At 33.7% G+C, this 72,089-nt stretch overlaps 2 protein-coding genes and 1 pseudogene across 6 annotated transcripts; all 3 read right to left on the bottom strand.

The window, feature by feature from the left end:
- Positions 1 to 5,909: 5,909 nt before the first annotated feature.
- On the bottom strand, positions 5,910 to 11,144 carry LOC149569639 (protein CTR9 homolog pseudogene; annotated as a pseudogene).
- Positions 11,145 to 23,592: 12,448 nt separating this feature from the next.
- Positions 23,593 to 25,123, bottom strand: LOC149569638 (putative LL-diaminopimelate aminotransferase, chloroplastic). Its single transcript, XM_089816960.1, has 3 exons — positions 25,085 to 25,123; positions 24,284 to 24,490; positions 23,593 to 23,814 (listed from the first exon to the last, which is right to left on the bottom strand). Exons 1-3 carry the CDS (start codon positions 25,121 to 25,123, stop codon positions 23,698 to 23,700), a joined length of 363 nt encoding a protein of 120 aa, XP_089673086.1. The 3' UTR covers positions 23,593 to 23,697.
- Positions 25,124 to 40,576: 15,453 nt separating this feature from the next.
- Positions 40,577 to 52,235, bottom strand: LOC149569637 (protein LNK1-like). Of its 5 annotated transcripts, none has more exons than XM_089822350.1 (9): positions 51,888 to 52,235; positions 51,649 to 51,784; positions 47,096 to 47,697; positions 46,443 to 46,815; positions 46,096 to 46,191; positions 45,332 to 45,406; positions 44,712 to 45,203; positions 44,444 to 44,604; positions 40,577 to 41,831 (listed from the first exon to the last, which is right to left on the bottom strand). In XM_089822350.1, exons 3-9 carry the CDS (start codon positions 47,686 to 47,688, stop codon positions 41,051 to 41,053), a joined length of 2,571 nt encoding a protein of 856 aa, XP_089678476.1. In that variant the 5' UTR covers positions 47,689 to 47,697; positions 51,649 to 51,784; positions 51,888 to 52,235; the 3' UTR covers positions 40,577 to 41,050. The 5 variants fall into 5 exon arrangements, with proteins under 5 accessions (XP_089678476.1, XP_089678475.1, XP_089678477.1 ...); XM_089822349.1 differs by having other exon boundaries at positions 51,649 to 51,759; XM_089822351.1 differs by having other exon boundaries at positions 51,649 to 51,759; positions 51,905 to 52,235.
- Between the last annotated feature and the right edge of the window lie 19,854 nt (positions 52,236 to 72,089).

The raw sequence follows: 72,089 nt of genomic DNA, 5'->3' as shown, positions 1-72,089 counted from the left end.
CCTTGGTATCTTTAAGGGGAAACCATCAAATGATGCAAGACACAAATAAGAAAATGATGAGAATTGAATAAAGTAACATCCAAACTGACTAATGATGGCCATAGGTTTGAGATTGAATATTCTCTTTGAGCATCCTTGTAGTTTCCTGCAAATACTCATGGTAAACCCATCATTCACCTTAACATAATTTGCATAACTATTCTACAATTGGAGACATGGGTAAAACTCATAAGACTTAGCATCATCAAGGAAACCTTCTAATCTTGGAAGGCCTAGCCATAATTTCAATGAATCCAACATGTAAATCAAGAAGGAAGACATGTAGAATCTCTTGTAAAACTTGGCCGCCTGGAGAGCATTGGACAGAATCTCACTTACCTCTTGCACCTAATCAATGTACTAGGTGTCTGAGCATATAGCTTGAACTAGAAGGAAGTATTGCTCAATGAAATTTAATGCTTCTACTTCACCTCTTGGCCTATGTAGAAGGACCAAATGGTCAATTATTTGTGGATTAAGATTGGTTTTGAACAAAGTTTTAGGAGCTTTTCTCTTATCGCTATGTGGCTTCTGGAACCAAGTTCTCATGATCTCCTTCCTCCAAATCATCTTCTTTGCTGATAATTTTGAGGCGGCCCCACCAACAGTCAAGTTAGAGAACTCCTCTTGCTCTAACACACGAAGACAATTTACCACTATCTACTTATCAATTGAAATTAACACTGTGTGATCAGGCAAATGATTTTCCTGGTTTATGGATTGTAGTAATGAATGCATTTGTAAATAAGCATTGGGGCTTGGATTGCAACTGGAAAACTAGTGGCTTTGACCAAACCACACCATCAAAGCTTCTCTGTGATAGGTGAATCCATTCAAATTTGACCCTCCTTTGGAAATTTTCCATGTCATAGAAGCGGAGGGATGTGTTTGTGAAATTCTATAGTTGGGACTTGATCCCAGTCAAACCATCAAAACCTGCTAACTTGGTAACCATAAGCTTATGAATAAGATTTTGAATCAAAAAAGGTGAATAAAACTACAAATGCAATAGTCATAGACTTTCAAAAAGCTATGTGTATTGATAGAATGAGGAATCAAAGAGATAAGGTAACTCTTTCATCTGCTTGTGTGCTTTTATATGAGAGTCTCAATTCATCTATTATTCTTCAAAATTCATGCCACACAGATGAAATTTAAGGAAATATTCATTGGATAGTAAATGCAAAAGCTCAATAGACATTTAGGGGTCTTTTCAATGTTCTGTTGAGTGCAATGGTAACCTTCTATAAGCCCATTACTCACTTTACTATTTTCCTCAAAGTTTCAGAAAGTTGCCATTAAGGCCATTGATGAAAATCTACTGCATGAGATTCTGACTAAATCCTCTTTCTATAATGGTTTGATTAATTCTAATATCATTCTAACATACTACAAATCTAGTGTGGGGAAAAAATTCACTTGTTAGCTCGATCTTTCTTGTATAAGTGGAAAATCGCTTACATGGGTTAGGAACGTGTCGAGGAGAAGGCAATTTTCATTTTTTTCGTTAACACTTTCTTATAAGTTTAATTTTCAAAAACTAGATTCCTAGCTATTAAGGATACTTAATTAATGTGTACGGATCTATTTGTGTAGCATTTAACATCTTGTTTCTCGCCATTAGCTGCTTTGCAAAAATCCATCTTCATGGGTTGAAAACCCATCGTAGAGAAGACATTTTTAGGTTTTCTGCCAAGGCATAATTTTTGAGTGATGATGAATCCAAATCATGTTTAAGAGATTTTTCTTGGATTCAAACAACAATTTTCTATAGAATTCCATGCCTTTCACATGCTTTAAAGCTATATATGTCTCCAAGTGATCTTTTGTGGGGAATTTCCCTCATGGGTTGGAAACCCACTGAGAAAAGGGCAATTTCCAAATTTCCACTAACACTTGTTTATCAAGAGATGATATATCGCGAGAAAATAGAGAATGTGTTCAATCTGCGATGAATAAATTTGATCTCTATTAGATTAGGTACTAACTTACCTAACCAATCACAAGGTAAAACAAACACCCACCTAGCTTAAAAAAGAGAGAAGTCAAAATGGGAAAATTTGATAGAGATCACCTAGCGTTCAGGGATCTAGACCTAGACTCAAAAATTTTTGGGAAAAGACTGATCTCATCTAAAAAATAGAACTCACTTTTTCCAATTGACTATAAAACAAGAGTGGGGCAACAGTTGGCTCTGTTTGGGGACTTGGACAATCTATGTTCAAGCAAGGAATCCAAGATCTCTAGTTTCACAAAAATGAAAAGTGGCTACACACAAAGCTAAAGCTGGGAAAATGAGGAAAACTAAACTAAGGAAAAACAAAAATGGAAACTAAACATAACTATGATACAATACAAGGATTACCTATTTTCAATTTGAAATTTGATATAGCTTCAAGTCCTGACCAATGTAGGTTAGAGGAAATACTTCACCGTCTGGATATGCCAATTTGAATGAATTATTTTTTAAGGCTTAATGAACGGTGAATGGTTGCTTCCATAGTTTGTCAAGTTTCCTATGCATGTCTTTTGGTGCCCTTATTTGATCCCACAATAGTACCATATATCCCACCATAAAGTTTTGTGGTCTAGTCTTCTTTTCAAACAAGTTCTTCACTTGCATTTGATGTTGTGTGATATGATCCACAATTTCTTCTCTTTCTTCATCGAACTTTCTTAGATATAGGATCCTTTTCTCCAATTCATCTTTATAGATGTCATCTTCAATCATTGTCCTCAATCTGCTAGTGGCCAATTCCAAGGATAAGGGAAGATTAGCTTCTACTCCATAAACTAGTTCAAAAGGGGAAATCTCAATCGCTCTGTGGGGTTACTCTGTCTACCCAAAGTACTTTGTGAATCTTTTTGTGCCATGTCTTATGATTATTTGATACTAGTTTCTTCACGATGTTCACCAAATTCTTATTATTGGACTCAGCTTGACCATTCCCTTGTAGAAAATAATCAGATGAGTGATTGATTGTTATGCCATATTCAGAACAAAACTTAGTAATTTCAACTAAAGAAAAGTATGTTGCATTATCCATTACTAGTTTAATAGGCACTCCAAACCTAACTAGTGTGTTCTCTCTTAGGAATTCACAAACTACTTTGGAGGTGGTTTTCTTGGTCACCTTTGCCTCTACCCACTTCATAAAATAATATGTCATAGTGATGATATATATGTGACTAGTGCTAGATGTAGGTCTAATAGGACCAATAAAATTGAGGCCCCACCATTGGAATGGACCCTCGATTACCATAGACCTGAGAGGTAACGCAACTAACTGGGGTCTTCATGCGAACATCTTTCATTTTTTGCATTTTGATACCCATTGATAAGTGTCTCTAAACATTTTGGGCCAATAGTAGCATTACTACAATATCTTAAAAGTAGTGATTGAGGATGAGAAATGTCCACCGCATGCTTCATCATGAAACGTTTTCAATAATATCTCTTGTTGTTTTTTAGCTACACATATGAGGAAAGTTCTATCTATGGATATTTTGAAAAGGTTATCATCCCAAATAGCATACTTAGCAGCTTTTAATTTGAGATCTCTTCTTTGCTTTGTTGTCAATGCTTCAGGACATTCACCATATGTTAAGATGTATGTAATATTTTTGAACCAAGGATCTTGTAGACTCACCACCAAAACTAGTTTTTCATCCAATTCTTTAGTGTTTCTATTTTTTACTATAGCTTTACATAAGACATTACCTCTTACTAGCTTTGTAGGCTTAATTTCAATTTCATACTCTTGTGTTTTAGCTACTCGTGTTCCTTTGGTATTGCACCCTACATCTTGTTGAGTCAAGATGGTCTTCACTACTATGTTAGGTACATGAACCACAGAATGAGAGTGTAGAATATAGAATCTGAAATTTTTCAAAGCTTTAACCACAATGAAGGCATGTTTTTCAATTTGAGAGAATTTAACTCATGACTCTTCAGAGGTATACTCATGAAGGCAATCAAGACTTGTACTCCTTAATTATCTTGCATGAGGATAGCTGACAAGGTGTGCTTGGAAGCATAACAATAGATCATGAAATCTAGTTTATAATCAGGATGACATAGGACTAGGGCATTAGCAATGGCAGTCTTTATATTCTAGAAGGCTTTTTTTTCATCAACATTCCATTTAAAACTTGAATTCCCTTTCATCATTTCTATAATATATTTAGTGGTTTTGGTGAAATTAGGCATGAACCTTCTAAGGAAATTCACTTGTCCAAAAAAGGACTTAACTCACATCTTGCTTACAAGTAGACTTAGTCTTTGGATGGCCTCAATTTGTTCAGGATCAACTTTGATGCCCTATTGTGATACTATATGGCCGAGTAACTTTCCTTTTGTCATGTAGACAACATATTTCTTAGGATTTAGAGAGAATTTGTGCTCCCGACATCTTTGCAACACTTTCCTCAAATCTTCTATGTGATTTTTTCTCTTCTTTGAGAATATAGTAAGGTCATCCAGGTATATGACAATGATTCTATCTTTCAATTCAGTAAAATATTTATTCATACACGTTTGAAAAGTGGCACAGATGTTGATAAGGCCAAATGGCATCCTAGCTATGGTATGCGAGCATACCCCAAGGAGTGGTAAAAGTCATCTTGTGCTACTCTTTCTCTTTCACTTCTATCTAGTTGTATCCTAAGAAGCCATCAAGCATGGACATCATTTCAGCTCTAGCTTCCATTTTTAGTAGATGCTCCATATTCATGAGAGCATAATTATCCTTCAAAGATGCCTAGTTTATATTTCTAAAATCTACGCAGATCTTTATCTCTTTGGTCTTCTTTCTAACTGGTACTATGTTTGTTATCTAGGTAGAGTGATGAATAGGGTAAAATATCTTTGCCTTCAGCATCTTGTCAACCTCTCAAAATATGACGTCTGCTACCTTTAGATTATAGTTTCTCTTCTTCTGTCAGAAAGGAGCTGCATCAAGTTTCAAGGGAATCTGATGTTTCAATTTCTTGCCTCTATAGCTTTTCAAATCCTCATAACTCCATGTGAATACATCTTGATATTCTACAAAAATTTGCTTGCTAGCTTCCTTTTCCTCAGATGTGCAACATTTTTCGATATTGATCATTTTGGGACTTTGCATGTGTCCAATGTTTACCCCTCATATTCACCAGTAGTAGGTCCTTTTTCTATTATCCTTTTCTATATGTAAGTATCGTGTCTATTAAACAACTTTTCCAATGATACAAAGTATGGGGGAATAATATTACCTTTAACTGGATTGCATTAGCTCCATCCTCTTTTTGCTTCTTGTGACGATCTTCTTGAACAATTTCATTAGAATGATCTTCACGAATAGTTCTGGCATTTCTAAAAATAGTTGCAGATTCCATCTTCAAATACTTTCCATGCTTCTATATTGTCAGGCATTGAAGGTTTGTATACAATTTCTACCTGCTACTATTTGTTTTTGAATTCTAGACGAGGAAGCAGTAAGGAGGCAGAAATGTCCAACGAATCTACCTTAGAGTTCATCTCCCTCGGCACTATTTTAATTGAGAATGTGTCTAATCCTTTGATTTCATCCCAAACCCTATTTTTGTAATTTTTCAATTTGTGATTCTTTATAGAGTACTGCCCTCTGATTTGTCGCACAACAAGATCCACATCGCCTTGAGCTTTCACACTAGTGCATTTCACCCTAAATCGCGACCAAAAATTGTGACCAAGTTTTTTAAATGGGTTGGTTGGTCGCATTATAAAGCAATTTTTTGTTTTTTTTAATAACATGCCCGTGTTGGTCGCAATTGCGACAAATTAATTTTGTCAGAATTGTGACACACATGGTAGCATAAAATTAAAAAAAAAGGGCAAAAATGTAATTCACATTTCATTTGGCGAAGCTGTGAGTCTGGTCTCCATCAACATTGGTACGAGGGAAGCTGTGAGTCCTGTCTCCATCAACATTGGCATGAGGGAAGCAAAAAAGCCCAGTCTCCATTGAAAAGGGCACAAGGGCACGTTTGCTACAGATCATTGACGGGTGCGTTTGATTCTAGAACATTGTAATAAAACTTTGTTGTGACTTATTGCTATGATTGTAGACTTCCATTTGTGCTTTCTTAAATGTCATCACCCTTTTGTTTTAGCTCTTGTTCTTGCCACCTCCTTCATGCTCCGATCACATGGTATTTTAAAGTTTTTTTTGGGGTTTTTTTTTCCACTTTTTATGATATGCAGTATATCATCTCATTAGATTCTTCACTCATACTATGCGACTTTCCACGAACTGCCTATTTGGATTATGTTCATGATCTCAACTATTAGGGGAAACTTTGCAAACTCTATCTTCTCTCGACTGTGTAGGGTTCTAGAATTTTGAACGCTTTTGATCTCCTTAGGGCTTGAAGAGCCTTATCTTTATTAGGTCTTCTTCCTTTGAAATGGATGTCGTTTGAATTGACACTGAGTTTCTTATCAAACGCAATTGGCTACTTTGCATAATTCACACTATTAGAAACAGCAACACCAACTACTTGTTACTCTACAAGGAAAAAGTGAGCATCTTCTGCACCCCTTTCACAACTTTCATGCAATCTTTTGTGTCTGTTACAAAGTGCACTCCACATTTAATGATTTGTCTTGATAGAAGTCCTTTCCTTGGAAAATAAAAAGCTTTTTCATTCTTGAATAGGGCTTGACTACTATTCTATTTATCCCAGGAATGCCATGTAAAACTCTCTGCCATATACTGACATATTCAGGCTGTATTGTGTTTTTTAATGGACACTTTTAATGGATTTCTTTCAAGCCACTACTTTAAGAATATGCTCTCTTTTGTCAAGATTACTGTCTAGGACAGTTACTAAACTTTTTATGTCAATACTTCAGTTAGAAATATGCTTTCTTGTTCAGCAACACAAAATCTGCCTTGTCTTCATAATTTTGTAAAGTTCTATGATGCTCATCTTGCAAAATCAACCTTGACATTTTAAAAAATTCATTGAAACATAGTGCATATTCCTTGTTTCTTGTATGATATTTCATTGTTCCACAAAGTTTTTATCATGATCAAATCATACAATTACATAGCCTGACAGTTCCTTAAATCAAATTAGCATACATATAGAAAAAATGCACGGAGATGGCAGGTTGTGAAAGCAATCATATAGGACTGCAACGTGGGTGGTCTGTATTAATCCTTGAAACCTGCCATGTGTATGAGGGCTTGGCACTATTGACAGTTGGAGCGCATTCTTTAATTCAAACACTACTTGACGAACCTCATCAGCAGTACATTTTTTCTTTTGAAGTGTTGAAGTTGAAAACTTTTGCATGGCAACACCAACATCAAAGCATAACATGTAATTTGAGGGTGCCAAATGTACTACTCTTAATAATGTTCTTTTACAATCTTGCCACTGTTCTGCTTCATAATGTGATCGAGCTAAATATAATAAAATTTGGGTGTTAGTGCCAAAATAGAATTTTCTCAAACAATTTTGATACATTTTCACTGCAAGCCCAAACTGTCCTTGTGTAAAGTAAACATGTGCTAGATTTACCCACACATCAGGCATCTAAAAAAAGATGTTTCCTGCTGCAGCTTCTTGAACCTGTGTGAAAATTTCCTTTGCAATATCAAAATGACCCCTTTCGACTAGCACAATGCCTACCCCATTTGCAGCATAGACATTTCCAGGTCTTTGAGCCAACACTTTACAATACAGTTCCCTAGCCTTATCAAGATGTATTCCCTCCACATCTGGATCCTTCTTCTCATTGCGTGAAGCTGCAAAATAATTCCAGTTTCCAAGAGAAATGTCAGCATAAGCATCCTTACCATCTGATACATTTTGTGCAGTTTTAATTGTTTCTTTTGCTTTAAGCCAGTCATCTGTTTTTAGTTCTAGGTTGCCAAGCATGGTAATCACATTTACTGAGGTTTTATCCACCTTAAGTGCCTCCCCAATCAATTCTAGGCTTAGTTGGATCTCATTTTGAGCTCGGGCCATGGCTGCAAGTTGTAGATATGCATCCACATAATCAGGAAACTTGAACAATATTAGCATGTACAAAAGATTTTCTTTTTCAGTGTCATGTAGCTGTTCAAATAGCCTGGCAAGATTAAATAGTATGGTATATGAAATATTTTACATATTCAACAATGGATGATCTATATTCCAAGAGATCTTTTGTAGTCAAAATAGAAGTTTGAAAATTGTTGAAAATCTAGTATAAGTTTATGTTGAAAATGGTTCTAATCTTTTAAATTGAATTCACCAAATAAAGTTATTTGAGAAGATGTTTTGTAGTCAATATAGAAGTTTGAAACATAGAAAATGTTATTTGTTTTTTATTTGTTTCACAAAAAGATTTTGAAGTCAACAAAAGGAAAATCAAGTGATGAAATTTTGTTCCTCTTATGTTCAATGAAATAGTTCTATTATCTTTTATTTTTTTATTTTTTTATTGAATATATATCTTAAAATTATTTTAAATAAATCTTAGGTTCAAATTTATTCAATATTTGATTTATTTTTCAAAAATAAGAAATTGTAACCCACTTGAAGATTTTTGTGACATATGACTTCTAAATGATCCATGAGAATTTAACTTATATCTTGAAAATATTTCAGATTGATTTGATTTACATTATTACATATATACATATATGTTTCTAGGGATATTTAGTTTATTTAAATATGTTGTTGCTTCTGATCTATCTACTGTATAGGTAAAATACTAAAGGTTCACCACACAAAGAGTCTTTTTGATGAAATGATGTATTCACCAAATAAGAAGTATTACCAATGTAGGATGGAATGAATTATTTATTATATCATCCCCAAAATACCTCAATAGGAGACAAGAGGTAGTTGAATCATGAGCTTTCCATTGAGTTCGAAGATATTTTTAGAAAAAAAATATGTATTTTTGGAGAATGGTTAACACTATAAAAGACAAGTTATCTAAATAGATTATTGAATTTTTTGTTAGAAAATATCAACTAGGATAAGATTATAAATCAAGGATAACAACATGATTTGGTATCCTATTTCTAAGATAAAATAGGCTACAAAGAAAGAAAAGTGGTTCACTCATAATATTCTAAAATGCTAATTTGGGTATAAATTGTGTCTTGTTGTCTTTATGGGCTTCATTTGGCTGGTCATTAGCTGAAAAACTAGGAATATATAAAGATCAATTAAATAGGGATAATCATTTATAGTTTTTGTATGAACACATTTAGACTATTTTAAATTAAATATATTGATTTTCCTTTGCATTGAGTTGCTATAATAATTTTGTTTGCTTCAAATCCATATATTAGATTAAATAAAATGTCTCATTATTTCTATATTCACCACTACTTATAGGTCAAAAAAGAACATTCAAGCATTCAAGGACTATTGTGATATTTTTTATGCAAGCTCACAATGTCCAATAGACTTTCAAACAACCAAAATGCTTCATCCCATGTATGAAAGTTTTCATTTATAAAATAGTTATTCTATGGTATATGAAATATTGTATATATTCAACAATGAACGATCTATCGTTCTCTTGTAACATTTAGCAAATAGTTTGAATACTTGACTTTCTATAATATTTTGTTACTTGTATGCACATTTCTGGGGAGCCAAATGACAAAGATGAGCTTGAAATATTTGAATACATTCCTTTTCATATGAGTGATATGAACATAGGTCAAGATAAATTGAAATATGCATATATATTTTTATCGCACACTTATGTAGTGCACAAATTTAGATATGTGTAATTACTTTTAAACATGTTAATCTAGTGTAACTTATAAAATGTCTAATATAAGTCTAGGTTGAAAAAGGTTATAATTTTTTAATGGAATTTGTCAAATAAAGTTATTTCAGCAGATGTTTTTTAGTCAACATAGAAGTTTGAAACATAGAAAATGTTAGTTATTATTTTATTTGCTTCATAGAAAGATCATGAAGTCAACAAAAGGAAAATTAGGTGATAAAATTTTGTTCCTAGGTAGGGCCACAATAATGGTTCCCACTTTCCATAATGAAGAAATCAGATGGAAAGTGGGGAAGCTAAATTTTAGGGGCTTCAAATAGAGCCAAATCTTTGAATGAAGGTCCCAAGGGGCTTCACTCAAAGCCTCCATGCCGATATTGGTGTGGGGGCTTTGAATGAATCTTAGGGCTTCATTCGAATCTGACGTGCAGACCTCATTCATACTCCTAATAACTGATCAGAAAAGCTTTTAAATCCAACATTTTTTCTTTTTTGTCCCATGGTTTCATGTATGAGTTGGTGGATTAGGGCACTAAGAGGGAAGTTAGTAACATCATACCTTGCATCAGCATCTTCGTCTATGATGTAGGAGCACCTATTCATTGGATTTCTCATGGATAAATTCATATTTTAAATTATATTTAAATAGTATTTAAAAAGAAACTCGATTTAAATAGTGTTGTCACTTTATCCCACGACAACTCAAGTGAAACACCTTCTTCTTCTAGTCGATGGAGGAATTCCATATCCTTTAAACACACAAGAAAAACTTCAGAATTGATAGTGGGGCTTTTATTGATGAATTCAACCCAAACGCCATTTCCTAATGCCTCCATGAAAGTTTTTTGAGCCAACTCTAGTTCATCACGCTCAAAATGATGAACCCCAATGTTGTTTAACAATTCAATGGGTACATCTTCTCTACTCTTCTTCAGAAGAGACTTTGCTGTGTTAAGAGAATCTAAGGCTGCACTGGGGTCTGATGATATCAATAACTCACCCATCTTAATAAAGGAATGAGCATCACGTGGATCTATGTGAGTTGCCTTTCTTAGAATTTCCAAAGCCTTCTCTCACTACCCTTGTTGAGCATATATATGGCCTACAGCTTTCAAGCTCTCACAGTTCTCAGGGTGAACCTCCAGAACCTTTTCAAAATTTGAGAGAGAACTCTTAAGATTTCCCAATTTCATTTAACCTATCCCAACCCAAAGTATGGCAACACAAAATCCTGTGGCTTCTGGCTTTCCTTGACTGATGCCATGTAGTAGTGGCCAGCAATTTCATAATCACCTTTGCTATGATAAGATCATGCAAGATTATAATATGAATGATATTTCATGAGAGGGTGGTCTATTGAAACAAGAGCTATCTCAATCAACTATTCATTTGGATCTCCACATTGCTAATCACTTGGATCAATGCTTTTCTCTTTCTTCACAAAATAGGTTTGGTCCCAGAGTTCAGCAAGTCAAGAAAGTGAACCATTTAGGTTAGTGTCTCCCCTCCCAAATGATTTCCTAAAAATCAATATAGATGGGTTTTCAAGGAGTAATCCACGTCCAACAGGAATGGTGGTACTAGTAGTGGAACTTTAAGCCCTGTTTAGTTTTTCTTTTCTACTTCCTTAAGTACTCATTCTAAAAATTAGATGGAAGCTTGGACTACTCTCTATACTCTTGAGAAAGCATGTGTATCAGTCTGGAAAATGATTTTTGCAAGATGGACTATGATTCTTGTCACCCTTCTGAATAGTGGAAATTTTCTAGATTGCTCTTGGAGGCTAGCCCTAGTGGCTATGCTGATGTACAATTTAATATGTTTGAGAATGAATATGAACCTTTTGTTAATATGATTCTATATGTTAAGTAGTTAGCTATAGATGCACCCTTATGTGTGATCTTTTTTCTTAAATCAATATAAAAAGGTGTGGCCCCTCAGGCCACAATTTACGTGGAAATGAAAAAATGTAAAATAAACATAGATATGGGATAAGAAAAATAATAAACAATGGAATAATAACAAAATCAATAGCCATTGCTAAAGTCTACCCTTCTCATACTTTGTCACTTGCATAAGCTCAAAAGAAGAGATGCTATAAGCCCTAGAAAAGACATAGTTGTTGAACCTAGGAATTCTCATAAAACTTTTCAATGTGGAAATCGTTTCTCATCATGCATCTGAAAAATAAGTCTTGCCGTAGATTTTTCTTAAAATCACAGTCAATGAATTTAAGGCTATAAGAACAAACATGCCTACCAAATATGACACTTTGGGTTTCAACGTTGAAACTAAAAAGCATCAACCTACATTGGACAAAACAATTTAAACAAATTGAAATGGAGTACCCAAATCGGGAATTGCTAAATGCCCTAATCAACCAGTTTTTACACTCTGCAGTAATGACCTAGTATTTATTCCAATTATGCTAATTTTTGTGGAATATGTATCATAAATATTGCCTCAAATCCTTAGCATACTTATATAGGATAAGTGACTGATTGTTTGCTTGTTGGTTTGATTGTTTGGTTATTTTGATATTTGATTCCCAATTGATGATAGGTGGACAATTGAATGGTTTACTTTGATGGATTCAGGATTGATGATTTAACAAATGTTGATAGTGATGATTGAATGAATGCTGATTTGATATATTGGTGTGTAATGATTTCATAAATTGATTCTTGAATGGATTTCTGATTTTGTATCTAGTTGAATGAAATGACATTTGATGGTGAATTTCTATTGATCTTCCCTTTATATTTTATTTATAAAATAATTGCCACCCTTCAAAAGGAATTGAGTCGCCACCCTTCATTTTTGCCTCACGGAATAATAATTTATTTCCAAATGATTGTTTGCTTCCTTCATGTTCTCTTCTCATTGAATGGTCTCTCCTATATATCTTAATCCTTCAATACCCATAACTCTTTATTGCATTCATTTTGATCATTCACTAAACTTAATTAAATTATAATTATATTACATGTTATTTTAATTTTTTATATTTTTACTTTTTATTTTTATTATTGAATGTCATGTCAAAAAGGGGACATTATAGTGAGATGCATTACAATATAGAAAAATAACAAGAACATTATTGAAACAAACTGATACAACATTCAGATTATAAAATCAGACTGCTCCAACAACACAAATTAACCTAACAGAAAGCATAGAATACCATTCCCACAATGATCGAACATTTACCCACTGAACTACACCTCTTCTAAATAATGTAAGATGCTGATAACATGTTGATACTGCCATCACACATGTCAAATTAGATTGATACACACTAAAAGCCACCCCAATCAATTGTAGCTAATATCTGGATGCACACTTATAATTGATGTCAATCAGAATACTAAAGGTCTGGAATAGGGCATAGTGGCTACTGATACAGCAGGTACAAACTCGTAGAAAGCTCACTAGATTCGCCAAAGTCTACATAACTAAGACTTAGCATCAAAGGTTCTCCTTAGGCACCTCGAAACCACCGAATATTTGCCTCAAAATAGGAGCCCTTCATCTTCAAGCTCTCACATACTTGCTCCACTTGGTACAGCACCCCATAAAGGTCACCTATTCACTTTCAACTTGGATAGCCTACAATATGGTCTTTGTATACAATTCATTTTTTTGTCATTTCATTATATGGTTTGAACAAGTGTGGAAAAAAATCAGATTTTTATTATGAATTTTCTGTTCACCAATCTATGTTAAACTAATTAGCAAGGTCACTTTCCTAATACTTTATGAACTGGATGCTATTCGCAAGGTCAGTTTCCTAATACTCACTATAGTACTTCCTAATCAATTGAGATAGACACGGCTCATTAGTTTGTTTGTATTCTTTTTGGATTTTGTTAAAGAAGATAGCTGAATGATATATGATGAACTAGAAGTTCTATGGTGTCAACAAGATTGTGCATCTCTTGAGCCAAATTACCAGCCCCAGTGACATTTTTTGTTGTTCAAAAGCGGCACTATACTAGACTACTTGCAAACAACCATGCAGATAGGCATTCTATAGATAGACTTGGAAACATCTTGCCAAGTCTTCAGTACATAATAAAGAAACTGAATTTCATAAAAAAAATTTTTGATAGTTGATTTGTTTAAATATTGCCCATCAAAAATTACTTAGTACATCTCATCTTTTTTCTGCACAGGAGCTTGCAGTTCTGAAGAATTTGATAGCGAAGAATTTGAAGAAGATATTGTAGCAAAGGTATATTTGGTGTTCTTTTTAAAGTGAAAATGTGATTGGAAATTTTGTATATTGTCATATTTCACTTGCAGAAAGGTCAAATTGCAAATAGAGGTGAAGTTGTATGGATTTAAGTTTCTTCTTCATTATTTATAATGCTCTCAATTCCTCCTTTGTAGCTGTAAAAATACTTGTTCATTTTCACCTTTCCAGATACCCTTTACCAAGTTCTTCAAGATTCCAAAATAGCTTGGGCTGACCCCACTCCAGCATGTCCTAACTCCTACTTGGTTCAGAGACCTAACTCCTTTTTATATGTGTCTTCCTCTTACTACTCCATCTGCAGTTTGTAAACAAATCATCCTTCTTCCACCAACGAGTCATTCCATTCAAGAAAGACCATGTTTGACGATATCAACGCACAAAAAAATAGGGAGACAATTGCTAGACTGTGGTCTAACTTAAAAAGAAAAGGTGATGGAGAATGTTATTTTCCTTGCAAAATGTGTAAGGGCTTAAAGACTCGAAGATATCTAATCACAACAGCTAAGCAACATTGTAGGCAACATGGTCACATTGAAGGGGGAAACGAGTATCGCCCATTGGTATGTATTTTAATAGTTTATAAATTACATAAGACATGATTTGATGATGACATCATGGTCATGGTTAATATAAGGTCATCATTTTCATATAGGTCAACATCCTTGAGTTTCATGTTATGGACCATGACAATTCAGAGAATGCAGATTTCCAAACGAGGGAACATGGAGGTGTGAATATTGTTTGTAGAAGGTAATGATACCATGGAAGAAGATCGGGATGATGAAGATCACGATGATCAAAATGATCATGATGATCAAGATGATAATGATGATGATGATGATGGTGATGATGATGTAGAGTTTGATGTACCTTTACTTGAGAAGGCACACCAGTCCCTATATGTAGGCTCCAAAACAACTCTTCTTGCCGCTGTATTGCTATTGGTGAACTTGAAGGTTATGAATGGTTTATCCAATGTAGAAATGACACGTATGTTAAGGTATGCCATCTTCTTTCATTATTTTACTCATAGTTCCCTTACAATTAACATTGGGTTCATGTAGCAATTAATATTCTTTAAATTAAGAAATTATATTTTTGGCCGTAGGTTGATAGGTGAGTGTTTGTTACCACCACCAAACATTCTACCTCGCTCGTATCGAGAATTATCTGCCATCATGAAAGATATTGAAATGGAGTATCAAACAATAGATGCATGTCTGAACGATCATATTATATATCATAAACAGCATGAATTTTCAACGCAATGCCCTACTTGTCATATCAGTAGATATCAATCATATTGATTAACAAAAAAGGTGCCTCGCAAGGTTCTTCGACATATTCCCATTATTCCACGTCTGTAGTGATTATTCAAGTGCAATAGCTTGGCACAATTTATGGATTACCATACGCGCAATAGAAGTCAAGATGACATTATGTGAATGCCTACAGATGGTTTGGCATTTAAGGAAATAGAGGAAAAATGGCCACACTTTAAAGAAGAACCACGTAATCTCAAGCTTTCATTGGCAGCAAACGATGTCAATCCTTATGGAGAGGTGAGATCTACTTACTCAGTGTGGCCTATTTTTGTTATCAACAATAACATTCCTACTTGGTTGTCCATAAAGAGAGAGCACATAATGTTGACACTGATTGTTCTAGGTATTTTTTGATTTAGTGGTCATCTAAATTAATTTATTATTACTAATCCATCAAATGGTCAAAATAATTATGTAATGTTTTTGCTCATTCAACTAGGTAAGTACCAAGTCAAAGATATCAACGTATATATTGAACCCCTTATCGATGAGTTGGTGGTGTTATGGAATGGGGTTACTATGTATGACATTTGTAGACCAATAGGACAAAGACAATTTCAATTTCATGCAATGCTTGTATGGACAATACACAATGCCCCTAGGCTAACACATTTTTGTGGTATGTTCTCTTCTTGACACTTCTTTTTTGGTATGTCAAAGTTAACACATTTAATCCAATTATACACGATCTTGTAGGTCTTCAAACAAAGGGTAAATTTGCATGTCCAGTTTTTGGTTGAAAGACAAAATCTCGTCATTCAAAAATTTTAAGAAAGCAGGTGTTTGATGAGAATAGACACTTTCTGCACAGAAATCATAAGTACCAAATTACCGAAAAACATCTTTTCAATGGTCTAGAAGAGACTATGTCAAAGCCACAGAGAATGACACCTCACCTATGGAAGTTGGCATACAATAAAATAAATCACCGATGTAATGTCATTCCATTTGATGCTTTTTGTTTCAAATTTATATTTCAATATTGTGTTTTTTTTACTGATGATGTGATTGATGGTTGTGAAGGTTGTCAAGACATCAATGTCCAACTTCCAAAAGGACTAAAAATTTATCCTACGCAATTTACTAGGTTGTCGTACTATGAGCAACTCCCAATTGTGCATTTGTTTAATCCTATGCATATTGGAAAGAATGTAGCAGAGACATTATGGAAAATCTTGGATGTAAGGCGTGACAAAGATCAAATTGTCAAAACTTGTAGTGGCATTGAAGAATCCAGCCATGCAATGAAAAATGGTATTCAACCAAATAACAATGGAGACCGGATTGATACAAGTGCCCTTAGTTGGTTATTGTCAAAGCAGCAGAGCAATGCTATAAAAGAAGTCATAAAAAAATATGATTTCCCACAGGATTTGCTGCGAACATAAACAATGTCATATCAAATAAAAGTGAATTTGGGCTAGGGTTGAAAACACACGATTGGCATACATTTATTAAGGTAATTCATGTTATTTTGTATTCACTATATATTTATATACTGCATGTAGTTTCAATTGCATTCTTTTATAAAATATTGACAAGATCATTTTATAAATATTGCAGTATGTTCCACCTCTATCTCTCCCACACCACTTTGCCAACAATGTCAAACAGGTTATATATGATCTTGGAAAATACATGAGGTGGTTGTCATCTAAAGAAATCAATAAAGAAGATATAAAATATTGGAAGAGAAAAAATCCTCTTCTAATGTGTGAAATGCAAAAGTCTCTACCTCCAAGTTTTTTCAATGCACAAGAACACTACCTCATACATCAAGTTGAGGAGATTGAATTGTGTGTTTGACAGAGAGCACATCCCGAGGGTTCTATGGTGGAGGGATATATGGTATACCAGACCATGATGTACATTACTGAATATCTTCCTAAGTTTGCAGCAAACATCCATGTAGATCGTATTTGGGATCCCAACTCAATTAACAAATTCGAAGGGAAGTACTTGATGGGAAAAGGTAGATCGAGGAAATTAAGAGGTAAATCTAAGATGTTATTGTAGTTAATTAATTCATATAAATCTTCAATATAAGTTATTTTTAATTGGTGTATTTTTTTGAAACAGGTGGTTGAGAGTGGGATGCAACACATTTGTATATTGCAAACAATCTTGATTGGATGACGAAATGGATTGAACGATGTCAACAAAATAGTTGCTCATTAACATGGGAAGGTATTGCTTCATTGGTTATAGAAGCTCATCGTAATGGAGATTCCAATGTTATGCTGATGGTAGTTGATCTAGTAAAGGGTTTAAGAGGTTGAGAGGTACGTAGAAATTTATTAATGATCATAACTCGACGTATGTTTCATATCAACTCATGATGAAAATAATTTACGTACACTTCAAAAATTGCAGGTCAAGCACCACAAAGCTATGTACTATCATGACCACAAATTCTGCATAAAAAGGTTGGATGACACAAAGAAAACTTGTGATTCTGGGATAACTACAGTTTTCAAGGTTACCAATATATCATCTAGAAACGACATACATCCTCAAAAATCTCAAAATCAATACTACGACATCTTGGATGATATAATTGAGTGTGAATTTAACACCTTCAAAGTAGTTCTATTCGTCATCAAATGGTACAGGTTACGACTAAATCAAAATGATCCAGATAGAACGGTTATTCAACATGATAATGGATTCACAATGATCAATACAAGGTCGTTTGAGCCAGTTGGAGATGAGCCCTATGTTCTTCCAAGCCAATGTGAGCAATTGTTTTACTCAGAGGTTCCAAATAAATAGGGTTGGTCATTTGTTGTTAGACATGATCCAAGAGGAAGGCCGATAAAGTATAATGTTATGGAAGAAGAAGATATTGAAGATGATGAAGAAGAAAATGATGAAGATCAAGATGATGGTGATGACGATGATGGTGATGGTGATGGTGATGGTGATGGTGATGGTGATGGTGATGGTGATGATGATGATGATAATGGTGATGATGATGATGATGGTGATGGTGATGATGGCGATGATGATGGTGATGATGGCGATGATGATGGTGATGATGATGTTGATGATGGCGATGATGATGAAGAAGAAGAAGATAATCAATGACTACAAATGTCATCACCCCTTCTATTGACAATCTTGCATTCCATATATAAGGTAAAAAAAATCATGTTTACGATGTTGCATATTGTTCATGTCGTCTTCTAAGTTATTTGTAGCATACATGTATCATGCAATTTTTAGCGAACTTAAGATAAATGATTAACATATGCAAGAAATTTGATTACATATTTATTGTGTTCATTTCTAATGATTACAACATATGTTATTTATAGTTACCAATGTTTATGTTGTGTCTGATTATGACCCTTTTTGTAAATAGTCAATTGATTACAAGTACATCATCACCCCTTCTATTGACGATCTTGCATTCCATATATAAGGGAAATTTGTTCATGTTTGCGATGTTGCCTATTGTTCATGTTGTCTTCTAAGTTATTTGTAGCAAATGTGTATCATGTAATTTTTAGCTAACTTAAGGTAAATGATTAACATATTCAAGAAATTTGATTACATATTTATCGTGTTCATTTCTAATGATTACAACATATGTTATTTATAATTGCCAATGTTTATATTGTGTTTGATTGTCACCCTTTTTGCAAACAGTCAATTGACTACAGGAGATTTGACCCATTTGGCGTGGATTGTGCACAGTGACATGGATCAGTAGGTATAAGTCAAAAAATAGACATAATTTTCTTATATTCTTCTTGTTTATCATTGAGCACGTATGTTATAAATAGACATATTATATAATCATATAATGTATATATAGACAAAGAAAGTCCATTTAAAAATATAATTGTATAATCACTTTCAACTTACTACATTTTATATATGTCACTTTCACTTTCCATTTGATGGATTGCAGGACCCACCAAATAGGTACTTGTCAGATCTTTCTACATCGAATGAGGGAAATGAGGAAATGGTAGATGAAAGCTCTACATGTAGTATGGCTAAAAGAGGGAGATCAACTAGAGGTCAAAAGAATAGAAAAAAATTTGATAAACGCATGCAATTTTTCCTTGCTAATGGGGGGTCATGTTCTTATGATGATGAGACCAAAGGCGACATCGAGGTTCCCTTTCAGTACTCACACATTGAGAAAGAATGGATACCCAATGAGCTACCTCCAATTAACATAGATTTTTGTGTTAATGAGAGGATATATCGCATTGCTCCATCCTCGTTACATGGTTTGGGCCTATTTTCCATGGATGGGATAAAGGTATGTTACAACAAAGTTGTCAAATTGTTCAAGTATGTCGGTCCATGTTACAATTACAATGATTGGATGCGGATTGTTCGATATAAAAAAAGTATGCTTAGGTATGGGGTATCAGCTAATTATATACAACGGAAAGAAAATGATCAGAGTAAAAGATTTGCTTTGTACATTGATGGGAGACCAAAAGTAATAGGTAATATTGCAAGTTTTATAAATAGTACGCGAACTTCTTCAACTAGTAAGCAACCCAATTGCATATTTGAGGCGTGTGAGGGGAATGAAGTTTTTGTTTGTGCAATAAAATCAATAAGTGTAGGGGAAGAACTGCTAATTGATTACCATTTAAATTGCATAGATACAAACAAAGTTACTATCATGAGGGTTGTAAGTACTATTTACCATTTTGTTAATAAGCTTTTTTTGCTATCTATTGCTTTCAGTTAGCTAATTTTTATATGTTTAATCTTTGTGACAGGATGATATGGATCCGACAGATGATAGAGGTCACTAGGATGCTACTCCCACCCCTTCTTCAGCAAGGGTAAACCTTTTTGAAATTGTACAAATTAGATAGTTGAAAAATGTTATATTATTATGTTATTTTATTTACAGTTTTTGAGTTTTTATGATAGTTTTACTGATATTTCTCTCACAATTTGATGTTCAGGATAAGGGTAAAGTAGCAACAGTAAGCACCGAGCCACTAGCTATGCATTCTGATGAGGATATTGCTGATACTCCCAATTTCATAAAAATGTTGAAGGAAAAAATTAGAAAAATTAATATAGAAGCAATGAAAATTTTGGATGAGGCAAATATGGAACCCAGGGAGATGATGAAGAAGCTATTAGATTTGAAAGCGCAAGCTTAGCGTTATGAAGTAAGCTCCAATGAATATTTAGTTATAACAAAAGTTCAATAAAGATTTATATTTTATAATCTTTTATGTTGTGAAGTAAAATATGTAATATGTGCAAAAATACTTTATTGATGCAATTTTTTTAAAGAGTTGTAAGAAACTTTAACTACTAAATTCTTGTTATACAAGAATTTTTGGCAATTGATCCACAACCTGGTCAAGGACAATGCGGTGAGGCTGGTAGTAGCAGAGCTTCGGTTGCACTAGTAAAATAATCTTTTATTTGACAAGTTAGAAGGAATTTTTTATTTTGAACAGTCAAAATTTCTTAACTCTTACTTTTATTATTTCATAATGTCTTTGCTAACAATGTATTGTTCAAGTCATCTAGTGTAGGAGACTCCTACGAGGTTGACGAATGCCCGTATGAGATTGCCGACTGCAATGTCGGCAACAAGGGGACATCTAGCTAGTAAATCCTTGTTTTTCTATATTTGGTTTTGTGTTAATTATGAGTTGATAATAAGTACTTTAATCTTGGGATGCATCACATAGTGTATTGTTTTTTTTGTGGTAGGAGATGCATCGTCTCGTATGCCGCCAAATGCAGATCATAGTGCATCTATTGGTGATAATTCACCATCATTTCCAAGAGCTACCTATGTTTCTAGCACGGGATCTATGGAGACATCATTGTTGATTGACGATAATGAATTAATGCCTTTGAAATGTCCTAAGATTCCAAGTACTTTAAATAATAATTTTTTATATTGTAATAAGGATTTTCTTGCAAGATGTAAACATGATAGGAAGTGGTGAATGCAAGGGCTTTTGATGTGGAGTGATGCCTCATGAGCTTCTTTAGTGTGTCGTATTGTGCAAGTTGTTTAATTATTCTGGAATTCCTTTTTATTAGGGGTTTGGTAGGATCATCTGAATTATCAATGACCTTTTGTCTATACCAGTAATTCTCTAGTTTAGTAATTTGGTACATTGCAATTTCATGCTTTCAGTAGAAGATACTAACCAATTTTTCTACAGAGAACCAAAAGTGGGAGTCTTCTTTCATATGATTCATTTTAATGGTTTTTACTATCAATTATCCCATGACATTTTTTGCAAGAAACGATACATTTTATAGGAGGCTTTATGACCTCACACTATGAAGATTTGTGCCCACCATACATACTAGGTTGTTGTACATCATAACTGAACTAATTTTATCCCACTATTTTTTTTCATATCCTTAATTGGTGCAACATTTTTCCTTTCATTTGGATCTTTTCTTATACTAGCTATATCTAACAATTTTGTGTTCTTTCTTAAAAGGTGGAACTACCAATCTCAAAAATTAAAAGATGAGCTCATCAAAGATATAGAGCATGAGTTTGGTAGTAATATTTTTGATCATAAGAAATTGTTACAAAAAGCTGCCAGACATCTTAAGGTTGTGAGGGACACATATAGAAAGAGCCTCATCCTAAACCTGAAGTATGAGCATCCTCCCTTTGTTTCAGTGAGGGACTAGAATGAGTTCATTTTGGATGCAAAGGAGAAAGGGCAACATCCAAAAGAAAGTACACCAACAAATCCAAAAAGGTATGCAATAGTATTAACTACTAGTACATTAATGAGCAAATTTAGGGTTCAACTTCAATATCAACAATTTGAACTAGCTCAATTTAATCTATCTATTGATGAAAGGTATGTAATTCATATGCTGACACAATTGCTTATAAATCTCAATCCCAATCTGGGCATAAATCCTACATAAGATATATTGACAAAATGAAGCCCTTTATTCATATTTAGTGACAAATTTTAGAGCCTATGTTTCCTATGGGTTCTTTTCTCAAATTGTATCTTCACTGAACTCAAACTCGAATTCAACTAAGAAATTCCTACTCAAAGTTGTGACAACCAAATCTTGTGATATGATGTACCATGTTAGATTTTGAGTCATAAAATAGGCAACGCCTTGACCACTATACTTGGTGACTTTCCCTTTCTTTTACAATAATTGCTCGCTATCTTGAGTTTCCTATCCCCTATTTTCTTTTGGGTCATGTATGCATCAAATCTGCACTTAACCTGCATGTAAATCCTAATGAAATCCATCATTGAAGATATCAAATCCCATATTTTGTAGTATTCTGTTAACTATGATAACAGTATATAATGTTGTCGTTAGTGATTGTTATGTTATACTGTCATCAATTCCATTTTGTGCTTTGTTGCATATCAAAAAAGAAGTGCATATACACTATAAATCAGATTTAAGTGTGAAGCATCACAAAATCTAATCTCTATCTTCAGATAACAATGTAGTCTAAGAATCCTAAAGAATTTAAAGCTGAGCGTTTCCACCACATCTAAAATCCATTCTTCTTTTTTAGTATTTTTTGTTGCTGCTGAAGCTTTGATCACATGGATTATGTGTCTATACCCAACCAATAGATTATCCTTTTTAGGGAATCCCTGTTTTTTCTCATGTGGAAACTCTAAAGATGGAAACTCATTAAGAGATTTTTCCTAATATCACCCTACTTCCGATCTTTCTCTTTCGTTCCTTAGCTCCTTGCAAGCTCACAAAAGGTGTATCAGCTTTGGTAACATGTTAATTATTTGTGTGTAGACTAATTCAAACACATATATCAGTGAAGTAAAGAGAAAAAGTACCAAGCCTAACACATCTACTTGGGGGAGCACTCTTAAAATACAACATAATGTACAACAAAATTCATAGTGTGTACAAATGACTTTTCATGTGATTTGAACCTTCACCTGCACCTCTTGTTCCTTCACATTCTCATCCTTTTGAATTCAATATTTCTCGCTATGTTGTTTTGTCAAAATCCCTAAAATAGGAGTTATTTCTCCAACATACTACCATGCATAATCCTCAATTTTTCTATTTAAATTTTGTTATTGTAAATATGAAAGGTATGTAATTCATATGCTAACACAATTGCTTATAAATCTCAATCTCAATCTGGGCATAAATCCTACATAAGATATATTGACAAATGAAGCTTCTAATATGTTCTCTCTATAACCAAAGGCACTCACCCTTATAAAACCTTCACCTGCGGGTCCAAACCCACTTCCTGGAGTTGTAACTATATGTGCTTTCTCAAGGATCTCAGTAAAAATATCCCATGAATTTTGACCAGGAAATCAAACCCATACATATGGCGCATTTTTTCCTCCAAAGACATCAAACCCAAGTGAAGTAAATGTTTCCACAATGATTCTAGTATTCTCTTTATAAAATTCAACAACTCCATGCATGGCCTGCAACAAAATTGAGCATCCCACATTAATAATCATCATATGAAAGATTTTAGCACTAATGCAAGTTAAAGTGAACGATCATTATTTTAGTCTCAAATAAACTTCCCTACAGCTTTGCAGATCTCTGTGACCAAAACCATGCTTTCTTATAATAAGCAATCTCAATCCAACAGAGGAAAGGTCAAATAAAATTTGACAACAACTACCTTATCAATGACTCTTTTTTGACATATTGTTTTTTCTTTTCATATCAGCAAGAACAAGTATGATTCATACGAATTAGGTAAGTTAATTAATCATTGATAAAGAATAGATAAGGTAAATTTTCAATGATTGCTTTATTTGCCTTTTGCTACCTTATCAATGTCTCTTATCAAAAAACATAACTTGAAAATGATAAAATATGACACAACAAAAACTTGGATATTACATATCTATCAAAACAACTGTTTTGAAGAGCACTTCTTACCTTTAACCCTTCTGGAGAAAGGCAAGCTAATCCATCAGCTTGTGCAATATTAGATGCACCATTGAAACAAGTACACATGATATGATTGAAATCATTTACAACAGGGAATCCATCAGAGAATTGAAGCTCATTAGGAACAACTGTCCATCCAAGACGGACACCTGTAAAGCCAACATATTTGGAGAACGATGCAGTTTCAATTGCAGTCTGCATCACAATATACAACATTAGTAACCAAATGAGAATACCTTCAAAAGTACAGAAAATAAATGCATTAAAACTTAGAAAATTTCAATAAATAGCGATGCAAAGCAGAACATGTCTAGACTCTAGTATGATAAATAGCATGAACTCCGTGGATAAATAGCATGATTACACCTATCAATTAAAGGTATGATGCTATACTTTCTTCCCCTTTTTCATATTTTTGGTGGAACATGCTACTTTATGCTAAAATCTTCATACCAATATATAATAATCCACTATTTAGTACTGATCTTTATATCTATATCATCTAACATATTTCAAAATTTTCATAGGTTGCAGGGCACATCAAAGGCAACAAAGGCGAGGCTGGAAAAGGTTGGGCAGCACAGACTTGGCTCTGGGGGATATTCAAAAATCAAAGCACGCATTGTAAGTAGCAATAAATGAATTGAAAAAAAAAATTATTTATAAAATGCAAATAATTTTGTTAATTAATAAAAAAAATGCAGGGCGCTGATTTTAATTTGGAGGCCACAGAAGAACACAAAAAAACTACCTTCAAGCAAGGCTATGCAGCGATGGTTGAACGCCTACGGCAAGCTTCCATTGCCCCAATCGAGCAGTCTCCTCCATCATGTGCATAGGTAAATATGCCAAAAAAAATATTAGAAATTGAATACTTGAGCAACAATTTATTTGATAATAATGTGCATGACATTGCAATGTAGCCTGTTAATCTTGACACAGATCATATGCAGCATCATGAAGCCCCTGATGTGCATCGTACTGTAGATGGAGGTGCTCATTTGTTATTTAAAACTAATTATGTAATTATTAATACAATTTAACATCTTTAATTGAACTTGGTGTAATCTTTTTATGTTCAGGATATAGAATCATGTTGTGCTGAACGAGTGCCAGAGGATGTTCAGACTAATTAGCAGGTAGATCATGTGACACATTCAGGTAAAGAAAATCTATGTTTTGTTCTTTTAAATTAATTTTTTGGTTTATAGTTCTTTTACTTAAATAAAAACTCGTAATTCACTAATATAAAATGGTGGGAATTTAACCTCATGAAGTACTTGTTATTGCAGTGGACCCCCCTTTGGTGCAGTGGCCTCATGATGTTCCTGAATGGATGAGGAGGAGACATGTGTTAGAACCAGTAGATGAGGGGGATCCTGACGATGACATTGATATTCCTCTTAGAAATTATATGAAAAAAAGAAATGGCAAGAAATCAAAAAAGACATGATTATTCATGAATGACTTGCTCTTCAATATTGTTAATGAATATTGTGTTAATGAATTATTCATGAATGACTTACTCTTGAATGTTGCGTGTTAATGAATTTTGTGTTAATGAATTATTCGTGAATGTTGTATGTTTATGAATTTTATTTGTTAATGAATATTATCATGTGATTATAATGATTGAATGTTATATTTCAAAAATGGATGAATTAAATGTTATTAAATGTTAATGGGGATGACGAGGACATTGATATTCCTCTTAGAAATTTTATGAAAAAAAGAAACGGCAAGAAAGAAAAAAAGATATGATTATTCATGAATGACTTACTCTTGAATATTGTTAATGAATATTGTGTTAATGAATATTATTCATTAATGTTGGGTGTTAATGAATATTGTGTTAATGAATTATTCATGAATGACTTCCTCTTGAATGTTGTGTTTATGAATTTTATGTGTTAATGAATGTTATCATGTGATTATAATGATTGAATGTTCTATTTCAAAAATGGATGAATTGAATGTTATTAAATGTTAATGGGGAATTTAGAGTGATGTTGGGGGGGGGGGGGGGGGGGGGGTGGCAAATGAGCTTCCACCTTCACGTGGTTGGCCCTGTTAAGTAGAGAATATTTAACTATTCTCGAAACCAAGTGAAGCTCAAACTTTAAAGATAAGCTTATAGTTAATAGTGACAACCAATTAGCAAGTCGAAATGAAGTTCTTCATTACAGGTACCTTTTTAGTTTTTAAAGCACGATATCATGTTTTAATATTGTATAGTTTTTTTCTCTTAAGTAAAAGTATTCTTTTACTATAACAACATAATTTATGACCATTTTAGTAACTATTCTAACATCGCTTTATGACAAATCTTGTTTTGGCAAAGATGGCGATACGTGGTGCTGTCTATTCCTTGGGAGATTGGATTGCACAGGTCTATATCTCAACATCAACATGGAAAATGGTGTGAAATTGCACTTTCCTTAGTCAAATTCAATAGTTTAAGAATAGTCAAATTCAAAAATAAGAAATGATAGTCCCTCCTCATACAATTGAATTTTAATAGGAATGCTGAGAAAACAAAAAAAATGTTGCTCCGTGAACAAAGTTGTTGTCTTGCAGGACATGAAAAGCAATAAGGGGTGTACATATTAAAAAACATGACAATTACTGTAGCAGGTCAGACAAACTCTTTGTGCATTCACAACATTCTTTCTAGATTTGTTCTTGAAACCCAAGGTGTTTTTTTCCCCTGTTTTTACTTCCTTTCTTTAATCTTTACATTATATTGCAGAGCCCCTTCTTGGAGATGAAACCAGCATTCATAATGACAAGCTGGCTATTGAAGACACTCTTAATGACTTGGTTTTGGATGGCGGTTTTGTGACACCAGAAAGCAACACATTCGGCCATGCTTTCAGGTGATATATTTTTTTGCAATTTCCATGGCTACTTCATTTTGGATTAATCATAAATATCAAAAACATTATTCATATTGCACTATAATCTTTGATCCTTATAGAGATTATGAAAAGGAAAGCGAGAGGAAAAAAAAGTGTTGAAGAGTTTTACAGAATTCAACACATTAACCAGACTTATGATTTTGTACATTTTATAACTTTCATAAAAACATTTTTTCTCAAACAGATGTTTTGAAAGATTAGAACTATACACTCAATATTGGAAAAATATTTTGAGATCTCTTGTTTGTCATAAAAAAGAATGAAAAATTAGGTCTGCTTTACTAACTTATCCAATGCCTTAGGGCATTCAGTTAGAAACTTCAAAATTAGATTTTTAGAGACAACTCTTGAATTCAAATAGTAAAGCTTATATGATCAACATATTGAAAAGTATGAGATATTAAAAGTTTTTCGTCCTAAAATGTCTTATTACTCACTGCTAATATTTGGTAGCATCTTCTAATCTTCTTCATTTGTACAAATTGTTTCATTACACTCTATTTTATTATAAATGATTATCTATGCTAGGATGATTTGGGTTATAGAGTTTTTAAAAATGTGGTGTTTTTGGCAGGTTTGGCAAGATTTTTGTGTCGCATGTGTTTGGACAGCCCACAATTGTATCTTGTGATTTCAATTTCAGTTTGTATGTTCTGCAGAATGAGGATCGGTTGTTTTAGAGTAGCTATCCCAAGTCATTAAATAGTATTCTTGGCAAGTTTTCTGTGCTCATCACTATGGGTGATGCACACAAGAGAATGCGATCTCTGGTAGTTAATATTATCAATACTGCTAAGAAAATTGCCGATTTTTTAGAAGATATTGAGTGGCATGCACTCTATGTCTTTGATCAATGGAACCATCAATAGGACATACTTTTATCTAAGGAGGCTAAAAAGGTATGTTTTTCAGACTTCCAATTTGTGCTTTTAGATTTCAAAAGTCTGTAAAATACATATTTTTCAAATATTAGATAATTACTTTAGGTTGTCTCAACAATAGTTCACTATAACTATCTTAAAGGTGTGTACAATACATATTTTTCTAATATTCAATACATTTTCTTCTAACAACTGTTATCAATACACTCAATACACAAGCACAAATGTCTTTACTTGCCTAGTACCAATAAGGCCTCACACAAGGAGTGCAAGATTATTGAAACATGGACTAACCCCTTCCACTATCAACATCTATAGACCTATATGTAATTAGTGGGCTTAATCTTAAGGAACTCTATAGTTACACATGTTTTTATTGGAGTTGTATTCAGATTGGTGATCTCTCCCAAAAAAACCCAATACCTAATCTATCAACTTTCTGAATAATGCATCTACTAAATGTACCATTTATTCTCATAAGAGATGAATTTTTATGAATGACTACTAATAAAACATGCATCAATAAAATTCTCTCAAAAACTACTAGTTATATTCTGATATTAAGATTATAATTTATAAGCATTTTGACCTTTAATATTAAGTAGAATATTTCTATTTATTTCTAAATTCTAATATTATAATTTTAAGAAAGGTAACCTTTGTTGCTTAATGCAATTTACACTCAATCTAATGCTGAAGCAGCTGGTAAGTTTAATGCCAGGGAGTCTGCAATCATCTCAAATTTTTAGCAATTTAATGACATTCATGAATGGGCTAGTTGCATTTCCTCTCAACATCCCTGGTACAGATTATACAAAAGCTCTCAAGGTAATGTGCAAATGCTCTTTTTAGAGTGATAAATGCATTAGGTCAAATCAATGTTTTTCAATTAGCAAGCTTGGTGTGGATTTAAATGCATTAAATTATCAATGTTTTTCAATTTGCAAGGTTAGTCAAGTGTTATAATGAATGTTCTTGTGAGATCTATTAGATTTCCACTATCCATGCTAATACTTTCAACTTTCTAGATTAGATTGTGATTAGAATGTTCTTGTTTCATGACAGTCAAGGTCCAGAATTCATGCTACTCTAAGAGTTATTATAAACCAAAGGAGAAACGGAAATGATGATGAGAGTGGAGATTTTCTAGATTCACTCATCAAAACTACAAATCTTTTGGATGAAGAGATATTGATTCTTATTATGGACCTTATCCTTGGTGGCTATGAAACGACATCTAACTTGATAGCATTAATTTTGAAGTTTCTAACTAAATGCCCTAAGGCATTGGAGCATTATTAAAGAAAACATCAAGGGATAATATTTGAATTGTGGATATTTGTAAATTATGTTGGTTTTAGACAGTTATAGTTATAGTTATATATGCGCTCTTATGATGATGTGATTGGGACTGTAAGTTTTTTTGTCACGTTTATCTGTTTAAAAAGTAGATGAAATTATTGGCTTTCATTCTTGATAAATAATTATTTCCTAATTTTATTCTTCCCTGCAGGAACCAAAATTTAGACGTTGTCCCAATTATTGCAAAGGCTTTTCTCTCATATGAGCCTTCTAAACTCCACAAAATTTGAGTTGTAAAGCATAATTGTTCGGTGGAAATAGGATATCATGCACATTTCTTCCTCCTTCCCATTGTTTTGTATAAAATAAATCATTTGACAAACGAAACAATGGTGTGGAGGTAGAAATGTGCATGATACCTTGACTCTCATGCATCAAGCAATTACGCTTTATAATCAAGTTTTGTGCAGTTTTGAATGGTCCTATGAGAGCAAAGCTTTCAAAAAAAAAAGGGACAGCGCGTCTCAATTGTGACATATCTTGGTCTCAATTGCGACATATCTTCATCTCAATTGCGACACCAAACTGGCAAATATCACGTCGCAAGTATGGCACCAGCGTAGATAACTATGGGTTTGTGGTTAGAATTCAGACGCAAAATTGGGTAGGTTTACGTCAGAATTGAGATGACTTGCACTCGCAAATGAGAAAATAACAGTTCAGGTTGGCTAGAGAAATCGACGAAATTCGTGTCGGTAAGTCCACATTTATGAAGTCAAAATTGCAACTCGCAATGAATGTGGCGAGAAATCGACCAAATTTGTCCGACAACAACTTTGGTGGCTTTAGCGACCTACTCTTATCAAAATTGAGACCTTTTTGCATCGCAATTTAGCCTTAAATTTACTAGTGTCAATATCTTTATCCCTTTTTTATTTTTTAGCTATTATCTCGAGTAATAGGGTTTCATATTCCACCGTGTTGTTTGTGTTTCCAAATTCTAACTTGAATGCCATGGGTTGAGGTTCTCCCTTAGGTGATATCAATATCACCCTTGCACTGGAACTAGATGAGGAACAACTTCCATCAAATTCTAGCATCCATATTGACGATGATTCTTCTTCCTCAATAAGAATTTGATTTCCCAACCCTTCGACAACTTGGTCTTTTGAGACCTCTTCAGTGAACAACATCCAATTACCAAATTCTAATTCTTGATAGAGGATTTGAGCTTTGGGATCATCTTACTTCAGAACTATAAACTTAGCTTTTTCTTTAGGTTCTAATTTCACTTTCTTGCTTCCTATGGGTATCATAGCCTGAGACCAATCCAATTTTATTTCTCCTCCCAGGTCTCTACAAAAACTTATGCTTATAAGAAAACCATAGCTGGCCGAAATGTCTACGACTAACATAGTCAGTAGTAACTTCTTTTCTAGGTGAGAGGCTAATGGTACTTGTGCGTCTTTGATTTTCCCAAGCAGCGGAACTTACTTAGCATCCATGGAGTAACACCTACCATGAACTTTAGTGAGAGTAAGGCCTAAAGCCTTAGCCACTAGGTAGGGTAGCACATTGTCTAAGGCATGCAAATCAATTATACAGTTGCTTAGTTTGCACCCATTAATGTATAATGACACATAAAATGGGTCAGGTTTCCATTCAGAAAAGGTTGCCAAAACTGTAGATTTTTCTTGGTCAAAAAGATTAGATGTTAAGGATTCATCTTATTCTTTAGTTGCGATATTATGATTTAGGTTTATATCATCCCCTTTGTAATAATCTACCAATCTTTTTAATTCTGAGGGATGAGATTTTAAGTAGTTTATAGGAGAAATTTGAGTTTTGGAATCTTTACAAAATTGAATGGAATCAAAAGAGACTTTTTCCTTACCTAACTAAGAAATCTTGGCTCCTTGATCAATATTACTAGTACTTGAAGTAGAAGCCTCATTACCACCCGGAGGATGACCTAAAATCTTATTCTTATTTTTTTGGCTTCTAGTCAACATCTTATATGTAATCCCATCAATAGTAGCATAACATTTGCCTAGTCCTTCTAAATCTGACTCGTACTCTAAAAATAAATTTCCAGAGTCGCCATTTGAGTACAAATCTGACTCAAGAACAGAAGCTATGACATTCATCTCATTAGTGGATAGCAACTACATCGTAAAGGCTATTTCAGGACAACTTTTGTTATCATGATCTGTGGTTAAGTGAAAGATGCACATATTCCTATTTTTAGGTGTTGCTTCAATAGCCAACCTCTATGGAAAACCAATAAATTGTAGAGTTTTCCCATTGATATTCCTCCTGAGTTGATTTGGAAATTTCGTTGGTAAGTAGTATTGAATCTGGGGAGTTGCCTCTTCATAGAAACTAGTTCATTTGATAATCTTTGCAACATCTCATTAGACGAAGTGGTGTTACTATTACTTGCTTGGGTCTAATACTCTCATTTCCACTTTTTGATGGAAATCAAGTCATCCTCTAGTTCAACTGCTTTCTTCTGGGCATCTACCAGGTCCGTGGGATGGGCTCTCCTTAGATCATAGTTAATATCTGGTGGCATCACACTTATAAAGAATTTTTTTAAATTATTCACAGTAGGCCTGTCAGCAGTAGGGATTCTATTAGTGATCTTATTGAGATTAGCAAAAAAATCCCTCATAATTACAGCAACCTATTTTTCGATAGATGTCATATGTGCCAGCAGGGCGTGTTCGTCTTCTGCAGTTTTGAATCTTGTTTCGAAAGTCATTCTCATCATAGCCCAACTCATAATTGATGCATCATCCAAGTGATAAAACCAATCCATCACGTTTTTTATCAGAGTTTCCACAAATAGTCTCATAGCTATGTCTTTGTGTATTATTCTTAAGATATGAGTTGCTGCAAAGAAAGCCTTGATGTGTTCATCAGTGGTAACTTTCCCATCACCTAAAAACTTGGGGAAGTTCTTTCTTGACCCAAATGGGAGTGGAAGATATGTTGTGAAGTCCAACAGACCAGTAGCTACAACCCAAGGAGTGGCCATAATTATTCTAGCAAGGTATGGTGGAAAATTAACAACTAGAGGAGCAACTACTCCATGTAAAGGCAATACCTAACAAGTTGTGTGCAACGAATTTTGATTTATGGGGGGTGAAGATGGATTGCTCCTACTCTTCTTGTCACCCTTTCATCAAGGTGTTTTTAGGATGGGAAAACTAATTTTTGCAAGTCTTTCAAAAATAGCGTCTCGCCCACCTTGATCTTTCGTACTTTTGAGGAATCCTCATTCCAGGATTCCTAATTACTCTAACTCCACTTTTTTTTCCTTCGAAGCTCTCTCCTCTGAATAGCTCTTTCTTGTGCTTTGGCTCTAGCTTCTTATTCTTGTAGTACTTGGCTAGTGTTTCTATAGTGTTATGTGTTCCTCCTATATCTCCAGACAAATGTATTTAGGGACAAGATGATATCTTCTTGATTGTCTTGGAATCCAAGGTTGGGTTGGAGTATGGGAAATATGTTCTCATGAGGTAGCACCATCTTCTTCATGTTATAGCTCTTCTATTCTAGAGACTCTTCGTCTCCGCAGTAGAGTTGCCAAAAAATTGTTGGTAAACAGATTATTCACTTTAGTTACGCTTTGAATACCCAATACTTTTGAAGAATAATTGATTACAACAATTGAGAAATCGTAGTTAAACGATTGATTTCCCTCTAAATTTTATAGGTACAGCTCCCTTATGGTTATGATTTACAACAAATTTATTTAGTCCTAATTCTAAAGGGGATTTGTTCTTGACCAAAGAACAAAATAGGTAAACCAAGTTAGACCTAGCCATGAACTAACTCAGGCAAGGATTCAAGTCTTAATACTAATCAAATTTGTGAACTCATACATCTTATAAACCCATAGAATTTGACGATACAGCAATGAAATCTATCTATGAAATGGCTACTTAACGGAATGATTCTACTTATAACATGCAAAGGGCTAACTTAAGGAAAAATGAGGGACGAAATCTCTTTTAACCTTCAACAACACTATTATTATTTTTAGTATGTTGCATTGAACAAGGGAGGATAACTATGTTTATTCCAGAACTCAATTCAACTAAAAGAGATATCTTAAACTATCATAAACAATGGAATAGTAAATAATTGATATAAAACACCTTCAACTTGTCTTTGCAACATGAAGTATTTCACACGAAAAATTAACAGACCTTCTCATTAATTTTCAAATGAGTACATATAGGATTTCAAGTTGATCGTTACAAAAAGGAGTTACAAAAAGGAACTAAACTGGTTCATCCCTTCAAAAATGGCAAATGGAATGGAGCCAATTATCAGTTATAATTTCTCATCAAAATACAAAAGGGTGGAAGAGATGTCACTTCGCCTTCTTTTCCTTTTCTGACTTCACCTTATAGGCCTTGGCAGTGACAATGATCGGAATAAGATCTTTGTGTCAGTCAACATGAACATTGGTGTATTTGAAGAGCCACTTGGAGTGTTCTTGAGCTAGGTCTTTAATATCACTCAACCGTTCTTGTGTTTCCTCCATCGCCATGTGTATACATCCGTTGAGTTGTTGGAGATCCAACACTCTATTCTAATGATTAGTAGATTTCTCTACTAGATTATCCCAATAACTAGAGAAATTATTTTGCATGACAACTCCCACTACTCCTTTCCTTTGCCCACTAGTTTGGGAGTCAGTGTGTAGGCCTTTTAGCAATTCATAGTTCTTGTCTTGTTCTTCTTTAACTTTGCTTTCTATTTCTTTTAATCCTTCTTTTTTCACTACAATCATTCCAACTTTGAATTGTAGACTCTGTTGCCATTCAAATAAGGGCTCATCTCCTTTGGATAAAATGTTTGCTTCCACTACTTCTTTAGTCTTCATTTGGATGACTATTTTCAAGAGGGAGATGCAATCCTCACTCTTTTCCTTTTCTGTTGACAAGGTAGCTCGATTAGCCAAGATGTTATCTTTCTCTATTTCGAGCCTCAACATTGCATTACTGAGTTTCTCTATGACCATAATTCCTTTAGACTTGAGTTTTACAATCCAATCTCTACTAATTTGCTTGAAATACTTGTCTTCCTACAACTGGGAGATGATAGCCTAAAAATTTGTGGTTGTAGGGTCACTAGTAGGTGGCACTCCTGAGATATTTGTTAGCAAGGCAATTAGTTGCCGGATGAAGCAATTAAGTTTGTGGATCTCCGCCTTCATTCTGACTTTGGAAAGCTTGAGACCTTCCATATGTCCCTCTATCACTTCATTTGTTGATTTCCACAGACCCACTTTGGTGTCATGCCTAACTTCTCTGAGGTCCAGAGACTACAATGTGAAGTCATCTATAGTTAGGTCTTCAATTCTCCCCTCCTTGGTGGGCTTAGCAATCTCCATAGTTAAGTGTCATGTATCAAGGTCTTGGTTGAGAATTGACAGAGCCTTTTGCTTCTTAACTTGACTCAATGCTGACCCATAACGAATAGCTAGAGATAAAGTCTTTTTGTTTGGGGCTCCTTCTTCTTTCCTTTTCCTCTTTCTATTTAAGGTGTTCTCAAGCCATGAATTAGTGCCAATTACCTTAGATGCAGTCCCTAATGTATCTAAATTGAACACTTTCCTCTTAGCAAGAGTCAATGTCTTTGAAACTAAAGAGAAATGATTCACTGAAGCTAGGAAAATGAGCTTTGGAGATTCAGAAACTTTCTCCACTTCAAATGCTTTCTCCACCTAAGATGTTTTCTTTGTTGCTTCATCTAACTCAATAGAATCACTTTCACTACTCCCACCATCTCCAAGATCAACCACTTGTATTGGGGGATGCTCAGTAGGAGTAATGTTGCACTAATGGATGGGATTGGACTGATGTGGGGTGAGAGAGCCAAAGTGACTGCACTGTCCTTCAATTCTTCTGCCTTCTTTTTCTTGGTCTCTATCTTTGTTCCGATTACTAGCACTAAACCATTCTAACAAGTTTTATCAAGTGGGATGTTCTTGTCAGGAGGTTGATCACCTCCTCTGGTTGGGTGAGCGGATGCTTGAGTGAGAGGTAGGATACTTTGAGAAGATGAAGGTGTTGCTACATTTGGGGAGGACTGGGTGGGCATGCCTTTGCTCCTGCTTCATTGTGCAATGATCCACTTGACCCACTTTCCAGTTCTCTTGTAGATTTTGGCCATCATCACATCTAGATCCTCCACAACATCTTCAAAAGACTTAGAACTTATGGGAGTATTCCTCAGCTTGGTCAAATAAGTATTGCTATACATATTTTGACCGTCATCCTTAATTCCATCTACATCTATATTCACATTATACATTTTCACTTGATCAACTGTTAATCTAGCAAAAGCTTGATCACAACTCTCGAACTCATCTTTGCAATTAGTCCAATAATCTTTGATCGTGGTGATATGCTTTATCATGCTCCCGATTTGCAGAACATCTCTTGCATACCCGTTTGGGTTGAACATAGGCCTTAGGACTTCATACATGTCAAGCCTATATTTCTTCTCAAACACCTTCACCGTGTTCTTGGCATTGGACCACGTGTCACAACTCAAGGTTCCAACTTTCATAGGGAATTTGTAGCCTTTCTTCTTCAAGGTTCCGCTCAAAATGTTCACTTGTAGAGCTTGTCATATAATCTCGATCAACACAATCATGTCACTTGGATACCTTGGTAGCTTTAAGGGAAAACTATCAATACTACAAGACACAAATAAGAAAATGATGAGAATAGAATAAAGTAACATCCAAACTGACTAATGGCGGCCATGGCTTCGGGACTGAATCTTCTCTCTGGCTATCCTTGTAGTTCCCTGCAAATCCTCATGGTAAACGTGTCATTCACCTTAACATAATTTGCATAACTATTCTACAATTGGAGACATCGGTAAAACTCATAAGACTTAACATCATCAGGGAAATCTTCTAATCTTGGAAAGCTTGGCCATAATTGCAATGAAGCCAACATGTAAATCAAGAAGGAAGACATGTAGAATGTGTTGTAAAACTTGGCCGCTTGGAGAGCATTGGACAAAATCTCACTTTCCTCTTGTGCCCAATCAATGTATTGGGTGTCTAAATATGTAACTTGAACTAGAAAGAAGTATTGCTCAACAAAACTTAAGGCTTCTACTTCACCTCTTAACCTATGCAGAAGGACCAAAATCTCAATTATTTATGGCTTAAGATTGGTTCCGAACAAAGTTTTAGGAACTTTTTTGTTATCACTCTGTGGCTTTTGGAACCAAGTTCTTATGATCTCCTTCCTTCAAATCAACGTCTTTGTTGAGAATTCTGAGGTAGCCCCACCAACAGTCAAGTCAGAGAACTCCTCTCGCTCTGGCACATGAAGACAATTTACCAATGTCTTCCTATCAGTCGAAATTAATACTATATGATCAGGTAAAATGATTTGCCTAGTTTCCAAATTGTAGTGATGAATGCATTCATAAATATGCTCCGGGGTTGAGGACTGCAACTGGAAAATGAAGCTTCTCCGTGATAGGATGAATCCTATCAGATTTGACCCTCCTTTGGAAATCTGCCATGTCATAGAAGTGGAGGGAGTTGTCTATGAAATTCTGTAGTTAGGACTTGATCCTAGTCAAACCATCAAAATCTGCAAACTTGGTCGTCATAAGCTTATGAATAAGACTTTGAATTGAAAAGGTGAATAAAACTGCAAATACAAATATAAGTGTTTGCATTGGTTTCTGGATTATAATAAACAAATGGAAATGACTACAATCACAAGCTTTCAAAAAGCTATATGTATTGATAGAATGAGGAATCAAAGAGAAGGTAACTCTTTCGTCTGCTTGTGTGTTTTTATATGAAAGTCTCGATTCATCCGTTATTCTTTAGAATTCGTGCCACACAGATGAAATTTAAGGAAATATTCATTGGATAGTAAATGCAAAAGCTCGACAGATATTTAGGGGTATTTTCACTGTTCTGTTGAGCGCAACGGTAACTTTCTATAAGCCCATTACTTACTTTTATGTTTGCCTTAAAGTTTCGAAAAGTTGTCATTGGGGTACTCCGTCGATCAAAATCTACCACGTGAGATTCTGACTATATCCTCTTTCTATAATGGTTTGATCCATTCTTATATCATTTTGACATACTCCAAATTCGATGTGGGGAACAAATTCACTTGTTAGCTTGATCTTTCTTGTATAAGCGAAAAATTGCCTACATGGGTTAGGAGCCCGTTGAGGAGAAGGCAATTTTTGTTTTTCCGCTAACACTTTCTTATAGGTTGAATTTTCAACAATTGCTTTCCTGTTCATTAAGGATGCTTAATTTAGGTGTACGGATCTATTTGGGTAGCATTTAACATCCTATTTTTCGCCTTCAGTTGCTTTGTGGAAATCCGTCTTCATGGGTTGGAAACCCAACGTAGAGAAGACATTTTTAGGTTTTCGGCCAAGGCATAATTTTTGAGTGATGATGAATCCAAATCATGTTTAGGAGATTCGTCTTGGATTCAAACAACGATTTTCTATAGAATTTTGCACGCTTCAAATGCTTTAAAGCTATATATGTCTCCAATTGATCTTTTGCGGGGAATTGCCCTCATGGGTTGGAAACTTGCCGAGGAGAAGGCAATTTCCAAATTCTAACACTTGTTTATCAAGAGATGATACGTCATGAGCAAATAGAGAATGTGTTCAATCTACGATGAATAAATTTGATCTCTATCAGATTAGGTACTAACTTACTTGACCAATCACAAGGTAAAACAAACACCCACCCAGCTTAAGAGAGAGAGAAGGCAAAATGGGAAAATCCAATAGAAATCACCTAGCCTTCAAAGATCTAGACCTAGACTCAAACATTTCGAGGAAAAGACTGATCTTATCTAAAACATAGAGCTCACTTTTGCCAATTGACTAGAAAACAAAACTGGGGCAACAATTATATATATATATAATAGTTTAGTCTAATAGATTCATCTAATTATTAAAGTTACCAAACATCAACAATATCACTAAATTATTCTTAACTTGGACCGCAATGTAGAGAAGAATCTCATCTTTTAATGTAATATCTATTAGCTATTTATTTGGTTTATTATAGGTCCATTAGTGTCTATATGATGCTTTTGGGAAGGCTTCTTCAAACAATTCTGAACTTATAATAAAATGAAAGATAATTTGTAGTTTATGTGGCTATTTGTAGATTATTATTTATCTTCCTAATCTTCAAATCAATTGCTAGATCATCTTTATCTATCTAGGTGAACTTGGGGTGTTGTATACTTTCCTTTGGTATCTTAATTTCATAGTCTAATCATGACTTATGTCTACTTATTAATTTTAGACGACTTTTTGGCATTTAATATCAAATTGGGTTGAACTTTATTTGTTGAGATCCAATGGTTTATCATTTATTGTGAGAATGGATAGAAACTCCTCGAGACTTTTAAACAGAGAGTTTGATCTTTTACAGAACAGATTAAGATGGACAATTGCATTAAACTCAAAAAATTGGGTTTTCATTTTTCAATCTCTCCAGTAGGAAGTGATTATCTTAGTACTTTCGTTCTTAGTAAAGTAATTGATTTTCTCCCATTTTTGCTAACTCTTGGTCGAGCGGTGGGGTTTGGTATGTTATGCATTTTTGGTTGAGTTTTGTTGTATGGGTCAAAAGACTCTTCTCCATACTTCAATCAATGTATATCCTTTTTTATTTAAATCAAGAGGATCTTGGAAGGGCCAAATGTAACACCTGCGTAAGGGTGAGTAAGATCAATATTTTTATTATTCATCATTATTGAAATTTCTTAACATGTAGTAATAACCAATGGTTATTAATTAAAATTGACCGCTCGGAAAGCTGAATTGTAAGTTGCGAAATCTCTTTGTAGTTCTCTTTATCTTGTTCTTATTGTAAGCTGCGAACTTTGTAGTTTTATTTTCTTGTTCTTTTCTACCATATCCAGCATTGAACTGAGTTTGTACTTTTTTCTGTTGATTAATAAATTATTGGGACCGTCCCTTTTATTAATAATAAATAAATAAAAAATAAATTCAAACTATGGACTATTTTATATGAAATTTAGATAAGAATATTTATTAAAGTCATCCCAGAGAAAGAAGTATTAATGTCTAATAACACAACCTAGGGGAGAGGACCCAATATTTGAACACCCTAATTTTGCGCTTATCAAAATCTTACGTAAAAATTTCAAATCACTTCCAATTTTTTGCAGCAGCTTACTTGGCAAGTCGTCTACTTATAACTAAGGTTTCAAGTCCATGTCACCCGTTATGATACCACATCAGCATGCTTTTTGCCAAGTTGTCCAAAATAGCGCAAAAAAAAAGTGAGACCAATGATCGTGCATAAAGGGTACCCATAGTTGAACAGCTGATGTGGCATCACATCATTGGTTAATTTTTATAATTAGGGTACATTTTATTCAATTTTGGGTAGCATTGTACTAACAACTTTGAAGTCCAAGTATTGGCACAATGTTGTGAAAAAAATTGGATATTAAGTCAAATAAGTGTAGGTATTAAGTGAACAAATCCATTCACAACTATTGGAACGTGTTCAAGTACTGGGTCCTCTCCCCTAAATGGGTAAATGGGATGCATTACAACTGGTAGAAAAAAAAAATGAGGCAAAACTAGTACAGGTCAAAGCACGAGAACAAATGACACAAAAAAAACTAGCCTTTCCAAAGCCACAAGCTTAAGATTTACTCCACTTAACTAAAGGTCGAAAATGATAGCACAAAAATGAGAGTTTTGAATTCTTTCTTTCACGACATTTGTATGTTTTACTTTGCTTTATACAGACTGAAAATTTCAGGTATAGATAAGTTGTAGGGGTTCTTATGCAGGAATTTTTTAATCAATGTGTTTGTAAATTGATTATACTATATTAAGATTAAGACTAGCCAAACATGAATTGAGTTTTGGGTAATTGAACCCACAGATATCCCATAAGATAATTCACACAACTGAGTCGTTGAATAAACAAGAAAAAGAAGCATTTGAAGAAAAAATCAATGATCCCTATTTCCCATTTGTTTGATGCCACGACTACTAATGTAAAAGCACCCAGAGCACCTAATGAAAAAGCTGCAAGCTGCAAACATCAAATTAAGAAATGCAGCAACACGCAAGATGAACATTAAAAACTGCAGTTACATAAAAAATATGGTCAGTGATCTCTATATTTAAGACATGCGTATTTTGAAAAATGGTTGGATTTGACACATAGCACTATAATTACACAAACATGAGGGCATCCAATCCCCCAGTAAGAAAAAGTTGTAGATTGCAGACTGGTTCAAAAACTCTTCTCATCCCCAAAAGAAAATCCAACTTCCAAATAGGTCTTGCCCGAAACATCATTGTCAGCTGACACTTACTTGAGGTGTTATCATTGGCAACTATGTACATTCTTCCCATACACCAGATACTTCAACCTGTTTTCAAAGTTATTCTCTCACGTGAGCATTCACTTTGAAGAAATGGAATTTTCTGGTAAGCATTTAGTAAATGGCTCATATATACAATATCATAATTTTCTGCCGTCTGAACTTTAGACCTTGAACAAACCGAAGGACTGGCCAACATGACAATTTCCAGCCAAGAAAATAGTTTCATTTCTCTACTTAGTGGACTAGCATGATTCTAGCTGGTGGAGAAATTGGCTGGCCTACATGTTCCACATTTTCTGTCTCCATGTAGCTATCATTCTCTTTGTTAACACCAACTTTTGAAGATTGTTCTGCAACGAAAACATCAGCAGACATGTTGCATATGTCAATGTCCATGTTCTCTGAAGAGTCATGTTCAGCATGACTCCCATCATTTGGTTTTGAGATTTCTACATTCTTTATGCCATGGACATCAAAACCCTTTCCATTCTCCAAAACATCACATTTTGGGGTGAGAAGATTACACTTAGCATCAGAACCATGATTATTATTTTGTGAAGAACCTTGATGTTTTGATAGGGACCCATTAGCAGTATTATGAAGATCCCCAGAAGCAAGAGGATCACATATTTGAGAATGAAAATGAAGAGAAGCAGCATTGCAAGGTCTGGTCAAAGGAGAGCTACCTGGCATATTGAGGATGCATTGATTACTGGCTTCCATGCAAGTGTCTTGTATAGGTGTCACAACCTGAACAGGAATGTTAGCCTGCACTATACCCAATGGGTTTGTTTCTAAACAGTTTGAACAGTTAAGTGCTGAGGAATCCCATAAGCACAAGGATGGCGTTGCTGGAAGAGTCTCAGGATTCATAGAAGACATTAAGTCACTAGGAACTTCTGTTACTGTAAATGATCCTTCACCTGCAGCTACTGGAGATTTATGAAAAAGCAGATGAGCCACCATGCGATCAATCACGTTAGTCTCTGTTTCAAAGTTTGAAATGCCAGCACACCTACATTTATCACACATTGCCAGAATATCAGGTATGAAAAATTCCAGCTTTACTGAAGAAAAGTTACAAATGATAATTCTATAAAAGCATTTTTGAAAAGTAAACAATGGATTAATTTGCAGATCAAAGAATTGATAAATCATTAATCTTAACCACCCTGAGAAAACAGAACAAAACTTACTAATAGAACACTCTACCCATCAAATATCCTGGTGTTCGTGTGAGCAAAAAAAAAAGTGAACTAAAGAAAGATGAGAAATTCCTCATAGAATTTTATTGAACATGCAGCATGTACAAGCACAGGGAAAAACCATTGAAAAGTAAAATAAATAGCCAATGACAAATGGAATCATGATTCTCGAGGTTACAAATACAGTCAAGGATCTCCATATTATATCCATTCCCAGGCCACTGGAGATTGTGCAACATGCTTTCACAGGATATCAACCATGCAACTTTTTTATAGCCATGATGAAAGAGTTAATATAGCATCAACACAGACCTCATGTGTATGTTTAGGAATGGTTCACTATATATCCAAGACAATTGAAAGCTCTCCTAGAAAACAACAGTAGCATATGAAAAATTATCAGAAAACTTTTTAGTTCAACTTTTTATCAATCAGCTTTAACTCAGTAAACTGTTTCAATCTTTCAAGTATTACTTGTAGCCTACAAAGGTGAATCAAATATAAATGTAAGAAACTTCACTGGAATTCAAATCTAATTGGCATAAGAAAATAATTTTTTCCCATGACAACAAATGCAAGCAAATATGATTTTCTTGAATCCCCAGTTTTCTGGCAACCCTAAATTTTTTGGTTTAGAATCAGTGAAAATAATGTGTTAACAATATGAAGTTTTGGAGTGAGATAACAACATGAAGCAGTCTATCTTGATCACTACGCATGAATCACCGATGGCAACTGCAAATTATTTGGGCAGATAGTAATGATATATCAGTCACTTTACTAGCTTCAGGGGAAAGAACAAAAAATGGCTGTATACTCAGCTACTCACAGGATAATTTAAAACTGGAAATAAAATTTTCTACAAAAGAAGCTGTAAAGCAACCCCATAAATGCATTAAAGGACTTCATAAAGCAAACAAATCAAGCTGTGTGGACTAATTATAAAAATGAATAGAAGGGAACAGAGAGATCAGTAGTAGTGAAGCAGATAGTTAGCGAAGGCCAGGGAAGGAAGGTTGGACATTGCAATAGTGGAAACTGAAACCCTTTTGCAGGAATGAATATCACCATTAGAGTCCCTTTACAGTTAAGGCCCTCCTTTACTAAATGGTTTTTCATTTTAATCATTGACATCAACTGATTTCCAACAGTTAAAAGCTTTCCTTGAGTAAAGCCAACAAATATAGAAGCAATTCCAGGACAAGCTTAAATTGGTCCTCACAGTACGGTGAAATCCCATCAGGACCAGCCCTGCATCAATTGCAAATTGGAAGTGGGATATTGAGCCTTCTTATGATTACAAAACTAAGATAGAAATTCTCTCAAAGGTGGTGGAGCAATTTTGGTTAGAATGTTATAGGCTTCATAAAATCTACTCAAAGTGGGACAGGTTGCATTCTCTTGAACTAAAAACAAGTTCATGAAGGCATAACAACTTTCACTTCTTGTACATGAACAAAGTGAAAGGTAAAAGATTAAAATTTCAATTTCCTCTTCTTCTCCATAGATGATGGACATATTTTTCCAATCCCACAATAATTTTGACAACATTAGGACTAAGATAATGATGAAATTATAGAAAATCTCATTTCACTGGAAGGATATGTCATTGCAGGATGGAACAAAAGAATGGCTCGCAATGATTTGGGACAGAGCAATCTGAGGAGGCGAGCATTATGACTCTTAAACATAACCTATTCGACAGTACTTGTGTTAAAAGAGAAAAATATTCCATATCAGATATGTAGGCCAGCTCTTATAAATTAAAGTTCCGACTTTTTCAATAAATTATATGTATCTGTGCTCACAAAAAGTATACACAGTAATTATGGGAATGTGAGCAAGACATGATAATGCTAAGCATGGACATGAGCAACATGTTAATGAAGCAATTAAGACACAAACGGCTTGCATAACTAGAACTAGCCTAAGAATATGACAAACTGTTGAACCTAAAGCAAGTACTATATTTAGGACAATTCTGAAAAGTATAGAGAGAGCTGTTCGGGTCCTAGTTACATATCAAGGAGTCATAGCAGACAACTTCCAAGAAATTGCTAAAACAAGTTAATTAATATGTTATATACTATAGCAAGACGGAAAGAATATTTGATGCAAAATTAAGCTGCCAAATTGGCATCACTTCCCAGAAATTAATGTAATTATAATTATATTGAAGAATATTTATCAGGAATGTGAGTACTATAAGAATCTTCAAATTTACTATGAAGCTTTACAAGGATTAAAAAACATGTAACTGGCCTTCCTGACAATATCTAATACAGTGTTTTCCTATGGCTGCTACATCACAAATAATCTTAAAAATAAATTGCATCATGAAGAAAACTATTTGAATCTCCTGAAAACATTAACTACTAAGTAATTTCATAAGGATGTCAGTAATTTCATGAGGATGTCAAACCTGTCAGCTTGTATACATGATGTCTCCTGGAGACATGCTTCAATATCCTCTCCTCTGGTTACACTCTTATTCTTGGTATCATTGACATTGTGTCGTTGCACAGCATTCCTCGCCAAACGGTATAAAGCATCTCGTATATTAAGCCTTGTGCCGAGGTCTACCTGTGAGAAGCAAACAAGATTTAATTAACATTACATGATAGAAGTTTTGTATGATCAATGAAGATAATTCCTCAAAGATAGCAAGACTTGGACATTCATCTTTATACCTCCATCACTGAGGTCTGAAGTTGATGAAGCATTGCTGCCTCCAAAGAGGAATCTTCATTATCAAAAGCTGATCCAAAATCTGCAGATGTGTTGTCCTGTTGATCTAACTCCCCAATTGATGTTTCTGAAATTCTGTCAGCTACTTCTCGTGGCTTCACATCTTCATGCTGATATTGCAATTTAGGTGGGTGTTTATGAAGCAAAGAAGAATCCATAGAATTGTTTTGTTGTTTATGATCAATAGTCAGCTTGTCTTGCATCTGTTGGCACCATCTTAACATATCCATTTTATCTTGTGGTGTCATCATGGGTGGGCCAGAAGTCATATCAAAATGCTGTTTCAAAGCTTGGTGTTCATTAGATGTACCTTCTGGCAACTGGTATGCAGAAAAATATGGCTGAGGTTGCCTTCCAAGAGGCCCTGTACTAGAGGATGGCATATTAAGCAGACAATGCAATGGGTATCCAAGGTCTGTGTGGATATATGGAACCTGAAGGTGCACATGTACAGAAGAATTAAATCACTTTGTCTTCTACAAGACATGTAGTGGAGAACGAAAACCTTGTAGGAACCCATTAATTTTACACATACAACCAATTCTTGAGATTAAGAAAATACCTTCTGGGAGTTGAGAGTCATATCCTCATCAGCAAATTTTATTTGGTCCTTTGTCTGCATTTGATTGGAGTTGACCTGGCACAATGACATTGCAGTACACAGAAAGTTAATATGGATATGTAACTCAATTTAGAATAAGCATCAACAATGGAAGGAAGCTTCTAAAAGCTTATTTCTCCCATATGTGTATGTTTGCATTGAGAAACAAAAAATAAAATAAAATTTCTAAGGACAGATAGAATGCTTTCTGAGTATAAAAAGTGCAAGCTGCACTTGATTGCTGCCAATCAATATTCCTTCCCTTGTTGGTCTAAATGTAATAATTCCACACATCTGCTTTAAACAATGTTTTCTTGTAAGTTTTAATTCTCTGTGTTTCCTTTTCTAGCCACATCAGAAGAAGAATAGCTGATAGAAACGTATATACTCCATGCATGTTTAGAGTTGGATTGCTATATGATTTACCAATCAAATGCAGCTTATCTTCAAAAAATAGGAATCATTAAGTCAAACAAATTGCCTTTATAAGATGAATTATCACAGTTTGCCTAAAAATAGAATACTGTCACCGAGTTGTTACGATATCTCTCTTTCTAGAGAATAGTATCTAAGAATGGTCTCACATGGGAAGAATAATTGTTGCTGTGATATACGTTTGTTTGTTCTTTCAATGGTAGAATGGATGACTTATGAACTTGCAATGGTATAATAGATACATTCTGGTTTACACAAGCTTAAAAAATGTAAAGGCCAAACTAGCTTACCTTATTTGTATACTGAAAAGTTGTACATGACTGCTCATTTTGACATGGTGATTGAGATTGTATAGCATCTTCTGATTTCCAACCACCCTTTGATTTCTGTCAATCAGCATATTCAACAAAATAATAAGCAAACATCCAACAAATCAGCTCTTCTAAAAATCAATTTAGGTATGCTTTCTTAGAAAATCTTAGCTGTCAATCAAAATAGCAGATCTTTTTAATACAGCAATATCCTTTGTCAGCTTATAAATGCAGTAGATGCAATGTAGACCTGAATGTACACACTGGCATCTCTATTAAATAAAATTATTTTTTATCTATCAAAGCCATGGAAAGAGGTTTAGCACCTGCTCTTCAAATAATGTCCCAGACACATTCTCTGTATTTCCATGTGATGCCAGCATGTGACTCATAGATGGCTTCTTCAAAGGTATATAATGACGTGACGTCTGGTCATTATGAGGGGCATGCTCAACATCTGAGTCATCCTTCTGATTATAAACAAGGGAAGATGAACTGTCACATGGTGCACTCTCCATCTTTACTTTGGTTTCAGTGTGTTGCAATCTTCCCATGTTCATCATTTCTGGATTTGATGAATTCATCCCTTGATACATATTCCTTGGATCGCTATGATTAGATGAGACAAACGAAGCCGTATGCCATATCAGTTCATCTGAACTGTTGTCCATTGCTTCTGACAGGGTAGGCTCACTATTTCTGGTCAAATATTCAAAACCGAAAATTTAAATGAGTAATAATGTGACATTAAAACAAGTCCACTGCTAGTGCAAACAAGAACCATTATGAAAGAAGTTTTAGGACTGCCACTAGTCAGGAATGCTTGTTAAGAGATAATAATCATCAGGATAGGAATTAATATGAATGGTGGGAGATAAGTATCCCACTAAATAAACACATCGAGAAAATATAATCTTTTAAACAGTCCAAAATCGGGAGCCATTGATATAGAGAAATAAAGCGTGAGATATTAACTCACCGAAAAAGTCTTTCAACCTCTTCAAAGTTACCCATGTTTTCCCAATCATATTCTAGTATACTATTGCTGGTTTCACTTCCGCGATCCCCTTCAAAAAAGTCAAGATCGCCCTCTGTTGGAGAAATATCATTCAATAAGAACTGAGATGAATTAGTCACTGCATCTGTATCTCTACTTGACAATAAAGGCTCCTCTTTACTGTACCCTAGAAGTAGATCATCATCGACTGATTTCAATTCTTTGCAGCAACCACCATTTACTCCCTGCTTTTGAGAACCAACTCCCACAGATGAGTCGTTACACATGGGATCATATGCATTTGCTCCCAAGTCTTCATCATGTAGAATAACCCATGTATCCACATTTATTGGCTGAGATGTTAACTCGCCCTTATTATCTGAACAAGGCAGGCCTGAAACCTTGCCCTCAAAGATACTGTTTACTCCTAACATTTTCTGCTCTGCACTCTTACCCAGCATGGAATTTTGAAACTTCTTCCAATGCTTTCCACTCACTGTCCATGTACTTTCTTTTGCATCACTAGGATCAGGTACAATATGGTCTTTACTTTGGTTGAAATCCTCCCAGAACATATCATCCACCTGAAACCAACATCCAGTGCAAATATAAGAATTCTGTATTAAGGTTTTGCAATTTCTACAAACAAAAGAAAGGATTTTCCTATAAATTTTATTGACTCAATATTTTTCATGAAAATGACAAGTTTCTTGATGTACAAAATAATGCACAGACAGCTATGTGATTCTTAAAAGTGTGAGCATTTATGAGAACAGTTGAAAAGGGTAATAATGCATTTCTATAGATTAATAGACCCTGATTAAAATTTGTCATCGTAGTATGTGGAAAATTGAGGTGCGGGAAGTGATATACGGGACACTCTTTGACTATTTTTATATAACCTGGTGTAAAGGGGTCACTTTCCCTCCGGATGCTTCTAATTGTGGCTGGAAGAGGTAAGAACTTTGCTGTTGCTTCCTCAAGTGCTTTACCATAATGACCAGTTTATTTTCTAATTTATGGTTAGATCATTAAAGAAAAACATTTGAGCATCTAAAAAGACATTTATAGTGTTGCCAAAAACACATAAATGAACACAAAGGGAAGTCTACAAATCGAAAAGAACATCTAATAATGTTTATTATAGTTCCAAATATAATGATTTGAGACAAATGATGGGCAGGTAGGGAGTAAAGCAAATAAGTATAATTTTGTCCTTGTAAATTTGTGGTCAAAAAATTAAAGTGTGAAAACACCTTGACTTAAAAAATTCACTATCAAATTCTGTCTCAGCCCTATGGTGCTTTTGGATGTGAGCACAAGGGGAACATATATAAGACCATTCCCACCAAGATGCACAACATGTTGACTTAAAACATCCAAATGACCTTGTTTCTGAGTGATATATAATATGTTTTTCTGAGTGATATATAATATGTTTTTCCATAACGAGGAAAGATGGGGAATCACCTTGTTTCTGAGTGGTAAAATATTGTCTTGCAGAAACAAGGCTGAGGAAAGGGGCACACGCTTGGCCATTAACCTTAATTAAAAGTATTCATATGTAGATTAGATTGCTGGTGATGTAGAGCCCATCCATTCTGCACATGAGATTATTGATCTTGCAAGAGAAACAGCAAATTTAGCAGCACAAGAGGAGGCAGAAGGTGAGGTGCTAGTTGGGACTTTAGAGGATGCAATTGCACATGATATGCTTCAGAAAGATATTCTTCCTAAAGGAATCATTATTGTTGATTTCAAGGGCAACAATATGGCCACCTAGAAGTTTTACTGTAGAAGAAATTTGTAAAATATGAACTTGGATTGGTAATTTATGATCATATAAAACTATGATGTGTTTTGAACTTTTTGTTTGATCCTTGAAGGAACAAAAAAACAGCATATCAGTTCTCTAAATTCAGTTTATGTATATTTTTAATATTATTTTAAAAACAGATGTGTTATTTTACATGGTCAATTTTTTTCCCAAGTTTTGTGGAAGTTTTGCCTTGTCTTGAGTCTGAGTCGTATTTTAGGTCTAAAGAGGTTTGTATGGTTGGCATGTTTAACCTATGGTTTAGATATAGAAAAATTCAATGCAGATGCTCAATTCTGATTTTTAATCTACTGTTCATCATGGTCTGAGGCGGCAAAAGATAACAAATGATTTTTAGTTTTCTTCAATCTTGTACAAAAGGCAAAATATGCTAAAATATTGAATTCAAAATTGCACGATAAAGGAAAAAATGTCTTCACATTTTATTTTATATGGAATAGACAAAAGCAACTCTTTCAAGCAACCCCTATCATAAAGAAGGTCCCAGTACATACATGGACTGTAAAATGTCAAAATCAAACTCACTCATCAAGTCAACAAATGATAAGTTGGCATATCGAACTCCATGCACTTCATTGTTTCATGAGAATGCATCAGCCGCCAACTAGGTGCCTTGGGAATTTCTCCTTGGTTGCAAAAAACTTGGAAATAGGGAGGAAACATTCCTTGGTATTCAAAGATTCTTGAAATTTGTACATGACATTCTTGAGATAGTTTGGTCCCTTAAGAAGTTGTTCCACGTGTCTCCTTGACATTATGAAGACGTCTAGGAGTTCTCAAAATGCTCAAATGACATCCATAAGTATTTCAGATATTCCTGGCAGCCTAGAGTGCCCTTTAAGCATGCTCTAATGTCTAGAAGCTCCTAACAGCCAACTAGGTTTAAAAAATAAAAAAATAAAAAGCACATACAGCATATGACAACTTTGCTTATCAGCTTCTTGTTTCATGCTTGCAGTTCAGCATTTAGTCATGGCTAAAATATGATTGTTATATTTTCAGCTTTTGTTCATCCATAATTCATACAATCTTTAGATTCTTTAGCAAAATAAAACATTTAAAATTATGTGTTTGTATTTATCAATCTGATTTCCTTTTTTTTAGTTCGATGTCATGAATATTATGTTTATTAGCTCATTGCAGCTCTGAAAAATCTTAAGTGATGCTCAAGTATGTAAATATATAACTACAAATTTTATATTTTTTGAGGTGTCCTGTCCCTATAACAACCATAATGCAAATTTTATCCACAAATCAGAAAAAATATCCTCCCATTTCCTTGAATTAAAAAAATGAGATCTTTGCCTCACATGACAAAGGCTTAAGATGTTAGCTGCTCTAGCTTTCAGTGGACAAGACATACGATATATTTCTGTTGCTCAGTTGTCGTAACTTCCATGTTTCTTTAAAAGAAAGAAAGGCATGCACCCTTTGGAGGAAAAGGCAGCCCTTCTGTTTAATATGATGTGTCCAAATCTGAAGGAAGCGTACCATGTGATAGATGTAGGGTGTGCGTTTATTGCAGAGAAGACTGTTTCCAGCCATCAGCCCACAGGTGTTGCACATATGAGGCATCAAGCAGTAAAAAATCAGAAACCAGTGCCAAATCCACCAGTTGGGAGTTGGCACCTGTCCATAAGCTTCCATCTTTTGGAAATTTTATGGTGAAAGGGTTGTCTTACACAGTTTTATTGATATCACTCAATGAAATATTTAGCTGTTCAGTTGGTCCTAATCTGGTGCAGAAGCATACTAAAATCAATAGTAGTTATAATTATTTCAGTAAACTAGCGTTTTGCTGTACCTCGCTATAATTACGGACATGCTTGAGCATTGCATTGTTGAAAGGATTGTTCGTATGAGAATTTTTGCTTATGTATATTTCTCTTTACCCAGCAGCCTTAATCTTATATCATTATGGTTGACACATTAAACCTCTAAAACTAAAAGAGCTGTATAAAAACAAAAAATTCTCCTGAAAGAAACCGGCAGCTCCGGTTTAAACATAAACCTTTCAGCTGCTGCTGAAAATAGGGCCTGGAGCTTTGGAACTCCCGCTAGTTTACGGATATTGCTTTTCCAAACCGTAGCATTGATGCAGTCAAATTTTTGCGAGTAATATATTATTCACAGTTTTAAACTTTTGAGTGTGGATCTTGAAAAACAGCAACGAAGAGAAAGAACTTCCGTTTCATTTCACTTAAAATTACTATTATTTTTTTCACACCTGAGTAAACACTAAACACTGGTAGCCCTTCTGCGTGTGACTGTTGCCTTGTGCAAACCTTTAAAATAAATAACTCAGAAGTGTTTAAGAAGGAAAATTCAGCAGTGGAAAGAACTTATGTACCAACACTATTACTTATGTTTGATGTTTTGAGATATATTCTTTACAAAATGTATATTTCTTGCACACGTTTATTGTTCTTTTCAGATGCCTGAATGATAAGCGCCTTTTCTATGTTATTTTGTTTACGAACCCCATTTTAAATTAAAAAAATCCAGCAGAACTGCGGACTCCCAAGAGTAAAAGTGTTGTACAATTAATAGATCTCCTGCAAAGGCCCAACCCGTTATGACCTTTTGGCCAAATCTGTGTCATGCAAAGGTAAAGGGTGTCTGTTTATCCCACAGCAAGCTGCTAAATTGACCTATGAGACCACTTTAAGGCAACAAGGTCACATACAGATTTATTTACCTTATGTATAGTTCAACTTTTGTACATCTGCTATATTGTTCAAGGTTGTGTGTTCCCTGGGTTTCGATCTCATGACCAAGCTCCAAAGCAAAGCCGGCATGGCGAATCCACCTACCAACATTGACAATGGGAGGTCCTGAGTTTGGCCCAGTTGGTTAATGTCCAACACCATAAACAAAAACTGGGTTATCTTACATCTAAGAGAAGAGTTGAACACGCAAAAACACAAATTTATCTACCTCATCTATGCTCCAACCTGACATGATTCTCAAAAGGCCTTATATGCCGAGAAATCTGTTTCGAGCCACAGCGACAACAAAAAAGTCCCTGCGCAAGCAAAAAGCCGTCTAAGAACAAACAAACAGGCGACGAAACCCAGAATCTCCTCTTCAGCAACCTCGCAATCAAAACTTCTCACAGAACTCTTTCAATCCTGAACCAAAAGCGCAAAGGTTTGAAGCAACAAGATCCCAAAAGAATTCCCGATCGAACAGTCTGTAAACGGAGACCAGCCGCGAAACAATTCTAGAAGAATCTGAAAACCCTCTTTCAATTTCTTTCGTCTTGGGGTTTTAAGTTTGCTTCACAAAAAACTGGGGAGTAGAAGAAACATTATACAGAGACTGGTAGTGGGCATGCCACGTATGAATTTCACACCATCTATTTGGCCGCCACGTGTCTTTGCGAATCAAATCTGGTGGACGAGGAACTCCGCGAGTGATCCGATCTACTGGAGTTTACTGATTGGCCCAAATTGAATTTCATTTCATTTTGCCGGACATTTCGTTGCATTTTGCCGGGAAGATTTAGTGGCTGGTCTTTCGTATCATTTGCAGCCACAAGTTTTCTCGGCTCGTGTAACCGCCACCTGGGCCCCGCTGATCAGGTGGGCCCGACATTTTCTTTACACAGATCATTGTGGGCCCACCTCTGAGCAAAGTTTGTGGCCCATAATTGTTTATTAGTTTCCAAGTTTGTTTCCTAGGCCTCAAGGGTTTTGTGTGAATACGGTCGCGTGTAATTTATTGACTGTTTATTTGAATAAGTGGTGAGAGAAAATGTTTTTGTGTCATCCACTTGTCAAGCTCCTTTGTCATGAGGTAGAAAATAAAACTAGGAAAAGTTTATAGGGAAGACTCGTGAGTTGTTTATCATGATTTTGTTTTATTATTTAAGATTTTAAATGGGAAGTTGAATTTGTGTGAAACTCTTACTATTTATTTTTAAATTTTTTGTTTGAAAACATCATTATAGATTAAACATTATAGATTATGTTTAAAAGGACACTTGTACAAATATTAAGACCAACAACCACATGATTGTAATAGGACAACATAATTTACAAAGAATAATAGTTTTGGGATGTGGCTATCCTCGAGATAAAATGTACCTTTGACCAAAATTGAAAAAATAACAAAATACAATAGATTTTGTTGATTTTTTTTAGTATTTGTTCTTCATGATCTGAATGTTCTGTACTCGAAAACAACAATAAATTTGAAAAAACAAATCACTATGTTTTTGGATATCTGAAGAATTTTTTTTTTGACTTTTGGTGCATTTTGTCGATGCCATAGTTTTGTAATGTAGGTAAAACAAGTCCTGAAACCTTAGGTTCCACAAGCAATGACATTAGTATAAGAAGAGTGGGAAGAATAACAATCAATTTTGAAAAGAAGACCTTAGGCCTTGTGGCAAGACAACCTTCATTTTGTTGAGTAGTAGCTTAACTTGAAGTTCGATTGGTTGGGTTTGGAGATCAAACTTCAAATTATTCTTTGTGATAGCTTGTAGTCGAGAAAAAAAGCGAAGTCAGATAGTAAAAGTGTCAAAGTAAAGTCCTAGATATGTAGCTTCCTAGTGAACATTTAGGTTATCAAAAATAGCTTTGCACTTGTATCTACATATATGTGACAAAATAGCTTGCTTGACGACATCAACAATAGTATTAGCATGTAACCTTACTTGAAGAAGGGATTATTTCCATTTTAATTTGTGTTCAAAGATAGTTGGCAAGACATTAAAAACTAGCTTCTATCGTTGTTTAGCAAACTAGCATCCCTAAAAGATAAGCTTTATATTTTCTTGACTTTGATAGAAAGGGTCATTAATTGGTTGGACAACCATACATGTCAACCTATTCACAAATGAGCATTTATAATTTACAATCTTCCAAGCAAATAATTGAGCTTTTGAACTCTCTTTTGATTTTTCATATCTAAGCAAGTAGTTTTTGCCAAAAAAAAATCACAGAACCAAAGACTTCACTTGGAATTCAATCGAGGCCTCAAGGGAAATTTGGTGTCAATTGCAAGTAAACCTTCTTTAAGTTAAAAAATAGAAAAGGATATCATGGCATCAGTAACTCATTACTCATTTTTATAGAAGTTGTGATGGATAGAAGTACATAATTTCATAGAAAATTTCAAATGCACTAAAGATTGTACAAAAATTTAAAAAGACTTTGTATTTATTGCCTGGATTGAATTTATCTTTAACCAAATATCATGACAACTAGCTCGAAGTATGAAAATCCAAAGATCTCCAACATTAAGAACTCAGTTTTGATAAGGACAAAAGATTATTTTGGAAAGATTAAAGCAAGGGGTTTGACTTATAAATAATGTGCTTATTCCACCACATAGATGAAATGGAGAAACTAAATCTATGTTAAAATGATTTATCTCTCCTTACAAAATATATCAATTATGATGTCAAGCCTTCCTTAAAGACTAGAGGGGAGGAGAAGCATAAATCCTTAATTGGGAAAAAAATGACAATAAATTTTTAATATAACCATTTTCCAACATTGCTACCATTTTCCCTTAACACTATTGAGATAAAAGTAGTTCCATATACGAATCTTACACAACTTATCCCTATGAATAACTCTAATATTCCATTTCACAACCAAGCAAAATCCTTGCATTCTTAGATCTATAAGTCCTAAACGACCTCTAGATGGTTATGTTGAGTCCATGATGTGAATATGAATAATCTATTAGTGTTCCATTGAGCTTGATGGATAATTTTGATTAAATGCTTACACCCTTTCTTTAAAGTCAATCGACATGTAGAAGAGTAATCCTATGTAGCAAGAAAAACAAATTATTCACAACGCGTATTTTATAAGCCAAAGATAGAATTTTGAAATTATCAATTGAAAATATTATTCCTAACTCTATTAAGGTACCGATTTCACATATCCTAGAGTGACACATCGATACCAAATTTATCTCGAGGTACTTCATAATTTCCATGTTTTTGATTTGTTTATGTTCTCAAGGAATCTAATGAGGAATAAGGTCATTTTGAAACATTATTAATTTAGCTTTATCATGTGCAAGTTTAGATTTGAAATGATGTAATATAGCTCCAAATATCCATCATATTAGAAATACATTTTTTATTTTTTTTGTAAAAATAAAAACTTATCATCAGTTCATAATGTGAACGACTAACAACCACATTATTAGGAGTAGAGATTCATAAGACTGGGTTCACATTATTTGCACTTTGAAGTAAATATCCAAGAGCATAACTCAAGATGATATGTAGGTATGAGGCTAAAGGACAATTTTATCAAATAGATATATGGGAAGGAAATAGATATGTCATCACATTAGTGATGACAACTTGAACATTAACATCTTAAAATGAATTTGATCATGAGCTCAAGTTTAGGAATGAAACCCAACCATTGAAGCATTTTAATAATAAACTTGAATGAATACTATAATAAAATTTACCACAAACTTTTGTTATGTTTGGTAAGCCTACTCACAAGTCTTCTATGCTAACATAATATTATCAAGAATAAATATGCTAGTATAGCTCTAGAAATTCCTTGCACCACTTCTAGCCAAGGCTTTTTCTATAATGTTATAAAAAGTATTGAAAAGGGTTATAGGATACCAACCATAAATAGAGTCTTCGTGCTTTCCTTTAGAAAGAAGTTTGATTATACCACCATTAGGAATAGGCCCTAGTGATCCATTTTAAAAGCCTTAAGGTATAAAAATAAGATATTCCTTAATGTGTTGCCATTTAGGTTGGTCAAACTCCATAAGAAGCCTGTTAGTACCAAGATTTTTATAAGGGGTCATCGAGAAAAGATCCCTTTCTAGCTTTCTAATGACAATATTATATCTAGATATTAACTATAATTAGAGTTTGTTATGTTATGAATACATGTTTTTTTATCATATCTTCAATGAGTTTTTTGAATATCATGACATTAATCATCTTTAAAAAGACTTCCACATAATCATTTTAAAATGTAGGATATATCATAAAGATTAGATTGAAGAATATCAAATGCATCCCTTATCAAGCTTATTCTATCATATTTATGTTTATAATTGAGATAATTAAAAATATATATAATGCCTTGTTTCCTTATTTTATCTAGTAAAATCTACATTTGACTTTAGCCTCTTGTCCTTCATAATTCTCAATTTTATGCAATTGATCTTTTGTAGTAGCAATAGAAGTTTGAATTGTACTATTGCAAGGATTATCATTAAGGAGTTTATTTTTGGCTAAAACAATTTTTTCTTTAAGGGAGTTTCTTTACATTTGCATTGCCAAGACTTTTCCAAATGAGCATAAGAAGTTAGTGCATTGAGTAATGGTTTTCCACCACCAATCAATCGGATACTCCCCTTCATCTGGTTTAGGAAAGTAATTATGAATCCCCTCGAGAGAAGCTAAACAAGTAGAGTTTTTGAATGAGATACATTCAACATGAAGCGAAGCAAGTGGTCAACATGTGAAGTTAGAGAGAAACTTATGTTATAGATCACAAGATAATGATATGAAGGAGTAACACAAGTCCACTTGAACACATAATCCCTCTCAATGTTTTACTAATGAAAAATAATGTAAGTTCTATCCAACCTACTCAATCTTTTGTCCACTATCTTTCAAGAGAACTTAGATTAGGTAAACCAATTTTTCGCTTGACTACTAAATTTACATCATGAAAAAGGTCTACCTCTCACAAGGAATTATGACAAAAGAACCAACTATAAAATTCTTCCCAATTGAGATTGAATTGTTTAAGCCAACTACACTCATGAGAATGTTCAACCATATAAAAATATCCCCTAGAATCCAATTGATATTGGAAATATTATTATCTTGCTCAATTCCATAATTCAATTCAATTCCTAGCCAGATTGGGGGAATAAGTTGAACAAAAACCTAAGATTTAATCATTAACAAACACAAGAGCCCAAACACAACTATGAAAAGGGTCCTTATCTATATTAATCATGGAGAAAAATCATTAAAATCCCTACCTCTACCATTATTATGGGACGTGTGCAAAAAAAAAAGTCTCTTCAAACATTGCATAATGAAACATCATGTCAAAAGCATAAAACAATTCATAAAGATCATCCAAATTGGCAGTTGTCACTACTTGTTAGGGTTTGTTTAGCTACCTTTTACATATTTGTTGGTAAGCCAAGAGTTCAAAATTATTCTGGTGTTGTCGACATAAATCACTTGATGAAGATGTTGGAAAATGATTTCAAACAACGTTAGACTAAAATGTGTATCAAGACATATATTATTAATCACCTCATGCATCAATAAATGATTGGTTCATTTTTTAAATGCCTATGTAAAATGGAATGCTTTGTTTAGATTCACACATAAAAATTACCGAACTTAAAAATGAGGAAAGACCTATTACTATGCAATGTGTTCATCTACTAGATCTTATCTAATAGTATTATGGGCGTGAGGGCTATAAATAGTTAACATGAATGAAATAGGCAAAAGTGGCGGGAACCATGGCTTTCAATAGGTGGTTACAAAAGACATGTGGTATAATGACATCTTCTTGTTCATTGAGGGCTTCATCGTCTTTAATATGATATATTAATGGAGTGCTTATAAATTTTTCAATATTACACATTTTATTATTTTAATTATAACATATTTTAACTCTTTAGAAAATTCTATGTTCTTGGACTTAAAGTTACAAAGTATATATCCTTCAAAATTTGTGTGTTGTTCATAACTAACCTTCAAATTTAAAGCCTTTTAAGAGTTCAAAATACAAGTGGAATATGATGATTATATTGTGATACTTCTTAATAAGTTATAAATCTTGAGAGGCGGGAGTGGATGTTATATGTTAAGAATAATATTTTATATCAAGGTAGTTTAATTAAAGATACTAGAATCAACATAAATTTGGATTTTGCTTTTGAAAGTAAATGCATCAAAATAATGGTGTTGGCTCTATAGAATACACCACAAGGGCAAAGGGACACAAAAAGCACACACACAACAAGTAATATCATCAACTATCCGACAACTTTAAAGTAACTAGCAACATAAAATGCTTATTGAAGCACCAAGGCGTAACCTTCAAAAGCAAAATAGTTCAACTATCACTAGCAGAGAGAATATAAACTGAAGTAGTAGTTAAAGACTTATAATAAACTAAAGAATATAAACTTGGACTTTGTTATAGATAGTATGCAACTCATTTATTCTTCAAATTCATATATTGAGATTTTGTGGTAGTAGTTTGATCGATTAAAATTTAATGCATAATTCTTTATTCAATTGTCTTGTATTCATAAATAGAAATACTATTTCATATTAACTTATTTTTTATGAATCACTTTTTAAAAAATATTGGAAATCATTCATTCTAATATTATTCCACGCCAAACATTCTTTCTATTTCAAGCACACTCAACCATTAAAAAATCTCAAAATTAAATCTCAGCGTAAATTTTTTAAAGGAAGAATACAATTTTAATACATATATAGAAAACCACCACCTCCTTACTAATTAAGATTGACTTATTTACAGAAAAGATTCTTTCTATTTCAAGCACGGGCAACCATAAAAAAATCTCAACTTGAATTGTTTTAAGGAAGAAGACAATTTTAATACATATATAGAAAACCACCACCCCCTTACTAATTCGGAGTGACTTATTTAATTAATTTATGAACTTTAAGGAATTTGTCTTTGCCTAAATATGTACATCACAAACCTTACACCTTTTAGATGGATATATATCTATATATATATATATATATATATATATATATATATATAAATAATTAACACAACTTATAATATAGTATCAGTTCCCACCACATGTTTGGTGGGGGATGGCAACGTGCGTAAAGAGGATAAGAAGGAGATGTCACACTTTCCTATTTCGTAGTCTTATTATCCAGCAAATACTTTTTTAAAGAGAGATCTATTCTATGTTTAGCACTAATTTCCACTTGAATACGCATAATAAGTTAAAACCTCACGGATAATGCCGTATGGGATTTTTTTTGGTTTTCTTTCTTAACAATATTCTACGTCTGGCTCTTTAAACCAAAAGATGTGGACCCATAAATTGTTTGGTATTATAAATGTAATTAATCATTTCATTTTAATTATGATTGAGATTGTAAATGATGCTTAAATACATGTTCATTGACTTATGTGAAATGAAAAATTCATTCAAATAAAAAAGGACACTATTTCATAGTTTTGGATTAGACGCTACCTTTTTATCTATTTTTTCTCCAACTAATTTTTCCCATTTATTTGTCATTATTCCTATCTTGATTTATTTTGTCCTATTTAAAATTTATTTTATTTATAATTTTTGTATTTTCCAAATAAATAAAAAGAATTTTTTTTATTATTTTATTATTTTAAAAATTAAAGATTTTTTTAAAAATGAAGAATTTTTTGACAATAAGTTTTTAAATTTAAAGGGAATTGAATTGGTTTCATAAATATGTTATATTCTAATTTTTTTAATTATATAATTGATATATTAAATTTGGTGTTCATATTATCAATAAAGATTAATATACTAACAATCTTTGTTGTTGATTTCGTTGATTTATGAGAAATTGTTTTCTAGGGGTGAAATAGGGTGTTTTATGTTCATTTCAACATCTACGAAGGCTTCATCTTTGTATGACAAATCTTAGACGCCATCAACAAGCAATTAATCAACACCATATGTATTATTAACTTTTGTGATTTTTCATAACTACCTCTTATATTATCCTCCATTTCCATTTTATCATGTGAAAATGAAATTGTTGTTGATATTGAAAAATGAGTTTATAGTATATATTATAAAGGTTTTCCACACACTTTTTCTCATCACAATTCACTCTTCAAACGATATGGAATGATAAGTAGGATGCTTTTCATAGCAAGTCACATTATGGTATTGCTATTAGGATTAAATTGTGTAGTTATTTGAGTCAAACTCATTGACCCATGCTTCATGACTAATGATTCACAACCCATCTCTCATCAAAATGAATGGAACACTTAGCACTAAATGCATCTATATGCTCACAAACATGAATAATTGTAACTTCTCGGAAGGTCAACTATCCCAATACTACTCCCTACATTATAATTTAACTTGTTGTGGAAAGTATAGATCCTACTTATTAATTGGTGAGCTCAAGGGGCTCTCTAATGAATGGTTAATAAGGCATGCCACTTGTTGAAGGCTCTACAAGTGGGGTTGGAAGTAGAGTGGTATTAACCATGGATAAAATTGTGTAGTTAAGTGCACTCAAGTTAGACTAACATTAGGATGGGTGAGCTCTCAAGAAGTCCTAGCAGTTCATCTATATGAGCATCACCTAGATGTAATGAGTGTTAAGTGTTTTGTTCATTCTCACAAGAAATGGGTTCTTGCGAACAATTAATCATGTAATGTTAGTTAATAAATTTGACTAAAAAAACCTAAAAAGTTGAATCTAATAGCAATATCATAATTTGACTTATTGTGGAAAATATTGCCTACTTATCAATTTGTGAGCTTGAGGGAATTTTTCATGAATGGTTCACAAGATACCACTTGCTAAAGGTTTTGCAAGTGGGTTTGCAAGTAAAGTAGGCTAAACCATGGAATAAACTTTGTAGTTAAGTGCGCTTGACCTAGAGTAGTACTGGGATGGGTGACCTCCTAAAAAGTCCTAGCACTTCACCTCTATTAGCATCAACTAGATGCAATGAGTGTGCCAAGTGTTTCATTTATTCTCATGAGACATGGGTTCTTGTGAATCACAACTCATGAAACATGGATCAATGAGTTTGACTCAAAAAAATACACTTGAATCTTGATAGATCAATATCATTATTTGTTTTCATTACTAAACAAAAATATTGTGAATGGAGATATTTTATGAGGAAAAACATGTGTGCAAGGGAAATGACTCTTTTTTTGTGCTATGGATATTTTTATCATTTTTGTATGACAAAATCACTTCTTCAATTGGCTCATCGTTGCATGCACAAAAGCATACAACTACTAGTAGTGTTTGTATGAAGGAAATCAACCTTAAATAACATCATTATGGTCTAATTAACCCATTTAAAACAATAAGGGATTTAAATTTAAAACTAAAATTAATAATAAGTGTCGATTGATAGAGAGAGGGTTAGGATGTGTTTAGTCTTGCTTATTGTTCTTGTGTAGTTGTTAGTTAACTTTTTTTTAAAAATAAGACTGATAATTGAATCTTAAAAAATAAATTGAATCAACATTATATACATCTTTACAGTCTTTTCTAGAATGTTTGTTTTAATTTTGGATACAATCATGGCTAAAATGTTATCCTCCTAGGATCTTTGTGTCTTCTATTCATGTGTTCTTTAAGAATAGATAGCATTAAAGCATCTAGGGGAGATTAATAAAGTATAAGTATGTAAGTTCTTCAACAACTCATCAATCCTTATTGCTAATGAGCAAAAATGAATATATGACAAGTAGAAATGTTGGTGTGAGGAAAAAAGGGACTAAGCCTTTTATGATATTCCTTTATTTATATCATAATTCTTGTATATGTTGTGTTGCAAATGTTCTTTTGTTGTACATGTGTTATTGTGTTGTCTAGTTAGTGAAGATACAAATCATTAAGATCTCTTCTCATTTTGGTCTCTTCCATGTTGACCCAAAAAGACTTGTGTTGTTCTTCTTATGTGTTCTTCTTCCATTGTGCTTGTAGTTCCACTACTTTTGTAGATACGGTCAATTCAATACAATAATACTTGATATACATGACTTATCATATGCACATATTGACCCCTAGATAGTGGATCCCTTATGTGTTTTGTGATTATCACTCTTTGATTTGCTTATGTCAAGGGAATTTCAGTGAAGCAAAATGCTTGTATTTTGTACACATGTATGCTACCTTAAGTTATTTCTCTTGGTAATGCCTACACAATCACTTTAATGTTTGGTACACATTGCATCACCCATTTTCCAGTTGAGTTTTTCAAATCACATTGCAAGATGATGCTTAATTTTGTAATCTTTGTTCTTTTTGCACACTAAAACATCCATTTTTTCAATCACTTTTTGTTAAAGCTATTTGAAAAAACAAGTTGCTTTTGTAATCTCTAAAATCAACTAACATAAAGAAACCTTGCTAGCTTGATTTGACTCTTGTGTTGTTTACATAAATCATTGTAATGAGCACCTTACTAGGTTATAAGTCATTCTTTGTCTCGTGAACCTTACTAGCCCAAGAAGATAGGTGTCTTTATCTTTCCTCTCATATATTCCATGTGTGTGTAATATGTGTTGATCATATTGCTCTATTTATATTGGCATTTGAGATATATAAGATCTTAATTCCTTGGGGGCTTGGTGTTTTCCCTCTTATGTGTTGGTGATTTTTTTTTATACTATATTTTAATTTATTTAGATGACAAGTATGAGTTTACACTCCCACTAAAGTGAAGACTAAATTTAATATTGTAAAGTGTTTCCTCATACATTTAAATGTTGTAAGGAAATTTGCAACCAAAAAATATTATTGTTTCCACATGACCCATAATAGATCTGAAATAAACATGTACTTGAAATCAAGATGCAAGAGAATGGACAACATACCCACAAAAAATGCTACACAAGATATACCCTGGGAAACCCTCATTGGGGGTAAAAACCCAACCTCCAAAAGCATCCATCACAATTTATTAGTCAACAAAATACCATTGCAATAATACTATGAAAGCCTTCAAATCCATAGCCACAACCAAGAAATCCATGTGACAAACATGAATCCACGCATCCCATTCCATGCTTCCAACCATCACAAATACTCCATTAGCTACCCTATCTCACCTTGTCTTTCTCTAGTTTCCTTTTATTTCTTGCTTCTACAACTGCCCTTGTGGTTGCTTTTATAGTAGTACCAAACCCCACATTGACCCATATTTAATATTGCACATTTAATTATTTTTCCCAATATTAAATAATTACATCAAATATTATCACTATGTTATTATACAATTCATCAAGAATATTCCATGGGAATCTCTCCATGATGCATGCCCATCTAGGTGCTATTAGATACAACATAAAATAATATAAATAACATTGTTTAATTTGTGCAAAACATATAATCTCAAAACTCTCCCACTTGTTGTATACATTGCATAGGGTTAATCCATATCCACATAAATGAACAAGGGAACAATCCTTCCTAGAGCATCCACCATAATTGATCACACTACACCATGTGCTCCATCCTGGTACCCAGAATAATATCAAAGTATCCAACATATCAAACATGAACGATCTCACCTCATATTATTCTATTGTCACTAGACATACATAGAAGCCATCCAAAGAGAAATCCACCCAACTTGTCACATAAGAATCATAAAATCATTTACCAACTGAAATGTCAAGAACAAACACCTAATCCAAAGGTAATAAAAATCCATAGTTGAAATAACACCCACAAAAGTGCTAATCCTTCCAACTATCCATACCTCCAAAGGTATACAATGTGAATCTCACAACATCAACATATACAATCTAAAACTTGCAATCACATGCCTTAATAGAAATACTTATCACATATATACCAAGAAGCTCCCACTACAAAACATAATGTTAAATCTATAACTAATCCACTCACAACATCTTAGAGAAATGAATCCATGTAGTATCAAGGACATCTACAACACATAAACCAATAACTTTCAAGAAAAAGTCTCATCAAAAGTCTCTAACACTCTCCCAAGTTCTACACAACCAACAAAGTAAAGAGATAAAGGAATAACCATGTCATCTCTCATATGACATACATGAGCACAAACCAATGATTGCAAGCTCAACCAATCTCAAATCCAATGTAAGTGAAACTAAACATCCAAGAAGATAACCAAGATCATAGAGAAGTCATGCAAATCATAACCTATATCATGTCCCTTTACACACACCTCTAGATGTAAATTATACCAAGTAAGATATGCTCCATAAAACCCCAACTAAGAAGCCATAGAAATACATAAACCATATAATCATGGATGCAAGCCTCTCACACGAAGATAAAACTCATAAACTATACCTAACCCAAGGAATAACCATTCCTAATCCAATGAATATGCCCAATATAAAACCATCTCCCAAACTCAACTAACATAATAACATATGCACATGGAGATAACCAATGCTAAACCATCTCTCAAATGAACTCTTTAGAACTAACTCCTCTACCATAGCTCAAGATAAATATCCATGAAAGGCAAGCAAAAATATAATGCATCCGAGACAAGCAATGGACTATACCTCTCAAGTAATAAGCCATCAAGTAGAACAAGAGTGGGGAATATGAATGCTCATCAAGAATACAAGTCTCCAACCAAGACTCATCTAAGAACAATCTCCTCTCAAGTCCATATCAAGTGAATTCCTCAGACTTCCTACTGAAACTATCAATAGTCCCAATAAATAATTCTCTAATCACAAGAGAAATTAGCATCACCACTTTCTCTAAGTATCCATGAGCACCTATAACCAAATAATCCATGCCAACTCCAAATGAAATATAAAAATATCAAGAAGTATCCACAAATGATCAATGTGTATAAAGAGTATACCTTGACATAATAATGAAACCGTCCTAATACCAAGGACAACATTTCAAATGAAAGCATAAACCACACCTCTACTAAGAACCCCATGAGTCCTTAAGATGCAACCATCTCCACACACCATGAAGATAACCATCACCAACAAGTGAACCATGAAAATGTCAAAGACACTTCTGTAGAAATAAGATCTAAGACATCCTCCAACATCTACAAACACTCAATAAATATATAAATGCCAACAACTCCCACTCAACTGTTGTATCGAGTCACCCATGAAATCATAACATCCATCTCCCGCATGAAGATTCCATAGGTCTACACAAACAAACAAAGTGTCAATACCAAGATCTCCAAACTAAGAAGATACAAACCAAACCAATAACTAATCCTACACTGCCACCTCATCCCTATCACAAGCTCCCACTAAACCATGTATCCAATCTATCCATTACATCAAGATGAAAAAAATCATCCTCTAACCATAAGAATCAACCAAGGCATCAAACCATCAAAGAACTAAAAGTGCACATCATGAGCTCCTCAAAAGAAAAATCAAATAACCATGATCCTCAACCAAGAAGATATACCACCATGGCCAAATTAGGGATCCAAGCCAATGAGCACCAATTAATTACCTATATATCCAATCATGTCATGCCAAAATCCATGGCACCGTGATTGCATCCATTAATCAAATATCTAACTCTTAAAGTGTTCAACTTGTCAACATAAAATAGCCAACCACAATTATCCACCATGATTGTACTTGGCAACAGCATCTCATCCCTTCTACATGAAGAAAAATCTTAAAATCATGTGGCAAAGAGCATAGATAACCCATATCCAACCCAAAAATATTAATATGTTGTTGGTAGCTACAAGTGGGATGAGGGTGGGGAGGGGGGTGAATGAGTACCTAATAATTCACTTTTTCAAACACTACCTTCACACTAATTGATAGTTTGTTAAAACACTTAATCTGATAATTCCTTTTATAACCACTAGTAATATCGATAGTTAATATATTCTTGTGAACAACATAAATGTAAAATAAATCCAATAATAAAATCATAACACATAACACATAACACATTGATTTTGGCATCATAGAAAACCCTTGTTCAAGGGGAAAAACTATGGTGGGGATAACACCCATAACTCATTACTGTAGTAACAAGGTGTTGGGTTAAAAGTTTACAATAGTGTCATCTTCTAAATGACTACACTATGTAAAAAGTTTCTAATACCTTGCTAAAGTATCAACAATCCTATTAAAGACTACTCTGCTAAGATATTTAATCCTACTAACTCAGTGTTCACCCAATTAAAGGATTTACAATAAGTTTAAAATAAGAATTTTTAAGTCTTGTTAAAGACCACCTTTTAAAAGTATTTTACAATATTGGTGATAAATTTGTTAGGTAAAAAACAACAAGAAATTGACTTGTACTTTTCATTTCCTCTACTTGATAGGTTCATTATTTCTTTTACTAATAGTTCTCCTTCTCATAACTTGTTGCATTATTTTCCTTCCAATAGGTTACTGCATTGTTCCTACTCCAACAGCTTCTTGCATTATTTTCCTTCTGATAGGTTATTGCATTGTTCCTCCTCTAATAACTTTTGCACTGTTCTACTTTCAATAGCCACACTTCTTTCTACTATTGTAATGATCTCCCTTACTTTTCTTTCTTTTCCTCTTGCTTACCTTCTCTTTCCCACTTCTTTATCTAATTAGGGTTTTTAGACCCTTCCATAAACCTTCTTTTACTTTTATTTCTTATTATCCTAATAAACCTTATCATCTTCGATAAGCTAAACCTTATAGTGTTATGATAACACTCTAACCTCCAATAGTGTTCTATACTCAAACATATCAATCCAATATTATAACATAGCAGGTCTCCTTTAATCTTTATAACATAGCTTTTCCAACAATGACAACATCACACAAATCATACCCACAAAGGTCTAGGATTTTGTCAAGGTAACCTATGCATCAATAATGAAAGATCAATTAGCAAACACAATCCATATCCAAGTCATAACTGCAACATGTAAATATAGACCACTTGTAACATTGCACAACTTGTAGACCCAACAAGTCCTCATACATATCCAAATCAAACATTAATAACCATATGATTATGAGACCAATTTGAAAATAACATGAGTATACAATGATATCGAAATCCAAATCTCCAAAACAATGTCATAAATTTGCAATGTTAATCATAAACTATTTAGATCAATATATCATCAAATAAACTGTACCAACTCTAGACCAATGAGAAGATCTCTCTAAGAGCTTTTCCTTTACTATTTGAAGTCCAAAATTTGACTCTGTATGCCCAAGTTATGCTCAACCTGTGTTGAAAATAAATACTATGTAACTTTTGGGCTCTTAAACCCCAACAAAGTGTCAAAATCATAGAATCAAACATGCACCAAATTGTAGTTCTCTGAATTAGCTTTTCAATGACTATAAGAAGTCAAAAATCTAATATTTTGAGTGAAAGTTATGACCATTTTACCAAGACAACATTTTTACCACTTCCAAAGAAACAAAATTTGGTGATAAAAATTCTAATGAGATTAAATTTGACAGTTGTCATAGCTTGAAACTAAAAAATCTTTTCATTTTCTCTCAACATGGCCAAACTAGGGCATATTATATCTCAAAATTTATGGAAAGGCCAACCTGGATCCAATGGTGAGGTCTATTTTTGTCCAAGAAGTCTTTTTTGCAAGCTATCCCCTAAAACCCTCATTTAAATGAAACATCCAAAAAACCCTTTTGACCAACAATTTCACATGCCCAAAATATGCCAACTACCCATCATAACAACAAAAACAAAACCCTAATATCTTCAATAAACAACCTACAAAACCCATATATCTTGCCCTTTCTTTCATTTTTTGTATACATTTCCATGGATTCAATTTAGGGTTACAACAACAAAACCATAACTCTGATACCACTTGTAGGGAAACTTGCAACCAAAAAGTATTACCATTTCCAAATAAAGCATAATAGATCTAAAATAAATAAGTCCTTAAAATCCACATGCAAGACAACAAGAAACATACCCACAAAAAATGTGACACAAGATATACCCTGAGAAACCTTCATTGAGGGTAAAAACCTAGTCTCCAAATGCATACATCACCATCTATTATTTAGCAAAACACCATTGCAATACAATCGTGGAAACCTTCAAAGCCATAGCCACAACCAAGCAATCCATGTGAACAAGCATGAACCTACACATCTCATGTCATGCTTTTGAATTTCACAAATTCTCCCTTGGCTACCTGGTCTTGCCTTATCTTGCCTTGTCTTGCTTGGCTTTCCTTTTTTACCTTGCCTCTAAAACTACACTTAAGGTTTCTTTTATAGTAGTAAGCTTCCACAAAACCACCAAGTGGTATTATATAAACCATATGCTACCAAAATCCCCATTGACCCACATTTAATATTAGACATTTAATTATTTTTTCCAATATTAAATAATTACAGCAAATATTATCACAATATTAGAATACAACTCATCACAAATATTCCATGGGAATCTCTCCATGTTGCATGTCCATCTAGGTGCAACATACAACAAAATACAATATAAATAATATTATGAAATGTGTGCAACACACATAATCTCAACAAATGCTCTCTTCGCCCTCACTTGAGTGGCCCTAATTTTGTGCCTCTAATTTTACTAATCTCACTCATCCTAATACTTGCTTTTGTGTATATAATATTCTTGTCTTATCCAATATCTAATCTAGTCCTTTAAGACTGAAATAGGGGACATGGTACCCTATTCTCAGTGAACTGTGGTGGTTAGCACCATAGCTCCCTTGGAGCATGGTGATAGTGCTAAGTGCCAAATTCCAGTTAGAAAGGGCCCAAATTTGTAAATTACAATGATTGGATTTTGGTGAGAGGTAAAACATTATCCATGTCAACTCACTTGAAGGTTTTCATACACTTCTTTGGAGTTGAGTATAAAAGGTCCCCCCTCCTCATTCACATCTACACATGATAATCTCTCTCTCTCTCTCTCTCTCTCACACACACACACACACACACACACACACACACACATCAAACATTGAGCAAGACCTCTAGTTATTGCCAAGGCATTGAAAAAGGAGATTCAAACATTAAAGGGGTTAGAATTGAAGGTGGCATCCACATTCAAGTTCTTTGTTAGAAACTATAATTGGAACAATTGTTATGTTGTCATTGATGTCAAACCTTATTGGTGAGATAATTTTTGTGTGCTTAAAAGAGGTGCGGACCCCCTGTGATGTCATCATGACATCTCACAAGAGTGCACAAGTTCCTAAGTGTCTCACAAATAAAATAATGCATAAAACTAATAAAATTAAGTAAGTGTAATAAGTAAATACTTATTTACACCAACAGAGTCAATATATCGAAGATTGCTCAAGAATAAGGTCTCAAATGGTAACTCATAGCTCTCTATTCATGGAGTGCAAGGATTTATAATGGAGGCCTTTAGTTTGACCTAGTTTGTGCCCATACAAGTACACCATAAAACAAGAGATTCAAAGATCAAAATATGCATTCAAATGAAGATGCAATTTAATCTAAATGATAACAAGGCAAAGCAATGCAAGAAAGGAAATCTAGTCTATGAAAGGAAAAAACAATGTAAGATTAATCTATGAAAGCAAATATGACTCTAAGCTGATATGAAAATGCAAGGATGAAGCATGATGATGGAAGCCATGGATGCATGAGAGAAGAAGACAAGAAGGGAGAAGTTGCAATGAAGCTCCAATGTCCAAACCCTAATGCTCAAACTCCTTCTCTGAAATTTCTCTCCAAACCTACAACATAACAATACTATAGCAACAAACATCTATCCAAATGAGAAGGGGAGGGATCCTTATAAAAGAAAGTGTGGAGGTGGGAGGCTTCTCATAAGAGCAATCTAGAATAAATCCCTAAAAATGCAAGTAAGAGGGAAAAGCCCACCACTTCGAGATATGTGCAAAAAAAGGAACCTTTATAAGATTTTGTTTGATTTATTTCCTTTTTTCATCAAAAAGAGAGCTTTAAGTAGGGATTTATTTATTTAACTAAAAGAGGGATTTTATTTTAATTAAATAAGATAAGGTTATTTAATTAAAGAGATATTTTAATTAAATAGGATTAAATTATTTAATTGAAAGAGAGATTTTCTTTTAATTAAATAAGATTATTTTATTTATTTAAAAGGATGTTTTATTTTAATTAAATAAGATAAGATTATTTAATAAAAAGAGAGATTTTAATTAAATAAGATAAAACTATTTAATTAAAAGAGAGACTTTATTTTAATTAAATAATATAAGATTATTTAATAAAAATAAAGATTTTAATTAGATAAGATAAAATTATTTAATTAAAAGAGAGATTTTCTTTTAATTAAATAAGATTATTTTATTTATTTAAAAGGGATGTTTTCTTTTAATTAAATAAGATTATTGATGAAATGATCAAACCTTTGGAAATATTGAAATAATTAAATTAAATTGCAATTTGATCAAGGAAAATGATTTGAATTGATTCAATAAAATATTGTGATGCATTGATTCAGGAAATTGATGAATTGATTCAATAAATTGATAAATTGAAGAATGGGGGCCCATAGTCTAGGTGATCATTTTAGGGTACATACTTTTTCCCTTCTTTGACTAATGTGTGATCATTTTGGGAACACATGTAGTCAAAGAATGTAGTTGAAGTGTGAGGTCAATTTGGGATCACAAAGCAACACAGATGTGTGGTCAACTTAGGAACATCAGGACAAAGAATACAATTTTTTATAACAATTTTGTCTTGACAAAAACAATGTTGTCCTAGGCTGAATAAAGATTGATAAAGTTGAATCAAGGATTGAAGTTTGATAGGTACTGCCCCTCATGATTGAAATTGAAATGGAACAGAGGATAAACAACAAATTGATAAATTTGATCAAATCAAACTAAAGATAAGGTTCTTGATGTAAAATGAAAAATATAAGGATCACAGAACCAAGGTAGATCATCAATTATGAAATATTATGCCCCAAAGTTGAATTAGAAGAAAAGAAGTGGGGTGAAAGCAAATGGAAGATAGAAGTTTGGAAGAGGTGGAAATAAATGTTTAAGATAGAAAATTTCAATTGAGATCACAAAAGAAGATAAGGAAATGGAGATCAAGACATAACTACAGTTGATTAAAAGCCCAAAAGAAAGATGAAGGAAAACCCTCTCAAACTCATAATGCAACCTAAACAAAGTAACATGAAGTCTAACAATGCAAGCTACATGAAAATGCAAAGGTGTACTTGCAACAGAGCAACTGCAACATAGGATTTTGTGTTCATTATTCATGAAAGAATGTGAAGGAACTTATTTTCATCCTTGGGTCATTATTAACAGACATCAAAAAATCACACAATCATCACTAGTCACAAGTGCAACTATGAAGATATGAATGTGATTTATATCTGATTAGAATGTGGAAAGATTTTAACATAAGCATCAAAGACATAAAATCTCAAGATGACTTCAATGTTAGCTAACCCAGTTTAATGTAGCAAAAATAGGGTCGCATCAAGGCATAGATGCTGGGAGGACCATAAGAATAATTGTACAAAAATAGTCAAGAATGATGCCTCAAATCTCCTAAGTGTTTCAAGGGGACAACAAGAGACACTCTAAATTTTAAGACCACACCCATAAGCAGAAATCAAAGAAAAATATGCCCCATGCCCTAAGTCTTCAAGCTATGCATACCAAAGAGGTTTATTAGACAAGGACACCCAACAAAAATTAATAATAGTCAACACACAAAGAAAATATCATGAAATAGCTCAAGGATTAAGTATTTATGTTTTGAAAATTTAAGTGTGGTAATTGATACTGAGTTCTGAGGATAAGGATTGAATGCTTGCAAATAGGTAAGATCACATGACAAAACTGGGTAGGACCAAACCAATAAGTGTTAAAAAAAACACTTGATGTCAGTGGTTGTATTGAAAAATATAGTTGGGGTGGTGTTGAAAAACACCATTTGTGAGGTGTCCTAAAGACTAACACATCCAAGAGACCAAAGGTAACATAGTTATGTCCCCTAGACAAAGACAAAGACCAATTCCAAACAAAGGAAACAAGGACAAGGAATGATGGAGAAAGGCTAAGTGTTGAGGACATGTGCTATCAAATAGGGGTGCAAAGGCCTCAAGTAGCACTCTTTTCTAGGTTTTCACCACTTGGATCTTATTGCAAAAAAAATCATTTTTTCATTTTTTTCATTTTTTTTTTGTATTTTTGGAATATATACCTTTTTTGGAGATGCATCAAAGCACTTATTGCTAGGTTTTCACTAAGATGATCATTTTTTCAGGACATTTTCTGATTTTAAAATTTTTTGACAGTATATCGTTTTTTTGGATTTTTTAAAAATATATCATTATTTTGGATTTTTGAAATATATGATTTTTTTAAATTTTTGAAATATATCATTTTTTTGGATTTT

Source organism: Cupressus sempervirens, chromosome 3 (assembly GCF_028749045.1).
Source record: "Cupressus sempervirens isolate cs-2001-9-10 chromosome 3, ASM2874904v1, whole genome shotgun sequence".
Taxonomy (NCBI): domain Eukaryota; kingdom Viridiplantae; phylum Streptophyta; class Pinopsida; order Cupressales; family Cupressaceae; genus Cupressus; species Cupressus sempervirens.
The sequence above is the reverse complement of the archived record's forward strand: the minus strand, read 5'-3'. Positions and strand labels throughout refer to the sequence as shown.

Bases quoted from the DNA above. Each gene is read 5' to 3' on its own strand.
- LOC149569638 (XM_089816960.1), bottom strand. From the start codon at position 25,123: ATGGAGGAGACTGCTCGATTGGGGCAATGGAAGCTTGCC. The intron at 24,491-25,084 runs GTAGGCGTTCAA...ATTGTGATGCAG, and splicing joins TGGGGCAATGGAAGCTTGCC to ACTGCAATTGAAACTGCATC. The intron at 23,815-24,283 runs GTAAGAAGTGCT...ATTTTGTTGCAG, and splicing joins TTTCTCCAGAAGGGTTAAAG to GCCATGCATGGAGTTGTTGA.
- LOC149569637 (XM_089822348.1), bottom strand. From the start codon at position 51,911: ATGTCAGGTTGGAGCATAGATGAG. The intron at 47,698-51,887 runs GTAGATAAATTT...TGTTGGTTTCAG, and splicing joins CAGGTTGGAGCATAGATGAG to GTGGATGATATGTTCTGGGA. The intron at 44,605-44,711 runs GTATAAAGATGA...TGCTTCTCACAG, and splicing joins TTCAGACCTCAGTGATGGAG to GTAGACCTCGGCACAAGGCT.